This window comes from Pempheris klunzingeri, chromosome 17 (genome assembly GCF_042242105.1).
Source record: "Pempheris klunzingeri isolate RE-2024b chromosome 17, fPemKlu1.hap1, whole genome shotgun sequence".
NCBI lineage: Eukaryota > Metazoa > Chordata > Actinopteri > Acropomatiformes > Pempheridae > Pempheris > Pempheris klunzingeri.
Window position 1 is genome coordinate 14,496,101 of NC_092028.1, and position 72,089 is coordinate 14,568,189.

Here is a 72,089-nt window from a genome sequence, read left to right on the forward strand (position 1 = left end):
GAATGAGAGCGACCTGTTAGCTACTTAGCACAGACCTTATAGGTTGACAAATAGGTATAAAGCCCGATAGGTTGTTTCAAAGACACACCAGTTCAAAAACTTCAAAAAAATGAAAGTGATATACATTATTTGATGCTGCTGCATGTATAGTTCTGAAGCCCACATTTGAAGGCAGCCCATATAATAATGTGTAATGGTTTTGGAGTGCACAGACAAATGTTGTCTTAGTGAAAGGGGTGTCAGAGAATGACTTGTTAGAGAATGCATCAGTCTGGAGGGCATAGACAGCAAACTAGTTTTGTTGTTGTGTAGACTTTGAAGAAAAATCACACCATTCTCAGATGTAGGCTAATGTTATAGATAACAGAGCCATTCTGCTGCATTGCTGTGCTCTGGTGTCACTGCCTTTTCGTTAAGCTGCACAGTTTCAGACCAATCACGGTGACATGACTGAGTTGGGTGTGCACAGTACTGTTGGAATAAGCCTCCATTATGATGAAAAAAGAGAGCATTGACTGACCTACTAACTAAGACTGAGACTGAGCTTTGTGCTCAAATAAATAAATAAAGGGCTGTTGGTGGTGAGTTGTCTTTGTGACACCTAACAAAAGTTATAAGGGGTGCAAGGGGTCCACAAAGTGACAGTTTTCCTCCTTCCTGGTAATTATACCATGTCTTATTCTGCTCTCAACTGCTTTAGCGCAAGTTAAAAAAACGATCTCACGTCTTCACTGTGTGCTTCTCGCTAAAGTTGTGATTTATGTGTGCGCAACCGAACCACACTTGGCTTCCAAGACAGTGAGAATGTGGCAGTGATCATTACCGTTGCAGTCTGTAGTGTGTGAAACCGTTGTTCTTCCAACCGGCTTCTGCTTCTGTATGATCACAGACCATATGCTGATATGCCTACATGCACGTATAATCAGAGGGAAGAACTGTCGCCCACGGAGAGAGGTAGAGAAAGAGAGAACAGGAAAAAAAATAGATGATTATATAGATAACTAGATGTTGTTAAGATAGATGCTATCACAGAAAATTTTACACAGATGGATGGATGGATGGTCTTCACTCTCTGCCATCTTTCCATCAAGTAAAGCTTGTGTGTCTGTTTTCTCCCGCAGCAGAGACATTGTCAGCCCAGTGAGTGATATGTGATGTCACCCTTGTACAGATGTGCTTCTGTCGGTTGGCTACACGAACACATTCGAGTGGTGAGGTGGTGTCACTTACTGATCCCCAGGAGTTTTATTTCAGACCGCTCCAGAAAGCCCCACTGGGCTTGAGCTTCACAAATGCTTGGGAAAGCGTAGCTTGCGTGGACACTAGTGCTCAGCTTTATCAATAAAAGATAAGATAGATAGATAGATAGATAGATAGATAGATAGATAGATAGATAGATAGATAGATAGATAGATAGATAGATAGATAGATAGATACAACTGCTCTCCACATTGTCTTTATTTGAACACATCATCATATACATCATCCCACCAGAGAGTGGGTGATGGTCATTGTTACCACTCTGAGAAAAGGTACAAGTGTTGAGTCGACTTTTTTAAATTGGATCTCCTGCTGTGGTTTGCAGGAGGGTGTCAGGTAGAAAGAGAGAGAGACTGAGAAAAAAACAGACATAATCAGGGGAATGTAGTCTTTGTCAAGCTATCAGAAAGGTGAGACAGAGAGAGACAGTGAATACAAGGTGAACTGATAATGATGGCTTCTAAAATTTCCAAAGCAGCCCAGGGGACAATAGGAGCTATAATGAGGCTTGTTTTTCTTGTCTGTATCCCATTGTCAACTAAAGAAGAGCTGTTTACTTTCTCCAACATTGTTCTATGTCATCTCATGCTGTCCCTGTCTCTCTTCCTCCCTCCTTGTTTCTCCCTCTCTTAATTCAGTCCAGTTCATTTAAATTAATTCAAATTAAATTAAATTACATTACGTTACATTAGGTTCAATTCAATTCAGTGGGTTTTGCCTACAATGCTAACAAAGCATCAAAACTTATATCTAAATAAAATGCAAAATATAATTTGCCCAACAATTTGGACAGTTTGATTATATAATGATATCAACATCAATGTAGCACAAAAATGGACCTGACAATTAGTGTACAGTGTATACATACACTACTCACAAAAAGTTAGGGATATTCAGCTTTCAAATGAAATTTCAGGATGAACCTAAAATGCATTCTAACCTTTCCAGGTGAACTTAATGTGACCTTCTCTAAACCTTTGAATGCACATGTCCAACTGTTCAGTGTTTCGGTACTTTTTGCACAAGTTGCTGTTCTCTAACAAGAAGCTTAACAGCAAAATTCACAACAGGTTTGATCCATGAATCCACCAATACATTTCCTGCTTCAGTTAGAATTGGTATTTAAACAGTCCTCCTCATCGTGCTGTTCACATTCTGACATCATGACACCAAGACGACACCTAACAGTTGATCAGCAGCACCTCAACACTGGAGGCTTCAAACAGGAAGTCCTCAGATGGAAGTTTTCACTGAGCTTAGAGGGTCACAGAGTGTCATCAGGAGGTTGTAACAGTGATACAGAGACTGGAAGAGTCACAGAAAGGAGAGGAGTGGACGTCCTTTGGCCACATCCCAATTTATTGAGACACCGAAAAATTTTTGTTGTGGTATACCCACCACTGTTGTTAGATTTTCTTCAAATACATTGTTTAAGATGAATAAAATTACCATTGCATGCTTCTACTTAAATGCCCTACTTTCATGATATAATATCATTGTAGCATTCACTTTTTACATTTTCCATATATTTCACCTGAAAGTCGAATATCCCTAACTTTTTGTGAGTAGTGTATGTCTTTATCACTTTCGCAGCCACTCTCCATCTTTCTTCAAGCACCTTTTCACCTATTGAAAAGGTAAAGTGCTTTCCCTCTCTCCTACATCTTTTTTCACAATGTTTGCTTTACATCTTTTTCTTCTTGTTTGTTGTTGCCAGTTCTTTCATACAGCACCACTTTCACTGCTTCATTTGTATCTCCTCCCCCCACCCACAACCCACTTCTCACCATCTGACCTCATCACCTGAATGATGCGAGGCAGATACAGGTCTTCAGCTACCTTCCATCCACTTGTAATCATTCTCAACACCCCGTAGACATACACACTTGGATAGAATATAACAAAACCCTCCCCTCTGTGCCTCCCCGACTGTCAAGAAATACTGTTATACCTCTGAGACAGAAAAAAAGCAATGAGAAAGAGGCATTGTACCCCAAATGTTGACTGGCAAAGGACATTTTAAAGAGCTGAATTGAAGTCAAATATGGTATTGAAATAAAAAGCCTGTTGCTGACCAATCTTTTGTAATCTGCCATAAATCAAGAGGAAAAAAATGTGCAATTTAATAATTTGAGTCAAGCATCTGCGCGCTGTCTCTGTCAATCAAACAAAATATGTTTGTTATATGTGTGGATGTATCCTGTAGCTCCACAGAGTAATTAATAAATCCCTTTTGAACAATTATGAATGTATACTGCATGCGCTAATTAAATAACCATTCTTTTGCAAAAAAAAAGAAAGGAAACAACAAAAAAACTTGATCTTCATAAAGCTATATTTGATTCTTCTAAAAATTTCTTTAGATCATTTTCTGTTTTATTTTTGTTTTTTTTCCTATTGTTTCTCCCGAAAGGAAAATTTGATTGAGGTGCCATTCTTAGTAGTAGAGGCTTCACATTGGGCAACTTGTATCAGACTGAAGAGTTTGCTTTCAAGTGGGAGACTAATGGGTCCCAGTTCAGAAAGGAACACCCACTGTAAAGAATACAGAGAGGGAGATAAAGTAAGTGGATGACAGATAGGTGAGACAATCAATTAAGGGAGGGAAGCAGGGTTACGAGTGGAAGTCGAGGAAGGATCAAGTGCAGCTGGAATGGATGAAAGACGGAATGGGGTGTGAATGAAAATGCTGCAGAAATGGTTTACTGTGAGAACAGAGGAGTGAGCTAGCACACGACTGGGGTGGGAGAGAGAGACAGACAGAGAGAGAGAGAGAGAAGGTGATAAATCTTGTGAATGTAGTCACAGGCACAAGTATTTGCAGTTCTTGACAATGCCCTTCTCAGCTGGGACAGTAGGGTCCATACTGGCATTGCAATCTATGTTATAAATTCTTCACTTTCTCTCATAACGGAATGTCTGCTTATTGTAGGTTTGGCTTATTTTTAAATAAATTGCTATAATTCTTAAGATCAGAAAAAAAAAAGAATATGCGAGGACAATGACATATCAAGAGAAATCCACGAAACCAACAAAAGACGTGTGCATGTTTGCTTGAGAGCAAATGTGTGTGTGTTGTTTGTGTGTGTGTGTGTGTGCGTCCACACAAGACAAGACTATTAAGCATCCTAACACTTCCATAGCACACATAGCTCCTGATGCTATGGATATGCTTCTCTTACACTTTTGGTTTGATATCAGGTTGAGTGTCTCGGGGCAGCTTGTAAAGTTGACTAATCTAATGTACTGAATGCGTGTGTGTGCGTGTGTCTAGCTGAGGAGCAGTGAGTTCATTAAAACATCGACTCACATCTGGAGCTCATGTTTAATCCCAGGAACAACGTGTACCCTTTTAGTTGAACTCCCGTTGTGTCTGTGTGTATATAAATGCATATGTACAGTATGTGTACATGATGCATTACTATAAGCATAACTGTGCAAATGCATTGTTTAATTTGTATGTGATGTGACAACAGCAGGCCCATTTTACAATGAGTTTTTCTTTTAATTTCATTATCCTCTTGCCATTGCTCACATTTCAGCTGCTATATGTGACAGGCTTGAATTGCAATCACAGAATGATGTTGCACTTAATTAGAAGCATCACTTGTGGCATTTTACCATATTGATTTTGAGATATTATAGTAATTACCACAAACAAAGACCATCCTTTAGATGACACCCTGTGCTAGGCTTGTAAACCCTGCAATTTACTCTGATGGTCTCTAGCAGGAAGTGGACTAAAAGGACAATTGTTTTTTTGTGGTCTTTGTTGTCTTTGAACAAAAGCAGTAACCAATTGACCTTGACTCTTTGGACCTACATCCGCGTTAATCAGATTCAGACACAGAATAGGCTTTATTGTCAAGTAAGTAAGACACATACGAGACAAGAAAGTAGAAATCCCATCCCTTATGCAAGACAGTAAATCAAGGTGTGTCCTCTTCATGGTAAGAGGCTTTTGCGTATGAAAACGTAGAGTATGTCTAGAATTCACGACCATCTGTTTCTTGTAAATGCAAAGGAATAACAATAAAAACACTGTATAATTTATGGGTTGTAGAATCCGAAGATGAAGCGATAACTGTTTGGTGCAAATATAGAAATAGAGTATAGAGAAAGCACTGACTCCAGACAATCCTTCATTAATGTTTAAACGTGCTTTAAGTGTGCTTTGGGACTGATTCTTTTATTACCGCAGTAATCCACACTGAGAGCTTCATTCAGCACGTTAGTTAAAAGAAAGCACCGCCATACATGTACAATGCTTTAAATGCATGTCTATTATTTTGCAGTGTAGCTAGGGGTTGGATCATTGGGGATCATTGCAGCTAGACAGCCAACATTGCTTCCACGTCACACCAGGTAACACGCTCTTTCACTGTGGCAACAAGTGGTGCAGCTGCCAGCCAACGTGTCAAGAGATGCGGTGGGGGAATCTCAGAATCTCTCTGGGTCTATGCCTTGTACAGATTTTACAGTGGATATAATAAGCTCATGATTCTAATGTTTATGAAAGACATTTAGTGCATTTTATTTAATTTTCAAGTCTACGTTATATTTATTGGACACAATACAACTCACTATAATTTGGATTAAAAAAATCAAATGCAGCATTTTGAAATAACTATAAAAAAAAAAACTAGAATAAGATCTGCTTTTGTGTTCATAAATATTTATAATCTATAACATGATGCAACAAGGGAAGGGTAAAAATTAATCATTAACTTATACATGTGCATTCATGTATTTTAAAACTACTAACAGACTTCTCGTATTGTTAAAGCTCACACAGCATGTAAGATATGGTTGAATGAAACTTAACTTTAATGACCCCATGTTGAAAGTAGACTGTTGCAGCTGCCAGTAGCAATGAGATATAAGAAGAAGGGGTACAAGGAAAAGGAAAAAGGAACATTCAGTAGAGATCCTGAGCACTTTCTGAAGGACATTCAGAGGGGTGTCTGAGAGCACCAAACCAATCAGGGTTCTTAGTGAATGGGCAACAATGGCAGCAGTGCATGTCAGGTTCCAGTGCCATCAGTGAGGAATAAGGAGAGGCTTGAGTGGACTCATAATCACTATAACTTGTGAAGAGTGAAAAGAATTGTCTGGTCTGATAAATCACAGGTTCATAATTTAACCCACTGTTGAACAAGCTAGCAAATGGTTCTGATAGTGTCGTACATATTTCAAATGGAAGTGGAAAAAATGCTAATTAGAGACTGAGGCTGAGATTGGCTGTGTGGAAAGTGGTGAACAATCTTAGCCCTTCACATGAGAGAGCAAATGAAGCACTGCTTGTTGTTCCTTGGGGGGGAGACAGGTGCGGAAAGCGCACTGATGCATGTAGACTCTCAGAAGCATCTAATCTTGCTCTCGTTCCAGTCCGTAGCTGCAATCTTCCAAGGACTGTAATTGTGGTTGACAAATCTTGTCGTCTTAGAAATGCTAATTGGGGGAAGTGGCAGTTTGTTAAAACACCCAGTGTGAGATAATACACTTCACCCTTGGGGGTTATGCTTATGGGACATCAGGGGAGGCAGTGGGAGAAAGAGCAGGCAGGAATTCTGGGTGTACGAGAGTAAAGTGACGCGGATCTTTTGTCCTACATCTTAGAAAGACAAACGGAGTGGGATGTTGAGCCTCTGAAATGGTTTGGTGTGGACAGCAAACTATCCAAAGTACTCAACAAAGTAAGATTCCAGTATCTCATCTGGGATTTGGCATGCACATCTGGTTCTGCAGGTGTGCAATACAACTAAACAATTACGGTAACCCAGTTAGCTGATGATGACACATAACAGGATCACAAAGAATTGACAGCACAAGGCATACAGCCTGGACCGCGCATGTATGAGAGCAAACATGATGCGGGATGATTTATATTTTACAATAGGTGCGGGTGAGAATGTTGTTGTTGGCTGACATATGCTGGTGAAAGCTACAGGTCGGCTGCACTCTGCATGTAACTGAATCATTGTAAATGTGTATGTAGTCTTCCTTAGATGCAATTACCAAGCTCCACTATCAATGTGCCATTCTTACGTCAGCATCTCTCTTCAGATCTACTGCACTCCTGGGCTGTTGGAGGATCTGCTTTTCATTCCCTGCATCTGTTTTTAGTCTATATTTGTCTCTTTTTCCTTTCTGTCTCGTTGTCTGTGGTATTCATCAGAGCCTTGTTTTCTCTACTTCCCTCTCTAATTATGTCGCCTCATCTGTGTTCTCTTCTGCCCTTCTCCCCTGCCCTTGCTCCCTCTGTTTCTATCTTCTCAGCCTTATTTTCTCCATCCTCTATTTCCTCTCCCTCTTCAGTTTTCCCTTTCTGCCGCACAATAAACAAAGCTTTCTCTTATCTCTCCCTCCATACTACATACTCTTGTCCTCACTTCTCTTCTGCGTCATTCTTCTCCTCTTCTCTGACATCTTTTGCTTGTATACCACCGCTATTTGTTTTATGTAACCTTTTTATCTTTTCCTGACTCTTTTCAGGACGGACGTATTTGATCCCAGACCAGAGAGTTCTTTCTCACTATCTTTAACTCTCACACACTGTCATTCCCTGGCTCTCTCTCACTTTCTGTGTCTTGCGCAAACTCCTAGTCTCTGAGATTTAACAGGCATGGGGAGAGTTTCATAAGATGTTCTGTCACAGCTCATATTATATCGGGCGTCGAGCCCTTTGTTCTCATTATCAGCCCTATTCCACAGCTCTCATGTTTCTCCATTCTTCTCTGCCTCTATTTTCTCCTTTTTTATGTCCTGCCAATTTTCCGTCTCTGCAACATGCTTATTCATATAAGTAACTTTAAATCTCTGTTGACAAGTGTTACTGTACTTATGGGTGGAAATCATTAGCTGCCCTTGAGTGTGTGCCCACGAGCAACAATACTTGGTGATTAAAGAAGTGGAAGCCCTCTTTTCTAAATTGCTGTTGTAATATTGGCTAAAAATGTATTTATGTTGCGAATATGGCACTAGGCCTGACTTTGTGGCTTTTCATTTGCTTGTTAGGCACCATTTAGGCATGATTGCAAAGAAGCTGAATAATTACAGGGGAAATACTGTAAATCTGGTCAGGCCTAGAAAAATGATGTAATTCGTTGCAAACTATTTATGAAAGGGCAAAACATGATAGAAAAATTGTCTTTATTGAACTTTCACCAAAGTTATATTTACAGTGAGTCAGATTTTCTTGATATGCTGCAGTTGCACGTTCATTTACCATTCATCATTCAGTAGGCTAATAAAAATTCTAAGCTTCTAAAATAGAAAATTAAAAAAAAAAAAAAGCCTGGCAAGATCCGAGAATGATGTCTGAGTCATTAGCACCACACTGGGTATCACACAGTGATACCTAGTGATACTCACATTTGCAGATTTGGCCCTCCGTGAGTGTAACCAAGGAAGCATAAGGATAAGAATTCGGTTCTCTGTTGTCTTCACCACCAACCGAGATGACAGGAAGAGATGGGGATTGACCTGCTAACGAGGCCACTGATGAATGACACCAGGTTCCACCTGAGCTGCGCCAAGCAAAACCAAATATTAATATGTTGTACATGCTTAAGTCTACAGTTTCAAAGAACACCATTAATTTAATCAGTGCCAGGGTTCAAAATAAAGAAGGCTTTAAGCTGAATCTGCACCACTAACATGAAACAATAGATAAGCACGAAAGCCTCTTAGGCCTCTTAGTATTAAGATCATCACATTTCAGATTCTTAGACACTGATGTTCTTAACTCTGAGCAGCTTACAAGTGCAAACAATAAAGTACCACTCATATATCATCCTCTCCTTAACACTTTATTGTTACACTGAGATACTCTCTCTCTCTCTCTCTCTCTCTCTCTCTCTTTCTCTCTCTCTCTCTCTCTCTCTCTCTCTGTCCAATGTGTTGTAATAACGCGAGCAATTTGTGGGTCGTTGTGACATGTAAGAACCACTAGACAAGGACAGGGTATCTATGGTAGTTCACGGTTTTTATGTAATTTCTTCATTACCTCCTTCTCTCCTCTCCCTCTCACTCTCCACTTCTCTCCTCTTCTCGGTGTCTTGATTTTTTTTTTTTTTCTTTTCTTTTTTGCCGGCAGCAAGGCAGTGGCCTAGTTTAGCAGTGCAGAAGGTTTGTTAGCATCACCCCCAAACGAAACAATAATAATTTGGAATTAAGGGAGGGAGGGAACACAGCAAGGTTCAAAACCTACGCATGTACAACTACGCATGCATAGATGGACCCATGAACTGTATACTTGCCTAACTTTAAGTGTAGTGCACGGGCAGATTCTCACAAATACTAAGTGAATTGTAAAAGCACAAGCACATGCACAACATGAATACACCCCCACCCACACACACACATGCACACTACTTTGCTTGCATCGTTGCATGGCTGCCAATTTAATCTCTTTGGAGCATATAACATTTTGCTTTGAGGAAAGCACACCTGCTCCCTGACACAAAGGATGCTGCTTACTAGTGCATTGCTCATACTTATATACTTACATCCACCACATCTTATTTGACATTTATTATTTTCCATTTTTTGTAAGACTAGCCTCACCATAATAGTTTTTCTTAATAAGTGGTAAAAACATATTTCGACAGCCATCAGAGTAAATCATCTTAAACATATGAGTTACAATGGAGTGAATTGAGCTAAAAAGGGACAATGGGAGACAGGAAAGCAGAGGGTATGGAAAAAAGTCCTTTGAATCAAAAGTGATGTATGTTCATGCACGTGTTCCTCTATGTATGTGTACTTTAACGCATACAAATAGGAAGTACACATGTCACATGTTTCAGCACATGTCACTCCATTGTCTGAACTAGTGTTGGGTATCAGTTGACCCATGTTCTAATCTGCTGCAGTCAGTGTAGGATGCTGGCCTGCAGGCTACTGTATGAGAAGCCCTCCATCTGAGGCCCCAGACAATCATTGCCATCTCCATGATTATTAACCATGACTCATTGCCTAGATGTACTGTTGAAATGAATCAATATACAATGGGAATAATATACAGTATGGACCAAAAACATTCAGAGGAGCGTTGTTGGTAAGTTGAAACTGTAATACCAAGTGCAAAAGAATTCACTTTACTTGCACTCCACTCTGATTCATGAGGAATTCACCAGCGATGAACTTCAGTGTCTTTGGGCATGATTATTGGGACTGATATGAGAGGCAATGAGCTTAGACAGATGTTTCTGTATTCTGAACATTCCTCTTGCATCCAGTGTGATGATGATGTATGACATGGTAAGTGGAGCACAATTACATGGATGAACAAAGGTGGATGGCTTCTGAGTCATTTTCCATACTGAGATGTGACTATCCAACCAAGAGGAATAGTCTGACATTGGGGGGGGACATGCTTCTTTGTTTCCTAACCACTCTCATATCTGTATGGTAAATATGAAGCTACAGCCACACACCTTTGTTTGCCATTGTAATTGTATTCCACTCACTATACCAAATATTACCAGTAAATTGGATGGAAGGGGACTGACTTCCAAAAATGGTGGACTATTCCTTTAACTGCAAAACCCAGTGCGATTATTCATATGATCAAAATATCTGTGGCATACTACCTACCATGTTCCACTATGTTCCCCTTGTAAGAAATATTATCAGAAATTACTATCTTAAGTAACCTTTAAGAAATCAAAATTTTGAATAGCTTACTTTATAATAAAAAAAAAATGATGACATGCCATATCCTTTACTTCTCAAACAAACTTTTTAAACATTAGAGGTTCCCTGCCAAGTTTTTTTCTTCTAAAGCTGACAGCCATCATGTGGAAAACCCACAGGGACCTCCAGGGACACGTGTTCACACATACACACTTCATAGTCTTGTATTTCTGACCATTGAACAATCACAGGCTCCAGCTCCCCCATGACTCTCACAGATAAGCGGTATAGATAATGGATGGATGGATGGATGGATGAACAATCACATAGAAATATGACAGCAAGTGCAGAAAAGAAATGTGCTGTCAGATATGCTGAAAACCCAACATTGTGCCTGGTTGAAATCCTACTGTCCATAATCCACTTTTGGCATTTTATTCTACTTTTTTGTCATGAGGAGATACATTAATAATTAAGGTAAAAAGCTGAGCTTAAACAAAACTGATTCCTCTGATTCAGGCTACCAATATTATACCAATAATTCAAGATTCATAAAGGGTATAAATCAAATATAAAGACGTTTAATCAGGTAAATGTTTTATACTCCTTGATGTATGCAATTCAACGTCTGCGTCAAAGAGGCTGAGTGAGAGAAAGGGCATTAGCTTTTCTTTTAGCCCTAAAAACTTTTTATGTGGTTACTGAGCCTGTCAGCATTGCAATGAGTGGAGGAAAGCGGGCAAAGTGCAAGAAAGTGTCTTGTTCTCACTGCCCTCGAGCAACCTTGGTGTCTAGTATTGTAGTAGACGTGTCCCGTTCAGAAACTTACACTACAGCAACTTCACCTCACACTTTGCCTTCGGCATGAAGTCTCATTCAGTATTTAAAAAAATCAATTATTTGAAAAAGACAGCTAAGTAATACAAGGAATGTTCCACTGGAGGGGCTTCATAACATTACACTAGATTGTAATTTCTTCCAAAAGAAATACAGCAAAGGAACAGGGCTGATACTTGGAAAGAACACAGTCAAGTTGAGGTTGTGTTCACTGTGGCTCACTACTTACTATGAAAAAGTTTGATCATTGTTAAAATGACCTGTAATCCACCTGCTGTGGAGTGGGATTTTGAATGAAACAAGAATATTACTGAACTTAACTAAGCCATTGTGGTAAAATTGTTTTTTATCCCGTTCTGCTCTGCTCTTATCTTTCTATTTGTGTTTTAATCATATGAAGCCCCCGAAAGGATCAAGCCACAACCTGCCTGCAAAGCAGCACTACTTCAACTCTTTCAGCCTCTTTTCTCCTCGATATCCCCCCTTTTAATCAATAAGCTGTAGCGCGCACATAAACACGTTCAGAGGCCGCCATACAGTTTACAAGCAAGCAGCAAGTAAACATGGTGCTGCGATGTGTCAAGTGGTAATTATAGCAGCATAGCTATTGAGGAATGCTTCTGTGTAATTCCAGCTCAATTGCTAACATTTTGGCCCAGATTTTGGGTTCTGTTCCCTTTATTCTCATGTCTCATTCCTGCTTCTGCAGCACCTCCCATCACACTAACGTCCTCCTTCCTTCCTTTGTGTTAGAGCTTTTTGAATATTGTTGACTTGGCTAAGATCTGATATCTGTTAAGAGCTCTCTTGTGAATGTGCTCATGATTCTAGGGGATGTGAGCTCCCCAAAGAATCCTTGCTGCTGCTCCGATTCCTCTACAGTGGAGCCTTTCTACCAGATATAACTGTACAATCATTAACAGCTCATTTCCTGTGTCTCTGACTGAAGTATAAATGAATGATCAGAGAGGGGAGAATGGTTGTAAGAGAGATCAGCTATTTAATTTGTTTGAGCATGAACTGATGCCACTGTGTGCCATTTTGCAAATGCACTGATGCAATGTTACAGCTCATTTAGAGTATCCAATTTTCCAAATCTCCAAGCTTGGACCCACAGAGCTGAAAAAGTCAAGCTAAAAATTTGAATCTGCAAAGTGGTGCAAAAGTTCTAGAAACAAAACAAGCAAACAGATCTTTTTTTTTTTATTTGTTTGAAAGCACAAACGGTATTGCTCACCTGCTGTTTCTCCATATCTTTCCCTCTTTGGCTTTCTCTTAGCACAGTGGTTTACCTTCAGGCTTGCTGATGTAATTCCTCAACTTTGCTAGATGCAATTAGGCATCTAGAATATTCATGACTCACACACAAATAGTCAGCACTGCACATTTCTCTCTCAAGTGGGTTTGTGGGCCCGCCTTCATGGAAATGCACACACATACACAAAGAAATACAAACACAAGTCTGTACTTTACTATTCCAAAAGAGGGCATATCCAGAAATAACCTCATCGTGTTCATCCCAATGAGCTGCCATGTCATTTCAGCCACATGTCAGCCACAAAATCAAGATACAGTGTGATTCCTTTGATTACTAACACTTTTGCTGACCTTTTGTTTCCCTTTAGGCAGAATTGTTTCAGCCCTTCTTTGATTTTTGAAGACAAAACTGATCATCATCCAACTAACCACTCCTGTCTCATGGAAATTGCATTCATATACAACTTTTTCGGGAAACATAATACCATTTTCTATTGACATAATGAGGAAATATTAATTATAGTACCTGGCAGGTCATAAAATTGTTGATACTGAATGTATTTGTAAAATGTTCGCTGACAACGGATTTCACTTGTTTTCTGTATTTCATTTCATAGGTATTTCATTTGTTTTCTGCTAAAATACTTGAAATGATGATCTTTCCTAATCCTTAACCAAAGTGCTTCCAAAATCCACCCTGGATTGCTCCCTGCTTGTCCACAGTGGAACCTAAATATAGTGTTTCATTCGCTCAAAAGAACATTGTCTGTTCCATAATAGTCCAGGTAGTGTAATTGGGAAAGCAAATTAGTTGTGTATATAAATGTAATTTCTGGGATATAGGGTTAATCCATCCATCCATTTTGAAATTTACTGATCCTTTGCAAGGTACACCCTGGATCCTGGTCTCCAATGTATCACAGGAAAGGCAAAACTAATCAAAATCTAATTTCTATAGTTATTGAACATATTATGTTTGGCTGTGCATTGACACATATCAATGGCAGTGCCACACTACTCTAACCATAACAAGTCTGCAATGGGAAAGTGTTGGCCAAATGATTACTGCCTCCATCTCTGGGTTGTGAGAATTACCAAAAAAAGAGATATGAATATAATTGTGAACCTTATTTCGTGAGCACAGCAGTTTGCTATGTGCAACTTGCTGCTGACTCATCATCACCGGCGCTGCCATTCTTCATTCTTTCTCTTGACGCCCCGCGTCCCCTGTTCATTATCCATTCCCCATTTACTCTTTTCACTCATCCATCTCTCCTGTGGTGTTTTTGCTCTTCATACCATTCCCATTCTTTTCATCACTCAAACTCCAACTCCAAAAAGCTACCCAACTTCAACTTTACTTGTATCTCTATCTACCCATTATATCTCAATTTCTCCCCTCTTCTTTTTCCATTTTTATGTATAATTGGTTCCCATTCTACTCAAGAAGTTATCAAGAAGAGATTGTGCTTGTGCCTCCAGCATTGATACATTGTTGCTATGACAGCACTGGTAGAAGTGGGTAGGCCAGAGGATAAGAGATGCATTGATACAGGCAAACGTATTGTGCTTTGATCACGAGAGCGGCTTAACTTGTGGTCTCGTATCTGAGAAATAATAAATGTTCAACCCACAGCTGCCCCAGCAATACGTGCATATGTGTTTGCGTGTGTGGAGCGAGAATGGTATTACTGTAATGGAATCTGACTGTGTATGTCAGAGTTCGTGTTAGGAAACATGAATCTCTGAATTTTCTGCATATGAAAAATCTCCAGGACATTCAAGCCACAGAAAAGTCAATAGACTCTATAAGCGATAACCAATAAGTATATGATGCTTGCATGCTGTGAAGAAAAGCCAAGGCACCATATTACATTTGCTGGAAACAGCTGCTTGCAGTCAGCAAATTTTGTAATTGAGGAACATTCATTGTTTCTTCTTAAAGGACTCATATTCTACTTGTTTTTAAGTTCATACTTGTATTTGTCCCACTAGAACAGGTTTACAAAACATTACTTTTCTCATATTAGACGTGGCTGCTGCAGCTATTTTCATCTTCCGTCTGCTGCTTTGTTCTCGCCTTCTACATCTTCACGTTTGCCAGGAGCTGCTGTTAGTGAGGTGTTCACAACGGTGAACGGCTCACTGGATTGAGAAGGTTTCAATGGGCGGGGACAATCAAGGTCGCATGATCAAATGATCCACATCATTAAGGGAGAAGAATCTAAACGAAGCGTTCTCACAAAGATGAAGCAGGAGAAACAGAGAGGATGGTCTTTTCGAATAGTTTGGCGGTCTGTGGACACACCGGGAACATTAGGAAATGCATTTTGCATAATAAGGGACCTTTGACTTTGATTTTTAGGAGCATGTTCATGAATCAAGAGTGAGCAGATGTACTCCTCTTATTGTTTAGCATTTCTATCCTTTTAATGAAGAGCCGTTTTCTCATGCCTCGTAAAATATTTAATATCTAATACTTAAGTTTCATGAGTGTGGATGTGATAGAAAGACAGAGGATTAATCAATAACAGATGTTTTCCGATTGGTACTAATAGTATGCCGTGTATTGTTTCCTACATGTTCCTCAGTGTATGGATTTTTAGAGAAATGGGCTCCATTGTATTTTCAATACTCATGGTGGTTTGTAATTCACAAGTGGTTTCTGCAGAAAAGCACAGCCATCCTTGAGAAAATCACACACAATATGCACTTCTATGGGATTAACATAACTGGTCACTACATGCAATATTGAAATTACCCAATCTCCCCTGGAGGAATAAATCCTGTCTGATTGGGGCTTTACTTCCATTCACTTTCATTAGCTACAGCCACATCTGCTGAGCTATAATTTAAGCCCCGCCCACAGCTGCTATTCGATTTGTTGATCCAGAAATCGAGACAAAAGTTCTATTGAATTTCCTGTTGATAAGTCTCTTGCAAGCTTCTTCTTTTTACCAACTCTCTTACAGCTGAAGAAAATGCATTCAATTTCACAATATTTATTGAACCTCTAGCCATATTGAGTTAACTGATCTAAATCGGTCATGAAATTTAAACCCCTTTGTTGATCATCTATACACTAGTCTATTAATTGAAACCAAGTGCAGATCTAGGGTGCCTTAATATATCTTTTCAGTTGTCAGTTGACATTAGCATCTGATTACCTGATTTTTTTATATGTATATATCCGTTTCACTGAAATAAGTAATGGTCATTTGGACATTTCTTTTGTCTATTGTCGATTCCTCTTGAAGGAGTTACATGGATACACTGGCTCTTTCTGGTCAGAGGCCGTCTGAAATTCTCAGACTAGTCGAGCCTAGGGAGGGACTCCCACGAAGGCTGGGGCAATAGAGGATAACTGTGTGTCCAGATGTGAGTCTTTGTCAGGAATATGTTTTCTGTGTTGGGCCTTTTATAACTCTTGGAGATGAACAATCTTTATGTAGGCCAAACTGTTATTCACTTTTCTGACCATGACCAACCTGTTGATTTGAAGATTTGAATCCTTAATGGACAAGTTGAAATCTTGCCAACGTTTAGGCTGCATGTGGGCGTATGTGGCTCAGAGGTAGCTGGATTTGAGTGTTTCACACTTAGCAAACACCTATCAGTGTATGAATGGGGTGTTAATGGGTGAGTGTGAACATGGTGTTAAAGCGCTTTGAGTGGTCAAAAAGACTGGAAAGGCGCTACAGTCCATTTACCACTCACGTCTGCTGTTAAGAAGTAGGGAGGCTTTTCAGAGACTGTTCCTCACTATAACGCCTGCTAAGGTCTGTAAATGGACATGTTTGTACCGTGAAGAGCACTCATACCATTTCCTACTGCAGGACTCAATTTTCATTCTGCCCTCAATGGCATTATTACCCAGAATGCAATCTCTGACATTTCACTGACGTCACTCAGCGAGTTATCTCCACAACCCTTTGTAGTTCAAATCATCCAATTTCTGTTTTCCCTCAGTCCCTGTGTTGCCTGGGTCCAAGCCACATGTCCTGCTTCTCTCCGCTGCTATTCCCCAATCCTGACCTAGCTTCCAGCAAAAATAATCTGCTTCTTTCCACATGGTTGGCATAACTGCTCTTGAGTTACAACTCCTTACTCTCTCTGGCTTTAACCCCAGCTCTGTGTGGTATCCACCCTGGTTCTCTACTAGAAACTCCCAAGTTTCTAAGCCTCTCTGTGGAACCGCGTCCCCTGACCTCGCGCCTAGTCATGTAGGGTGGAAAAGAAACAGAGGTAATAGTGGTAATATAGTGGTCAGTTGGGGGGGCTTAGGTGCTCTGCTCCATTTAGCCCCAGACCTTCAGGCCCTGTTCTGCCACGCTCCATTCCATCACTTCTTCTTCCTGTGAGGCGTCCAGGAAATGGATATGATGTCAAGCATGAGCAGCCACAGATGACAGTGGCGTGAACGTCAGGCCTCGGCAAAAAAAATATAGACACAAACACAAAGAGAAGGTCAGAAGGACAGAGAAATTGTGAGATGGAGGGAGTAAGTTGAAAAGATTCACTCAAGGCATACATGATGATGTTGATGAAACAGGCATTATAGATCAAACCTGTGAGAGGCAGTTAGAGCGGGTTTTCTTATCCCTTTCATTCCTGTCTGTTTGTACTGCTACCTCACTCAGTAAGTTGGGCTTTATGCAGCCTGGATCATCCTCATAATAACATGGTGCAGCCAAGGTGATTTGTGTTGCAGCGTCTGTGACTTTGTCTCTGTGCTTTGCGGCTGTAAAGATGAAGATTGTGGAGGAATCAAAGATCAAACGCTGCCTCTCTGTGTCTATCTCAGCTGTCTCTCTCTTCTCCCTCGCTCCTCCTTTTCTGTTTCTTCCCTTCTCATCCTCCTCATTTATTTATATCTTTCTACAGTTTTCCACTCTACTTGAGCAACGGATAGCTGCTCAAGACATGGGAATAAATGCAAGAGGGTCCATAACGTAATTTATGTAGCTTTATATATAGAAACAAACAATCTGGAAATGCATATACATATTGTATACAAAGGTCCACACTTAAAAAAACAAATACACTTCTTTAAAGAGTGAACAAGCAACATTTTACTCACCAGTACTTATCAAAGTAGTATCGTGGCTTTTATCACGTTCCTCTTATGGCCACTGAGAAATGATCTGATGCACTCACACATACACCCGGTGAAGCTCTCAGAGGAGTCTCATCTGTCTGTAGCTGTGTTTGTCTCATCTCTAAGTCCTGTGTGAAGTGGAGAGGAAAGAGTGTTTTGCTCAGAGCCCCAACCTCTCCACACTACACTGACTGTACTCAAGGGAACTGGCCTGGACGAGAGGAAAGTAAAACAACAGTGCTGAATGATGGAAAGAGGGCGATACAGGGAGAGGTGCGAAAGATACAAAGTGAAGGAAATTAAGAGACAGGAACAAATATCAAGGCTTGTGGAGGGATTAGAGGAGTTGAGAGACAAAAAGACTTAAAGGGGGGGGGGGGGTGGCGGAGAGAGCTAGAAGAACTTGGAGTAGGGAGATAAAGACCAAACAGCAGACGTTGACAGAACAAGGAGTTTTGGGAGATTCTTGTCTGTGGAGGTTGTTTGTGATGACCAGTTCGCCACTCAAATGCCAGGCGGGGAGGAAAAAGGTCACAGCGAACAGTATTACTCATTTGTGTTGTATATTATGCTGATCTGTACATGAAGAGCTGAAAATGGAATGTAAGGAAAAAGAGCAAAATACGGTGTTTACAGTGTGTGCTCTCATATTTCACACTTAGTGGGGCCAGATAACTGGGAGAACCTCTCCAGTATGGGCCCCACAGTGGTTTGTAAGGGTAAGGGTCAAAGTCAGGGATAAGTTAGTGTTTTTTAGTGACAGTATACATTATGTCTATGGGAAGTCCCCACAAAGATAGCGATGCAACAGAATGAAAGAGAGAGAGAGAGAGATTTGATTGACAGGTACCCTAGACTGTATTCTTCTTCTGTACTGAGAATCACTGAGCTATCAGCTGAACACCCGATCATGCCACCTTGGCAGTTACCTAGTGTCCTGAGTCTGTCCCAAATCAGGGATTTAAAATAGGATTGATTCAAGGTCATGACATCAGCCTGTGGATACTCAGAGGGGTTGTCAATTCAAATCCCCTGCTTTTTAGGTTCAGGAGGGAAGACTGATGCAATATATTTGACCTTACAATGGAAACAAACTCAGAATACATTTGTTTGAATAGCTGTGTGCCCTTAGAAATCCACAGCCCAGTGCACATACATTAAATCAGTTAAGCAACACAATGAATAGAATTAAATTGTGAAGGGCCAATCAACATCACCTCAGAAAAGCAGGTTTGTCTACTCTAAGACATAATCAGCATAAAAAGCATGTTATATATTATAATATATAGTTTATATTTTGTATTCTCTCCAAAACCACTCTAGGAATGGTTGTTTTTTTTACACCAGATCACATTTTGTACATAAACACTACTTCAGTCAGTCGCAGGGGCATCAAAAGAGAGTAATGAGCGCAAAAAAAGTTTTTGATAGCTAGTATCCTTAGCACCTGCCAAAAAAATCATTTGAGTACTAGCATTGATTAACTATTGTATCACACTTCAACAGCTATTTATTGTCATTTTGTCCGACGAGACTGTCAAGCCTTATTTGACACCCTTAAGACTGCAGGAACTCAATTTGTTCTTCTAAGTGACTTCCCATACTGCATTTCCACAATCTAGCAACAGGTGTTGAGCTATTGTGAACTTAATGTCTTTCTTTTTCATCTACAATAATCTAGCTCTGTTCATTTATGTTTTTATTTTGTTATATCTAAATCAAACACCAGCAATGGCAAGACACTGGGAGGTTGTGGCTGCCATTGCCTGGGGAAATGTCATTGCGCTGCACAGTGTGAAAACTACCAAAGAAAACATGAATTCACGTTCTCCAAAGAACATATAGAAATATATTCAGTTTATTTGCGCAATGTGTTTTATAAAATTGTCTTTGCCATTACAGTATGTTGTATTGATTAAAAACAAGTGTGACATTCTCTGCCATCAGCAGCCTTACATTTCTAAAAACCAAATTACATCACCCTGTACTGTTCTCTCCCACATTAGTATTACAAGCCTCTTCATGAACGAATATTATTATTATTTAATCAGTAATCACGTAAATGTTTTAGAATGTGATTCCTTTATCAATGAGTATTCTACTTCAGCATCACTACAATTTGCTATCTAAATGTATAGTATTCTTCTTAACTCTAGGAATGCACCTATAGAAGGCTGAAGGTCCTTGTCCAAGTGCATAATGAGGTGCTGCCTGAGTAAATCAGACACTAATTACATACAGCTTGTGAGTACAAATTGAATGAAAGGCACATTACAAATTTGTTCTGCACTTTCATGTGCATAAATTTGCCTCTCTTTGCTTTGACATGTCAGTTCAACGGGTACAAATAATTCGTAGGTGACACAATTCAAAATGACAGCATCATATGCAGCCAGCAGCACAACAGGTCCCGGCAAATATATTTACATTTGGACTGACAATGGCCCAGATCCAAAAGTTATGCTGGTAATAGAAGAGATATGGACCCTCTCCAACTCCAACACCTATCACAGTCAATGTTCTGTGGATGCTATCAGAATTCAGAGAGGAGGTTCATCATTGTGGCTAATGAAGCGGAAGAGACATGCTTATTTGATGAGAATGCCAACAGAATCCCACTGTGTTAGCCTTAATTTGTACCGTCAATCATAAGTGTGTTTCCATGGCAACAGTGAGGATCAATATGAGCATGTACATTGAGTAACCCAGATCTGAATCACACGAAGGGACGGGTCTGATGAAGTGTGACGTATGTGTGTGTTGTGTGTTTGAAAAGCTGGAGGATTTACACAGTATGCATCAAAAACATTTTTTTGCTTAAAAAAAGATTTGGTCTGAAGATGAAAGAAAGGCTCGGGAAAATACTTAATACATCATATATTAAATCTAATGATTTTTTACTTAGATATTCTTTTAAAATGCAGTGCTTCTAACAATGGGTGGGAAAAACACATGGTGAAATGTTTGCCGGCCTCTGCACTTAATCTATATGTGATGTGCTGAGCAGAATTCATTCTTTGGCCATTACAAAGGCTGGAAAATGCTCTCCTTATTCACTTTTTTAAATTATATGTACAGAGGTAATGTAATGATACTTTTGCGTTCACAAGCAGAAAGCATTTGGATTTTTATGATTTTCGTCTGTGACTGCTAATTCACAAACCCTACTTATAGTTTGTTAATGTGTGCCAATAAATTATGTACAATTTGTTACTCCAATTGCATCCTTTTTGTGGTGCATGGCAGTAATTCAATTACAAGATGGGGCTTTGGAAAAAGGAGGATTTGTATTACCATATGTATGCCTGGAAAAGGGAAAGTAGGACAGTCAGACACCTGCAGCTACCCTTGTACCACCTGTTCACCTGTTACGTTCTTACATTTTAACCATTTCTGCTGCCGTGACCGACTGAGATATGACAACTGCATTTGCTAACCAACTGCAGGCCAAACATTTATGTCATGAAGAGAAATTCTACAGTATAATGTGGATACTGAAGCTTATCATCATGTCATCAAAAAGCAAATATGCATGTCCTCAAAGTCTGCTGACCTTCATGAGGGTTATATAAACATGCATTATGTAAAATGCTAATGAAAACTCTGATGAAAAGTTTTATAAAAACAACTTGCTCCAATGCTTACTATTATATACTGCTATCAAACAATTGACTTGCATGTACACACAACAAATGTATCTCATAATTCTTATGGAAGTGAATCTTGCAACCAACCCCAGCAGTCTGCGGAAGTGAAAAGTTTGATCTTGTGTCCTACATTTTCACAGTTACAAATGGATCAGTGTGATGAGTCATGCTCTATCCCTTTGAGACAGGTGGTCTGCATGTCCCATATTCCTAATTATGTAATCATATCCCTAAATACACACACATACGTGTGAGCGCACACACACTCACACACACACACACACACACACACACACACAGATCTACTGTGCTTCCTGCCTCCCTCATGTGAACCTTCTGGGTTTCACTATGTGGAGCACCAAATGAGATCATGTCTCATGTGGAGAGCAGGGGATAAACCTCAGACAGGAGCAAGAGGAGCAAGACAATCAATTGCAAGGGAATGTCCCAGTACATGTACTGTATGTGTGCAGGGCTATATAGAGACTGGTACAGGGAAAGTGCACTGAACCAAACCTGGAGTAACTACAATGTGTGCAGATAGTGTGTGAAGGTGTTGGAGTAGAAATTTGAAAGCGTGTCAGTCCCTATCAAAAGCTTGTGTGTGTGTGTGTGTGTGTGTGTGTGTGTCTTTGTGTGTGTGATTTTTGCAAACCAAAGTGAATGAAGTTGTAAATTAAGAGTTTTATGGATAAATACAATAAAATGTTATTAATATATATTCATTGATATTCATAGACGTGCAACAATATTGATTATATGAATTTTGCCATGTGTGCTGCTGAAAGCATTTCTATTTCTATGAAGACCTCTGAACAGTAGTGATGTAACAGTACACAGAATTCATGGATGAGTATGTATCTCGGTTTTGGAGTCACAGACAGGTATAGAATAACATTTCGATCTTTTATTTTGAAAGATGTAAACATCCAGCAATGAGTATATGGCCATAACAATTTTTTTATTAATATTTATATACTTTATCTTTCTCTTTCTTGCAAGGACTCAAGACACTGCTGTAAACAGCTCCTCTTCCAGCAGCTACAACCATATGCTGCTCTAACACAGTGACTGCTGCTTCATTATTAACATTCTAATGATGTCATATATTATATCAGTCACAGGGACTAAACCACTACTTTTACTTTCATACTTTTTAACTTCTACGCATTTTTCTTCCCCAGAACTTTTTCTAAGGAAGTGCTGTTTGGCAGAGATCAAATGTAATAATAATTCATCTGAATGGCTTCACTCAAATGTGAAGAGGAGGGGTTGGGAATGGGCATATAGTTCCACTGCAGGCACATTTACACCTGCTTCCTAGCTGTCTACTTGTGACCAGATTATACCCATTTTGATGTTTTATTTGTTGATGTTTACCACAACAACATGTGTTGGATCTCTTTTGCCTTGTGTCTGCCAAATAAGAAGAGACAGGTAACCTAGCAGGTGCCTAAGGTCATTTGATCCACACAATAATCTGCCATTTCACACATGCTTTAGGTATTACAATTTTCTGCAGTAATAAGTAGATTAAAAAAGAGGATGAACCTGATTCTGGTACCTCCGGGGAATGTTGACTGGAATAGACTGGAATGAGTTCAGTTCTCTGTTGGAATGTTTGAAAAGAAGTCTGAATTTGGAGCACAAGGAAGAAATCTGGCCTGGTCCTCAGAGAAGGAGAGAGAGAGAGAGAGTGATTTCATAGAGTGGTGATGGAAATGGTAAACAGAGGAGGTGTGGGATGAAAGACATGGGACAGTATTACCCGTAGACAGACAAACCGTATTGTATAATATAATAGACGGCATATGGCGTCTTTTTCAGAATCCGTCTTGACAATTTTGACTTGTCTGCACACTCTTAAATGAGGACATGCACGTGTTCGAGTTTGTGTGTCTGCACGTGCACAAGCTTGTCTGAAGACATGTGTACATGTTTGTGTAATGTGTGGGTAATTGTAACTTACAATTTGTAAGTATGTTTTCCACAGCTGCTGAGCCGGCAAAAGGACAATGTCTGTCATGATGCAACAGGCAGCTAATCCTCTCCTTATGTAAACGCTTGACTGCTATTCAAATGACATGCAGATGGGATAGAGAGCTTAGGTTTTTGGCAGGATAGTGTCATAACAAGGAATGTCTTTGGAGACAATGTGCTGTCAGCATTTGGGTGATTAATGCTGCACTTCACGTTTTTTAAAAAAAAAAAAGGAATCCTCTCCTCTGAGGACTGAGGAAAGATAAGCAGGTGCACCGTGGTATGAGCCAACGCTTGATGACCTCATAGCCTTACGAGGTGGGGACCAAGGGGGATGACTAAATGCAGATGCAGTAGGTTAAAAAGGGAACCTGTTGGGGCAATGCTTCATGCATATATTTACATGATGAACAAGAACATCAGCTGGAGAAAAAAGTGTGGAACAAGCCCCAGGGGATGCCCGCAGTTTCAGTGAATATAATAATTCTGAGAAAATAAAATGTTACAGGAATTTGGTGAAGTCTGAAATAATTTACCATTTATTTAGATTCATGATCATGATTGTTTATTGCTCTGTGTTACATTTGTGCAAAAACTGCAGACAATATAATATCTATGCATAACACTTCAATAACATTAATTTAAAAAGGGAGTAATAAAAATGCATCTTTGCCATCGTGTATCATGTCTACTGTATCACACTATATTGTTTTGCTTATGTTCATTTTGTTACCTCTGATATTCTTCTCTCTCCTCAGATTCTCCAATTTTCCAAGGGTCCATCCATTTGAATCGGACACAGCTGAAGTCTAACGAAAGACTATGAAGAAAGCCTGTGTCACCCCACATTGCAGCCCAACGAGATATGACATAACATGGCTCCCCTGCTAATCACCATGATGACCATAAAGCTGTGACTGGCATAGTGACGCTTTCACCCCTTTTTCAGCACCCAACCCAGATCCTTCTCCTTTTTGGAAATCGTTCCTAGCAATCTTCCCTTTCTCCTGCAAACATAACTTCCTTTCCTGTCTGTCCCTACGTTTCTCTCCTTAATAATTATAGCTTTCCCTCTTCCTCATTTCTTTTCATAGGCATCATGCAGGGTCCTTCTACCACCTCCACTTTCCTATTTCTCATTCTTCCCCTCCTCTTATTCTCCCACTTTCCCAACATGGTCAGTGGGGACTGCTGGCTCATTGAAGGTGACAAAGGCTATGTGTGGCTGGCTATCTGCAGTCAGAACCAGCCGCCATACGAGACTATCCCCCAGCACATCAACAACACGGTCCATGACTTGAGACTGAATGAGAACAAGCTGAAAGCTGTGCTCTTCAGCTCCATGTACCGCTTCACCAACCTGACTGACCTCAACCTCACAAAGAATGAAATCAGCTATATTGAGGATGGAGCCTTTGCAGGACAAGCCAACCTACAGGTGATGCAGGATAAAATATAATATAAGCATAATGCACTTAATCTACATGTCATTGACCTACATTTTAATGGGAATTCATTATTTTATTTTGATACTGAGTAGGGCTTTATTATATTGAAATTCAAATTGAATTTTGCTGGATACATGAAACATGCATTAAAAGAAGACTGTAATTAATTTGTAATATTTTGGATGATGATAGCTCTATTTCATTATAATATTCCTCAGTAAACTCACTTACAGGCATAATGTAACCAACAACCCAGACTTGGGGGTGAGTGCACATACAGTGATAAAAAAAAATTGTGTATTCATTTTATTCAGATTTTACTCAACAAATTGATGAATAAAATCAGTGACATGGCCTTAACAGAATCACACAGGTTGTCAGTTTTTTTACCATATTGTCTGAATCACCTACAGGACATGAAAAATGAAAGTGAGATGGCAGTTTGTTAGAGCTATACTTTGCATAGAAAGCAAGCGCATGTGCACAATGACACATTTTGACAGTCAGATAATATGTTTGGACTTTACCCTTTTCAACTCTGTTCTAGACGATGAAAACGCTGGGGCATGTTGGGGCAAATTTATTATTAGCAGTACAAATTATGCCAAAAGCTGTGCCCAAAGTGTAATATGAAATAAAAATGCCTAAATGCTACATTTGTGTGTTTCTCAGGTTCTCCAGCTGGGCTACAACAAGTTGACAAACTTAACTGAGGGTATGATGAGGGGGCTCGGCCGCATGCAATGCCTCTTTCTCCAGCACAACCTCATTGAGGTTATTGCCAGTAATGCATTCTGGGAGTGCCTCAGCCTCAGCAGCATTGACTTGTCATCCAACAAACTTGCCCGCATTGACCCATCCACATTCACAGTTCTAAATCGGCTGATGGTGTGTGAACTGGCAGCAAATCCATTCCATTGCGGCTGTGATCTTTATAGCTTCTTGACCTGGTTGGAGTCCTTCAACAATGTCACACACACCTATGACCGGCTTCAATGTGAGACGCCCCGGGAGATGTTTGGCTTCCCTTTACTAATCGCTGCTGGCCATGCTGGTCGTAATGCCAAAAACATTTTGTACCATCACTGCCGAGATGGAGTGATGATTCCAGGAATGACCTCTCTACCGCCAGATCTGGATGGTCCGTCTGGGATTGGACCCGAGATGTTTGGTGGTGTGGGGCCGTACCACCAGCCCACCACCTCTTCCTCTTCTACTGAACACAGCTTCATTCCCAGCATCAAACTACATCATGTCTCTTTGTCATCAGCCTCTCTGTTTGTGCAAATCCCAAGGCCCTACAGCAAGATGTACATTCTAACACAACACAACCACACATTTGTTTCTGACGTCATGAATTTGAAGAACAAGAAGGAGATGGTTACCCTTAGCAAGCTCAAACCACACACCAATTACACCTTCTGTGTGGCATCCATCCGCAACTCCCAGCGTTACAACCATACCTGTCTTCAGTTTTCCACTCGGGCTCAAAGTCAAGATGACACACTCCCTACACCTTCCACCACTACTCACTACATAATGACAATTGTTGGCTGCCTTTTTGGCATGCTCATTGTTTTAGGCCTCGTCTACTATTGTCTACGTAAGAAACGGATGCATGATGAGAAGAAGAAATCCATCTGTGTCAAGAAAACTATTCTGGAAATGCGCTATGGACCAGAGGTGGCAGCAGCAGTGGCAAATGATCCATCAGCAGTCCACAAGCTTCAGGAGCAGTCCAGAGAACATCATCAGTATCAGCATCACCATGGAGGCAAACTTCCCATGTCCACATCATCTAGCTCTGGAATGCTTCACTCAGCCAACACTAGTTCCTCTAGACTTTCATCTATTCCACAAGTGGAAAAGATGGCCACTGCCTTTTCAGAGGCCATGGCCACAAGTAAAGGAAACTATATGGATGTTAGAACTGGAGGGGCAGGGATGGACAGGGTGGGAGATGGAGGGATGAGGGGGGTAGATTTGAGGGACGATGATGGAACTGATATAGGGGATGACTCAGATGATGACGGCCATGGCTCTGCATCAGAGATTTCCACTATCGCTATGGAGGTGGACAAGGTTAACCAGATCATTAACAACTGCATTGATGCACTGAAACTGGATGCAGCAGTCGCAGCTTCAGGGGCCTCTACTAACCCCACGGCTTCCACCAATCCCACCTCCCCTCCCCCCACCAGCACATCCTCCCTTACTCGTGGCCTAATCCCACTCTCCCAAGGGTTGACGGAGCCCTGCCAGATCATTGCTCCCAACAAAATACCCCCTCCACCTCCACTCCCTGCCTTGAATGCCCCTCTCTCTGAGCGCCCAGGAATCAGTGGTGGTGGCTTTGTCGTCACTCCCCCATACAGGCCCCCTCCACCAGCCACTGCTGTACGGCCCATTCAGCGTCAAATGAGTGCAGATGCAGCTGTGGTTATTGTAAATGCTGTGAAGAAACAGTGTAGCACCACCTCTTGTGGTTCGATGGGTCGTGACAGAGAACGTGGAGGAGCGAGGGTGTATAGCCTGGATGTTCCAGAGCCAAGGAGCCCAGATGCCTGTAATCAACAACAGCAGCAGTACCCAGACCGTGCCAGTCCCGTGGGCTGTGGGGAGCCCCTGGAGAGGCTGCCTTTAGTAGGGAGTGGGAGCTGTGGTGGAGGGGGTGGTGGTGGTTGCGACAGTGGTGGTGTTGGTGCCCAACATCAGGACAGCCAGAAGCCACATCATTATCACCAACAGCAACAAATACAACAGCAACAGCAGCAGCAGCTGGAGGTGCAACAGGACTACCACTGCTCGGAGCACCGCCACTCTGTCCCAGCTCTTTACTATGAAGGCTCCCACCAGGGCTCCCCAGCACAGAGGGTTTCCTTCTTGAAGCCCCTGACGCGCTCCCGCAGGGATGCAGCATCTTACTCCCAGCTCTCACCTGCCCGCCACCATTCCAGTTACTCTGGCTACTCCTCCAGCCCAGAGTACTCCTCAGAGAGCTCACTGCGGATCTGGGAGCGTTTTCGCCCCTACCGGAAAGGCCAACGGGATGAGGCCTGTTATGTGACGGCAGGAAATGCCCTTCGAAAAAAGGTGCAGTTCGCTAAAGGCGAGGACCTGCATGACATCCTTGATTATTGGAAGGGTGTGTCTGCACAACAGAAGCTGTGACTGTGGCAATTGAGGGGAAAAACGTCTGAATACTTCTTTCCCTGATAGGGCTGTGGGCGAAAGAAAAACGGATAGAAAAATGTGGGACAAAATTTTGCCTTCGGGTTATTTTTGGCATGCTAGGTGTATAGAATATTGTGCTAAAAGCAAGGACTGTGAAACTGTGCCTGGGATATGAGAGTCATTATGGTGTTTTATTTTACACTTCATTGTAGCACCATTTCTGGAACATTCTCATTTAGTGTTTGTGGGTTTTATTTATAGCACAGGGACCAACTGTGTAATTTAGTATTCTTTGCGTGATCATGTTTTGTGATCATATGGACCATTTTTATCAGTGCCATGTTTTCATCTATGGATAATCACCGAAGGTAAATGTTGATTCATTTTAAGCTTGTGTGATCCAAGATGTTGTTTCCTATTTTGTATTGGGTGCTGTATCAATTTGCAGTGTACACTTGGATATACTTACACTTCTAAGTGAAGGGAAACAAGTAGGCCTACAAGAGACAACATGTCGATTTGTGAGCAGCGTTGTCAAATGCAGGCCCTATCTCTCCTCCATGTGATATGTTATGTGTCTGAGGTATTTTCATTTCAATGACATCTGTATGGTGGCTGACAAGGGCAAATGTGCTGCAATGCTGCAACCTGCGGCAGCTTCACAAAACAAATGCAACAGGAACATTTGCAAAACAACCAAAGTGCTCCAGGCCTGCAGGTGGAGCGCTAAGTGGAACATCTTGATTTTCTTCCCTAAAACAGACAGGGACCAGATGAGAGAGTGTGTTGGTTTTTGAAGTGGGAAAAAAGTGGAGTAAAGAGATTAAATAAAAAGGTACATATTCTTTTTTTTTTTTTACACTTGGCCATTTTACAGTTACAGACTTCAAATACAAATTCACTCCTTTGCCTGGTCTCTCTCTGTTTTCAGTAAAAAAAATTTGCTGTTCCACTTAGCGCTCCCCTAGAGGGCTGGAGCACTTTGGTTATGTTGCAATTTTTTTCTGTTGCATTTGTTGTCAGGGTTTGTTTTGGCTTTCTACAGCATGTTTTTAATTTGCAGCGTGTTATTATTGTTGCATTAGTATTAGATTTTTGTAGGTCTTTTTGAATTTGCATTGTTTATGAAGATGCAGCATTTTTCTCCAAAATGCAAATGTTTTGGGTTGTTGTAGCACAGTTGCCCTTGTTGGTCACTGTGTATCTGTCACACATAAAGAAAGGAGAAATTGGAAAACAAAAAAAAAAAAAACAGAACAAATCAATGAAGACAAATCAGTCAAATGGGCTTGAAGGTCCTGTAGCATAAGGAATTGATGAAAGAGAGATCCTAAAATAGTGCCGTGCACCCATGCTTGTTTCAGCACATCTTTCCAACTGGTTCAGTTAGTAATATAAAGAATATTGACCTGCAGATGTCCCAAACTGCCCATAACAAAATTTTGCCAAGTAATGATGTGAATTCTGAGGATAATTTGAGTATAGAGGGCAGAGGGCAAAATAATGTTCCCTTAGATATACTTACTGTATATGCTACTTACCTGTATCGAAAGATGCTCATACAATCCCCTACAAAAATACATGAATGATGTGACCCATATGCAACAGAACCCAGGAGAAATTGAAAGAAAGACAAAAAAAAGGCAAGACAGGCAAGGATATAAATAATTTTCTGCAGCCACTGTGAATGTAAGTAGATTACAAGCAGGTTGTGGGGAAAATCTATTTGCATCATTCAATGTGAGTATCACAGTACATTCCAAATCCTTTCTCTAACATGAAATGAATGAGGCACAGAGGGAAAGGACACTTCTAATTACTGCCAACGTGTCTGTTCTGTTCTGGAAATTAATACTATTGTTGTCTATTGATAACTTAATTAGCCAATTTGTGACAGGCATGTTTGCTTGCACTTTATGCCTCATGATTGTGTGTGTGTGTGGCTGTGTGGTATACAGTGGTCAGTGTAAGTGGGTGTTGGCATGCCTTGTCGGATTATATTGTATATGCCCAAAATTGACTTAAATTAATAGTTGTCAGTATCTTTCCCAGTGGCAGGATGTCTGCGTCTAAACAATACTAGATTATCAACGGCATGGAGAAATGTAAAAAATATCAACAATGTTCACTGTATTTTCCCACACATACATCACATGACCGTGATGCTCAGATATACCACACTAGTGCAGTGCCTGCGCAGCTATAACCTAATTTCAATTGATGTTTCGTACTTTCCATCCACCTGGCCTTTTCTGTGGAAATGATCTTATCATGATTTTCTTAAATAATCATTGCCATTCTGACAAAAGACGTCCTTCTTACCCAAAGTGCTGTGTAGCTGCTGAATTGTCACATCATCAGCTAACATACACAATCTGAGACATCCTACCCTAAAAATGTGAAAACTGAACCAGTGGTTGTTACTCCACATTTTTGTTCAGGGCTATATTCAAGAGAAAAGAAGTTACAGCGACAGGTTTAATTTCAGGAACATTTTTGATCCTCGCTTGTTTACTGTAGATGACGTTATTTAGCCCACCTTCCACCACTTTCCTTGCTCCCACGGGTCCAATGGGATATGGGTTTGGCATGAGTAATGAACATGAACTGTTCTGTTTTATTAAATGATTAAAGTAAGAGCTTGCCTTTCTTGCAGGCTAGGCAGACTATTTGGGTCAGCGCAGCACATATCATTACTGCTTTTCTTCTTTTTTGGAGCAGTTGATTTTTAGAATGTGCTTGACTCTGAATAAATACAGGTTGAACAGGAATGAAATGTATTCAAATATGAAAGGTGGATGTGGAATGGCAACTCCATGTTGATCTGTGTATCTCCTCCTCCCTCTTTGTTTTCATAAAACATCTATCTCTGTTGCTTTTTCCTCGTCTTATTAAGATGCGCGCATACAGTCAGAGTCTGGAGTCATTTTTCCGCTGTGAGTGTCAACAATTGAATGAACTGCATATGGCTGACAGCCTTCCTGTCATGTTTTGGTAATAGTGTGTCTGGGATGAACCTCCTGGCCCGCCTTCTTTATATGATAAAGCGTCATGTGATGAACATTCAGTATTGAAAATTTTTAATCTCCTGCTAATCTCCCATTATCTGAGATAACAATGATTCCAGAGGAACTTGTAACTGTGATTGACTCAGACTTTCACCAAATCATTGGAAAGGATTTTCTTTGCTAGCACGGTCCAAGAGTACCTAAACCTGCCGAGGAAACGTGGTGTGTTTGACTCCCCAGATTCTCAACTGCCATAACAAGTTTACAGAAAATGGACACTGAGGATAAGTGTAACAGCAAATTGAGGAATTTTCTGCTCATTGTTTCTGCTGCCATTTATGTTCGATTACCTGATAAAACATAATGTGACAGAAAGATTATTAGTCTCCATGGATGATTCAATTTCATACATTTTCTATTTTGATGTTTTAACACACTACTGTGCTTTTCAGGAAAAAGGTTTTCAGGGGACAGATGTATGTTCAAGTGCTCTTCTGCTCAAATTTTATTTTAACATTTGTTTGAACAAATCTTTATAATGATACAGCATCTTTCTAAAGCCAATACCAATATTTCTAATGATTTATGAGTTTTCTCCATAGCTCAAATTACTGCTATTGCTGGATGGGCAACATGTCCTCTTACTGAAATGATGGCGTAACTCTGTCTTTAGTGACTGCTACAATGACATGTATGACCATAAGGGAGTATCAGCGACAGGCGTCCATCATCATGGTTGCATCACTTACCTGACATAAGTACAGTATGTACCCACACAGGACACAAACAGCTGTCTCCTGGGGGAAAGTCCTGTGTTTCACCCATTCACTTTTTTCCAAAGTTGTCAGTCCTGCACTCACATACTAATCAATGAAGTTTGACTTTTTCGTTGTGGTTGACTCTTGCCACAGGACTGAAGATTTAAGTGTAACAGAGTACACTTCTGAGTAATCATCAGTTACAATAAGGCACCGTTATTAAACAGTCAGGCAGGACCACATATAACTCTCAAAACGTTAGCCATGTCATCATACCTGTCTTTGTCCCACAAAGCCGCCATCAAACAAAAAAATCTGCTCTTCCTTCTAGCTTATATCCTTGTTGAACCCCCAGAGGGTGGCTGACTCAGAGATCAATGGTCCTTTGTAGCACTGGCCTTGTTGTTTGTCTCAGAGCCACAGGAAAGCCAGACGTGAGAAAGCCATCTAATGTGCTATTAATGTTTAATCCTTTTGTGGGAGGCTGGTTTGGGTTGCTTCCCCTATACCTCAGAAAATCACAGACACTCTCAGTTTCTAGCATGTTAATCCTTATACTCTTATATATTTCATGTCTGGCCCAATTAAACTAAATTCTAGTTTCTTACAAATGGATCATTGCCCAAAATTGGTTGTGGGTTTATGTGTAATCAGTTTTTGAATTACTAAAGGAGTTACATGTAAAGGCCACAGCAAAAGGACTTACAGGATAAGTCCTATCAATATAATACAATACACATATTCCCACAATATAGAAAAATTTGGATAATAATATACGATACGGGCAGAAAAAATATTTGTAAAGAACTGTGAGTGAATAATTAAAAGAAACTAATTATAAGCAGGAAAACACATTTTGATAACGTATGTCAGCTCGTTCACATCAACCACAAAATTCACACACACACACACACACACACACACACACAAAGGAGTAGGTGGCAAAAATAGAACATAAAAAAGTAAGTCAGAATGAGTCATGGTCTGACTAAACAAAAAAAATCTTTTCCTGAAAGGAAGGTAATGGGCAAGGTCTACAAAGAGGAGAGAGCAATAAGAGAGGGATTTTGGTTGAATTCAGGCCGGCATTTGGGACAAAAGATGTGGAAGCATGGCTACACAAAATGTTAGCATGCATGAATCAGTTAGCTGCTTCAAATTAACCATACTACACACACACACACACACACACAGACAGACGTGTGCATGCATAACAGAAGTATATTGTTGGAGCAGTTTTTTCAAAGCTTTCAGGACCTTTAGCATTTCTCACGACTGAAAGCAGCCCTCCTTTAAAGCCTTGAGGAGGACAGCTTCATTTTCACTTAATTTTAAGACAGGTGACAGGCAGGTATTAGCACTGACAGTGGGTTGCAAATCCTTTCATTTGGAATCTTTAGACCTTTTGTCTAATAGTCTATTAAGTCCATTAGCTTGCTGTGTAGGAGATTAGCCTGTGTGGATAATGTGCCCAATTTGATAAATGGGAAACTGTACAGTGTGTCTACTAACGATAGCCACATAAGGGCTGATGCAATAAAAACAAAAGAAAAGCGTGCCATTTTTCATGTTGCTCTAACATAAATTTGTATTTATCTAAAGAAGAAAAAAGGAAGTCGGTTGAGACAAATGAAATATGTCTTGGCATGACTGATTTCTTGGTCACTCTTCACACTTTATGAGGAAGCTCTGACGGGCTGAGCACCGCCAACTCTGCCTTTTCAACTGCCAAGCAGTCTAAAAAACACTTTGGAAAAATCACAAGATAAATAACCTTGTATGTTTATGTTGAAAGCATTCAATGACACCTAAAAGTTCTCATCAGAATGTAGCAATATCATCTCTAATTATGTTCTTACAACTAAATAACGTTATGCCTGTGAGCTATTCTATCAAAGACATGCATGCAGTCTGCATGGCAATGGATATGGAGTTTTGTTGACAAGTTTAAAAGCTGGAAAAGCATTTAAGGTTCAATTTCTAAATAATAAATCTGCAATTAAATCTGAGCAGAAGAGCATTTGAATCCTGTACGTGGGCCAAACTGGGCTATGGTTTATCACCTGATTGGACGCTGTTCTTCATGTCTTCACTTTTTACACAAACACACAAAATGTTGACACAATATGCATTTACTCTGAAAGGTTTAGTTTCCAAAGATGGACAAAGGACTTAAAGAATCTGTGAAATATCTGTGAATTTTGTACACTAAGTAAAAGAAAAAAAATGCTAAGGTTAAAAAAAAAAAAATGCTTCTCTGGATGTTTTATACTCAGCCTGATCTCTTGATATGTCTGTGTGTTTCTCTATTTTCAGTTGACTGTTTGACTTTGTTTAATTTCATTTACTTAATTCTTTTGGGGAGGGGGGGAAGCGGGGATTAGTTATTGGGAACCAAGAGACTGACTTTTAGTACTTGCAATGATATATGTTATAAAGGTTTAAGAACAGAGAAAGCTTAACATAGTGTACTACATAAAAGAAAAGTTGTTATATTTGCATGATTCCCTGTATTTTTTGAGAGACAAAAATATATTGTTGTGTACAATGAGTGGACGTACATTGAAAACAAAAACTGTAGGGGCTGAAATACAGTATTGTCAAGTACCTTTGATTTGAACATTTAGGTTTTAGACGTTTTTTATTCTCTGTGACGTTTTATATTACATTCTGGTTTTCATTTGGGTGATTGTATTGTGCACTGACACTGCAGTCACCATTGCTACTCTTTTAGCCACAGGGTGGTGGAGTGTGCAGTGCAAAGAGGGGGTAAAAATGAGGCTGGTGGGTGTTTACATCCATCAGTTATGAGAAACTGCGCTCTATCCTTCTCCATTACAAAGATTATTCTCCATGGCAGACATGCAAAGCTATCTTGTTTGGCTTGAGGCGGGCCCTGTCACAGTTTGTGGTTGTATTTTCTCTTAACTCAGCAGTCTCCTTTATGGAAAAGTTTTGTCCGGTTGCAAACATAATATATGAGAAACACATTCAAAAAAAGAGTGTGCTGAAGTGATGCACAGCATACATTGTCTGATGGTCTTAACTTAATCCCAATCCATCATTTTGAATCACTGGCAAATCAATGCAGCATCAGCAGCTTCTCGCTCAGCCTCGGCCCACTTGCTGTCTCAGCTGTCTTGCTTGGCTTTCTATCTAACTGGTAAATTGAATTCAACTTATATCCAGCCAGTTAACTCAGCCTCTTATCATCACCTTTATCATCACCTTTTATTGTACACTAGTTTATCATGCACTCTTTTACACACTTTTTTTCAAGACTGTATCTCAACTTGTTTCAAAAGGCTCAGATGGCTGCAACACTGTGGGAGCTAAAACTGTATGTTACCTTTAAAACGGAGGACATTTAAATTCCACAGCGCTCTAAAACGTCTGATATTCAACTGTTTTTTTTAGAGACATTAACTTCAAATTAATGAGTATGACCACAGAGAGAATCAAGTAATTGGTTTCAGTGGACAGAGCAGGACCTTTATTGGAGGCAGAGTCTTGAGTTTCTTTTTGTTTGGCACACAACCAATAATCTGTTTGTAACACCTACTGCAGCTCTGCTGATAAATTAGTTATTACATTAAGATCCATGCAGTGACAGCAAGCCATAAGTCACAGTCATGTTTACATTCTGCAGTGATAATACCAGGCTCTCCAGCTGAGATATATAGCCTATTTTGTGACGCAGCCTTTGCCAAAACCTTAAGAGGCCTCCCATGTCAATTACAAAAAGAAAATGAAACGCCTTAACCTTGGGGCTAAGTCTGCTTCTCAGCTTGTCAACATGGCTATGCTTTATTTTATTATTAGCCAGTTTGTAGAGTCATGCCTTAATTGGATAAAATTGGACTGTAATCTGATGAAGCACTTGATGTTTATTGGTACCGGAGGCCAATCTGTAACTTAGAGCTCCCATTTCTTTAACCTCAGATGTATAGCGATGAAACTTACTAAAAGATCCCATTTCAGTGAGAGCAGATGTTGCTCAGTGTCAGGACCCCGTCATACTGATCAATGTTAATGTCTCGTGCGCTTACGGAAAGCGGAGGATGGGCATCCATTGCTATTCCAAACACAGAATCCAGTGCTGTGGTACTTGCAGAGCCAGAATGATTGGCCTTGTCAGTGCCAGAGATTGAAAACTCGGCAGCTTCTGAAAATGGCTGTCAGTTCAGAGAGAGAAGGCAGGGAAGAGTGGCCATCCTCAATTCCTTGAGGAAATTAAATGTCTGTGGATTGATCTGTTCAAAAGCTAAAAGTGTCTTGGCCTTTCAACCACAAATACATTCAACATTTATGCACCCATGATAAAGAAACGTGTAAATGGACATGGATGATGACTATTATTTATTATTCACTATCATTATGAGGATTCGCCACATCATAGAAGCTATTTGTAAAGGGGCCGACATGTTCAAAATATACTTGGCATGTGACTGGATGAACCATCTGTTTATTACTGTCTGACACAGGCTAACTTCAACTAATCAGACTCAATTTAGCAGCATCTGCGCTAACCTCTTTAGGAGCCGCCATTATTATTTTCAAATGAACAGTTGCTCTTCGCCGTCGTCACACCTAAACCAATCCGTAGCCTATGCTGGTCTGAAGCACTGTGGTTCGGCCACAAACTCATAACCTGGAGCCTGGCATGATGACGATCTTATGAATCCAGCTGGCTCACAAGGTTATTTTTCCACATGCCACTGCACAATGTGATTACTAAAAAGCTACAGGACACAATTGGAAAAAATGCAGTGCAGATATATAAAATAAAATGTGTTTCGTTCGCTTCAGTGACATTTTATTTTCCTTTTTGTGACATGCTCTTTTCTCTTTACAAAAGCATTCGCTTTGTTCTTTTTTTTTTTAACACTCACAAGGAACAGAGATTATAGACATTTCATAGAACAGGAATAGAACAAACAACCCCTTTCAAAAATAGTATATCCGTGATCCTTCTCACCTACAACACAACCATCTTGATAAAGTATAACCACCATCTGTGCGATCCCTAAGGGCCAAAGCAAATTCTCACATCAAGATCATATGATTTTAGTTGCTGCTCGGCCATGTATGTAACATTTGTGTAAAAATATGGCTCTTGCCACGTTGACAGCATCAGAAGGTCGTTGGTCTTAAAAGGCAAGAGCTAAAAAAAGGGCCATCACTGTATCAAATTAAAAGTCCCATGGTCATATTCTATTCAAATCTAATGTGACTCTCCCCTCTGGTTTCAGCTATACACTTGTTAATGTTCAGAGACCAAAAGGGAAAGACAAAACAAAGGTTTGGATGATGGGAACAATTCTTGGCTTTTTTCTTTCTTTAATTATTTGTTGCTTGTATTGACATTTTTTTCCCTTTGCGATTTCTGTACAAAAGATCTATTTCTATATTTGCAATAAATTTGTAATTAAAAATGAAACATGTACAAGGTCTCTTTGATTCACTGGGTTAGAGTTTCCTTTTTTTTAATTACTAATTAAGTTGTCATTCATAATTGACTACAGCAGTTTGTCAAGACATGCTGACTTGTACTGCGACTGAGAATGTGTTTGTCTTCCAGTGTGTGGTGTGTGCTACTATACTTTATATACTAAAGTACTGCTGCTTTATCCTTTGGTTGGATCCTGTAATTCAATTATTCATTCACTGAAGACAGCAAAGCACCTGGAAAATCTATTGCCAGGGTCTGTGGGGTTTCCCTTGCCAAGAGATATGCACACACACACACACACACACGCATGCATGCACTTGTACCCTCCATTAGAACCTCTCAGTGTTTTGAGGGCCCTGGTACAGAGGCACAGATGGGTACTCAAAGAGGAGCTAAAAACTGAAACTTGATAACTCAATGACAAACACGTCCACCTCAGTCATGGTTCCAGAGGGAGTCAGATGTTTGAGTCTAGTGTGAGCAAACGCTTTGCTAAACATACAAATTTAATGAGAAGGATGACAGAGAACAACCATGAGTTTTCTGATCCTGAAGGCAGAGAGGACCAAGGATCTGGGCTTTGCTGGTAGCATTCAAAACCCTGGTTGGATATATTCTGGCAACAGAGGAATGAATGCTATTTAACATTATGTAATGTGGTTACAAAATTAGAAAGAGAAAAAAAATAGGAAGGCTGGTGGAAGCACACACATTCTATACCATGCAGAAAATGTAACTGCACACAGATCATCCTAAAGGACTATAAAGACATATTTAGGTCTGAAAATACAATTGGAAAAGACACCCATAATGTTCAACCATACATTAAGCTATTGTTTGTAGTCAACTACACAACCACAAATTCATATGGGCATAAAATTACAAGGTAAATGAAACAGAAGCAGCAATTCTGGGGTTCAGGCCAAAATAGATCATTAGGAGTTAAACGATTTTGATCTGGACCTGATTCCACAAACAAATGCACTTGATTTTCATTCTCAAAAAACCCCTAGTTTCAAAATAAAAGCCCAGAAAAGTACTATACTGTAATCTCATATGGAAGATATTTGTGGCGTCCCCTATTGATCGAAGATAATTTTACAAACTTAGTTTAACATGTCCACCAGGTTTTATGATGATTGGACAAACTCATCGATTAAGGGCACAACTTGTCAACAAATCTCGGAGGATGACTGTAGTGGTTTATAGGGACATTTTTGGACTAAACAGATGAATGTCTCTGCCAAGTTTTGTGTGAATCAGACTTACAGCATATTCATTTTGACTTTTCAGTTTTGACCTTTAATTATTGTGCTCTCATCAGACTGAGCCATATTTTTTGGGCAGCACTTGCACTTGCGTGCCACCCTTTATCTTCTCACAGGAATTTGCATGAACATTTCTGGAGTGGAATAAACCAGCACAAAACCAACAGAGTTTCAGTCTTATCATTGGGTGAGAATTAAAAATCTGAGCCATTGTAGGTTGATTAGTCCTTTCTCACCCTTGGCACAACCTAAAGGACTTGTGGTGATTTATGCATCATTCAGGACTGTCCTGTTGCAACACGGATGACACTCTATGGAGCATGTTACAGATTGTGGCATCAGCTCCTCAAAACTCCACAATACAGGATGGAGAGCAGGATGGAAAGGTAGGGTATGGTGCTTCGCTCTTGGCACAAACCTGTTACCTGAGGGCTGAAATGTCATTTTTGTGGATGTGGGCTCTTGAGATAAACCCTCCCACTGTCTGACTGTCACATTCTGCAGATTTGTGATCTAAATTTGGCATGATCAACCCAATAAAATAAATCTGACTGCACAAAGTGCAAAACCATGAAACCGTGCTCCTGACTGTAAGAAATGCATGACTGCATATTTTTGAGTGCATGATATCATCCTTCTTTCTGTATCTTACTCCTTTATTATTTTCCTCTGACTCCCTTTTCCATTGTTTTGCTCTGTCCATCTTCTAGCAAATTAGACAATGTCATCTTTGTGTCAACCTTGCTATGTCTCATCATCTCTTATTGTGTTTTTCAGCATTCACTCATTTTCCCTACATCCCCCCCAGCTCCTCCTCTTTCCATTGTTGCTTATCCTCTCTGCTGAGAGTTGTGTAAGGCAAACTCAGCAGCTATAGAAATATCCCATATTTCGAAATATCCATAACTCTGAACCATCCATGGTAAGCTCTTTATCGCATGAGGATTAGGGGGTTGGGTTAACCCCTGATTACCCATTCTGCATTTTAGTTAAAAGTTAATCCTGCGTGTGCCCTTTCACACCCATATTTTTGCATTGTGTTACCATATTGTGTCTTTGTCAGGGCACATGTGAAAAAAAAAAAAGAGACAAACACAAAGGAAATAAAAGACATGAAAGAGCGGATGATCAAAGCACCATGCAGAAAAAACAGGGGCGTAAAGCTGACCTGCAAAATTCTGTGGAAACTTCACAGCTTTTATTGACCAGAGAATGTGGGATTTAGTGTAATCTCCCTTTGACCTCAGATCTTTCACACACACACACACACACACACACACACACACACACACACACACACAGAAGCCCCCTTGATGTAGCGACTAATCGGGCACAAGAATATGAGCAATAAGTGATTGGAGTTAAGAGGTTACAAAATTACTAAATTGCCCAAACTCCAACTATAAGAAAATCAGTCACTCTAATCTTGAAAGAAACTGAATTTTAATGTTTCTGCTCTTTTGAAAGTAAATAGCTGCATGATGTCCCCAAGCCTGACAGGGTGAGGAAATAAAACACTGAATTAAAGACCATCTCAGCATCTCACATTATGAAACACTTAAATCCTTTAATTTTGATAATAGCAATAATTTGATGAGATTAGCGAATGAATACATACTTTTTTGCGCTCATAACCTTTGCAATAATTCCTTCTCTTGTTTAGAGACATGCTAAGCTGACCCCAGATACAGAGCTACATAAAGCAGCGTGATGTTTGGATTCAAGCAACATTATAATTAGTGACAACCGGTGAGTTCACTAAGAGTTAAGACCTGCTCTCCCAGCTTGAAAATCCTCCGCAAGTACCATCCTACTGCCTTTGAAAGTTTTATGCATTGTACATGTAAACAAGGCACGAGGTGTAAGCAAAAAAGAAAAAAAAGCCAGAAGGAAAAAAATAATCTTTCAAAAAAGACTTATTAATAATTCATTGTATCCATTGCTCTTTCCCACAGAACCTTGCAGAATTTTTTGTCTTAAATGGCTCCTTCCAAAGGCTGGGGAGATGGAGGTTTGGAAGGAAAGAGTAAGAAAAATTGCAACTCTGCATCATTCAAATTTCTCCCTCAGCGCTTGTTTCAAAGGGAGAGGTGACCCTTTAAATGCAGAGGGGTAAGAGCTATTTCCTTTCCTTTATTTTCTTAAGTTAAATTGGTTGTGTAATTTGCAATAAAGACTTTTCTTAAATGAAAAGGAAACCAGCACATCGCTTTGTTTTTTTTCTGGTGCTTTAATGTTTGCGTATGGCTTCAAAATTGAAAACTGAATTGGTTGTGCCTGGAAGAGTTCCTCAGCGTAATTAAAAAAAAAATGATGCAACCAACCTGCGAATTGGGTACTAGCTCAGAGCCAGTGGGGCCTTCAAATGAGGTCATTTAGACGAGTTCGGGGGGTAAGATGGGTGGTGATGAGAAATCTTGTGGTGTGGAAAATTTTCACTGCCTTTTAGACAACCACTTAGGGAAAGCAGCAAAGGCTCAGAGGTGACAGCAGGGAGGAGAACATGTGCAGGGTCCTTTCTGGCAGGCGATGTCATCAACCCTGAACTGATGAGATGTTCACTCATAAAATTACCTGAACACTCACTGCAGATTCGGAGTAATACTATCACCCTCTCTGCTGCTCACACATCCATCATATTGACATGTCAGGCATTTGTTCAAATAGAAGAAGAATAGAACATTTCAACCAGGTTATCCACAAGCCACTGAAAGTAAGGAGGTCAAGGGTAACTGCTATCAAGGCAGTAACCTAGATGTGGCAGCAAATGTTAGAAACTTCTGCAGCAGCTTGAGGAAGAAAGACTAAATAGACTTACTAATGAGGCCAGTATTAGCATCAACATGATGAACACCACATGATGAATCAAATGATACGCCATCTTCTAAGTGTGGCAACTTAAAATCAGCCTGTGGGATTATGTACACGAAATATTTCCCAGATGAATACAGTGGTCCCTCGTTTACTGCGGGGGTTACGTTCTAAAAATAACCCGCAATAGGCAAAATTCGCGAAGTAGTCAGCTTTATTTTTTACAATTACTAAATATATTTTAAGGCTGTAAAACCCCTCACCATACAGTTTATACACTTTTCTCAGACAGGCATTAACATTTTCTCACATTTATCTCTTGTTTGACTTGTTTGTTTGTCTCGCAAACAGGCAGCACTTAAAAGTCACACTGCTAGCGATTGAACATTAATGTAAATTTGGCAAGCCGAACGCATCCTGTACGGTACAGAGACACGGCACGGAGATTGATTGACATTGGTCTACAGTCCCTTAGCCAATCAGGACGCAGAACACAATGCGCGTTCAGACACTGTAAAAAAAAAAGCATGCAAAATTGCACTAAAAAAATCCGCGAAACAGCGAGGCCGCGAAAGGTGAACCGCGTTATAGCGAGGGACTACTGTATAACATAACATGTTAATTTGCGAGAACTGAAAGCTCTCCTTGTGTTACTTATTACTGAGAGGCTGACCGTAATGGTTTCAGTGTGGGAAAGCAGTCCTAAAAATATCAATAACCCTTTAATGACCCAGGATCAAATGTAAGTGAACATAGTAGTGAACATCAGTAGAGAATTACACATGCATCTTAAATGTACATAACCAAACGGCCTCCACTAGTCTGTTTTCACGGAGCAAAGATACATGTCTTGCTCTACCACAAACCCATAGTCCTGGATATGGAGTGACACTTGATTATTGACTACAGTCATTAATACTGACCTTGAAATAATGCAACAGTAGACAAACATATTTCTCCTCCTCCATTGCTGTAGAGAGTGTAGATGAACAGTATCTGGCTCTGATGTTCTCTCCGTCTAACAAACAAGTATAGCACTGTCAGCTCCTGCCGGTGAGGATTTAAAAGCCCTCCATGGCACCATGTAATTACTCTGAATATTATGTGTCATCCTAGCTCCCGCATTAAAAGCATGTCAGGAATCACCCTGTGCAGTTATAAAACTATTAATGCTCATTTGAATGTCTCTTCATCCCTCCTTTCCACCCTCTTTCACTTTTTAAACCTCCCCCATCCCATAATCCTTTCTTATCTCTCTTTAGTTCATCACTCCTTGCATGGCCTCCTCTAGTTCGGCTGTTAAGCAAAGTGCAGCTAATGGGGAATCCATGCCATCAGTCAGTTTGTCAGTTTTTATCCTGTTTTTACCAGCACATAAACATTTTCAGCCACCCTACCACTTGTGAGCTGTAGCCTCTGAATATTTTCTGAACTTCTTTCAGCAAACAACTTCAGTCTTTATAACTTTTTGTTTATAGTGTTAGTCTAGTTATAGTTATAGTCTAACTTGCTATCTTCCCCGGAGCCTTTCTGTGCTTTCTCATCTCTCAGGTTCCTGTGGATCCTGGTCCTGGTCCTGCTGATGTGGTTCTCTGGTTCATGAATCACTGCTGCGGATCGTCGGACACTCGTCATGTTTTTCAATAATATCATACTGCTAATATTTTAGTCACACTCCTATTGTTAGTGCTATAGTCACTGCTAGTACGTTGGTTGCTGTTTGTGTTCTCTCTCTCTCTCTCTCTCTCTCTCTCTCTCTGTCCAACCTCCACCCCCACAGAAGCCGCCCACATTGAGCCTGGGTCTGTTCGAGGTTTCTTCCCGTTAAAGGGGAGTTCTTCCTGCCACTGTTGCTCAATATAATATCTGATGCTTGGTCATGTGGGAATTCTTGAATCCTTAATTTTGAATTCCTGAATCGTTGGGTCTCTCTCTAATTAAAGAGTTTGGTCTAGACCTGCTCTTCATGTAAAGCGTCTTGAGATAACGCTGTTGTGAATTGGCGCTATATAAATAAAGATTGATTGATTGATTGATTGATAGTGGTACATGCGAGTTCTTTGCTTTTATTTGTGCATGACTGCATCGCTGCAATGCACTTTATTCAGGTATCAACCAGGTCTCCCTCCACCATCTCCAGTTGGTACAAAATGCAGCTCGACTCGGAACAAAGGGGTATGAACACATCACCCCTGTGCTCGCCTCCATACATTGGCTTCCTGTGAGATCTTGAATTGAGTTTAAAATGTTATTACTTACTTCTAAGGCCTTTAACGGCCTTGCTCCTAAATATATTTTGAAACTACTGACCCAATACGTTACCTCTCGTCCACTAAAATCAGCACATGGAGCCCTGCGAGATATTCCAAAGTCACAGTTGGTGACATAGTTGGATTCGACTTTTGCTATCAGAGCCACCACACTGTGGAACCTTCTGCCCACTGAACTCAGACACACTAAGTCATTTGCTTCATTTAAATCTCACATTAAAACCTTTCTCTTTGTGAAAGCATTTGGTAAGGTTTTTATTTATACTCTTCCTATTTCATTTTATTTTATTTGTATTTTTTGTGTGTTTTTATGTCCTATGTGTTTTGGTTTTATTCTCAATTTAACCACCTTGTCATTTTTATTTTATTTTGTAAAGCACTTTGTGCTATATATAATATATAAAGTAAATTATTTCATTATATACTGCTAATTAGCAAATACTAGCTTGGTAACATGCATAAGGGATAACTGATATTTTAAACTTGGGCCCTATATTTATACATTTTGTGTTCAAAATGACAGGTAGGTACAAATCTTTAGGAGTTGGTCCAGTAGATTGCTTCCACTGGCAGCTGAGAAAGATTAGCGAGCAGGTCGTATTGGCTGCTATGTAATCCTGTCGGACAATTGCACCAGATCAAAGTACGCCCACTAAGAGTGCTTGCTTTTGCCACTGACAGGCTCAAGCTTGTTTACCAAGTGTCTGACATCATTAGAGAAAGGATCTCTACAGAGATGGACCTGTTTGCTTAATCAAAAATGGCCGTTATAGCACTCAGATCAGCACAAAATAAGTTAGTTGAGCTAGTTGTAAGCTAGTAAAAACTGATCTTCTGTGCCAAAGATCATCGTATTAATCTGACAACTGTGGTGGATGTGGTGTTGTCAGGCCATGTGACCTGGATGTGTGTGAATGTGTTTTCCCAACTTTTGAAAACAGTATAGTAAATTATGAGAGAAAAATGTAAATGGAACAAACCTAAAAATAAATGTGCTGCATAATGCCAACTATTCTTAACATAGCAATAACACAAGCATTATCATTATAAGGTAAAATGGAGATATTAGTATTTAGCTCAAAGCATAGGTACAGCCTCACAGAGCTGCTAGTGTGCTGGTTGAGTCTCATTCATGTTTCAAACTCAACACTGGGATTTGTTTTTATTGTTGCTGTACTTGACCTTGCTCGGCCCCTCTCCCTTATGTGACCTAACTTTGCAATTTCCCTATTTTTAGATGGGTGTGGAAACTGTCACAGAGAACTGGAGAGCCTGGTAAACCATTATCTAATGTACCCTATCAGAGAACTGCTGTTTTCAATGACAGTAATTACACACCTCATAGTCAATCACTATCAAAGTGGTTTTACCCACAAACGTGTAAATGTGTGAATGTTTCTACATGACAATTGCTGCAGGTAAGCATTCTGACTTTTTTTTTAATAATGGCAGATCTACTTAAAATGCACAAACCTAAGCATACAACTTTAAAACATATTTTGAATAAGGTATTAAATAAGGCCACAGATATCATGGCGGTGTCACTGTCACATTCATACTTATCACAATAAGCAAGAATAGCACTCTACACCATCTTAAAGATAACTGTCACCTATTTATAGTGTAATTGCAGTCAGTGCAATCACAGTAGAGTCCTGCTGTTGCTGACGACAGTGCAACAAAGAAATAAACTGTGCAGCGGCAGCACTGTTTGAATACAAATACGTGATGAAATAGAGCTGAGGTGTCCTAACAACATGCTGCAAATGAACGACACTCGCATGGCTCCACCAACCAATCAGGCTCATTAAAAACCTGTTGGAAGGGTCCTCTGCATTTTTAATGTAGAGTGAGCATTCAGGATTCTGCCAGATGTTTTATTCATTGTGCTTAAATATAAATGGCATGTGATAAATTTTGAATGTGTTTTTGGACATATTTGCTCATAGCCCCGCTGATTATGCAAGAGCAATGCATGTGTGTTCTTTGCTACATTTGATTCAGGTCAGTGTGAATGCACGTGTGTTGTCTGCATGTCTGTTTGCATAAGAACAGAACACAGACGAGATGGCATAGATAGAATTTAGTAAGGCATGAAAAAGTTAATATACCATATATGCGTGTGTCTGCATGTGTATCTGTGTCAGATTTCCATTCATAATGTGAATACTGCACCGGTATTAGCTCTAGTTACAGCACTGGGAGTTATAATTTATTTGGGGTTCAGACTTTCTCAGAATTTCTTTTGATACTACACCGAGCCTCCGTCTTTCAGTATTCAGTCCTATTAATCAATATCAACGTTATATTATTTCTTTCTCAGATCTTTATTGTTACCTTGCCAATTTTCCAAATGATTTGACAGGCGAAAACACTAGAAGATGACTGTCAACTCCACAAATTGCCTCTCAATAGTACTGCTGCAATTGTGATTCTTACTATATGACTCTTACTCTCTGCATTGATGATAACAACCAAAGGCTGATTGTCTGAGTGGCCAAATTTCCCAACTGGGCAATTCAAGTATGGACCAGTGGTGGGTCTACTTAGCCTAATATTCAAGTAATTATGTCCACAATAAATGTACCTCATGTAGCAACTGCAAAAGAACAGCATGGGTCAGAAAGTGTGGCATTTAATGCCTCCAGGCATCTTTTTCTGTGAGTTCCATCACATCTGTGTGAGTTATACGACAGCCATGAATATTATAACACCTGCAGTTGCGTTTTGAGAGAAGAAAAGCATCAAACCCCTTGAACGCCTCCTTTCTACTCTCCTTTAATCATACTTGGCAACTTCCTTGGTGGATATTGGGGGTGTGTGTCTGTTTATGTATGCGGGAGAGGTTGAGGACCACAAAAGGGATGAATGGAACACAGTATGGTTCAGCATGGCATATGTGGCATTATTGTTCTCTAGTGATCCATCAGATTCAGAGGCCAAATAACTGCAGTCACACTCTGTCAGTGCCAACACAGACGCTTTATTGTAGTCACAGAATATCAGCAAGCACATAAAAATAACGCACATACACAAACATACATCAGGAACTCAGAGCTGTTAGCTCAAGCGTAGCAAGAGCTAAGTCAGACCTCAGCTCAGCCTTATGAACAACCCAGGCTTCTGAAGGCCAGGCTCTAACTTATCACCAAAAGGCATTCACATACCCAGGAGCTTTGCTAGAAACTTTGTGTATGTTTAGCCAATGGCAGCTGTTCTTGTCACAGCTGTGTAACGCAGAGGCCATTAGCAAAAGCAAGCATATAATTGTACCTGTGAGACTCTTAACAAACAACGGCATCTTAATTCAGGCTCTCAGGAATAAGAAAACACTGGATCAATACAACGTATCCTAACATATGTATCCACTAGAACCACTGCATATAACAATCTCTGTGATGCACAGCGAAAGTGCAAAAATCACAGAGAGCGTTTTGCAGATAGCTATTCACTTGAGTGCTTTTCATGTCAAACCCTTGGGCAAATTGGCATGCTACAATAATATAATACACATTAAAAGCAATTTCAGCCATAAGCAGATGTTGGGCATTAGTCTCTTTGCCACCGGGGAGCTACAAGCAGTAATATAGTGAGTGAATAGTAACCTTAGCTTAGAATCAGTAGCACTTTAGTTTAATTTTAGGTTTAGTTTACAATGGTTTTCTGCATCAAGTCAACATTATTTGCATATTTTATACTCTACAATCAGCAGTAATTATTGGTCTTAACTGCCATATGTGCTATATAGTATTTGATCCATTTAGACAGATAGATCTACATAAACCAACACAAATGGCTGCGCCAGTGCAACAGAAATGGATACGTCACCTCAGCCATGTGATGATTTATGTAGATCTCAACAAAACTGGGAGCAAACATTGTTCTCTGTTGCATAACAATGCTAGCCCACATGCTTCTTTCTTTTTTATTTTTGATGGGGTCTGTCTAGCCTATTCCTAATTCAATTATACTAATTGAAGCAGAAGTATTAAATATGTAACAGATCACATCACATGTGACGCACACAAACTAGAGCTGCTGTGTACTTACTCCTTTCATTGTACACAACTTTCCTGATTCATCCTTTATTTGATTTTCACCTTACTTTTTTTTCACCATTTTCTGTCATACATTTTTTATATATGCAATAAAGTAAACAGACCACCACTGGGGGACCACATGGGTCATGGCTCTGTGCAACATCCTCCAGCTAAGGGCTGCATTTGGTCAATAACATTATTTGTGTGTATTTAGTTATGTGTGTACATTTGGTCATGCTTGTCCCTGCATTGTTTGTGTATTTATTTACATTTTCAGTTCTCTAAACTACTTTTTAACTCCATTTTATGCTGCCATACAATACAAATGCATATAACAGACCAAAGATCTGTACAGTATATGGCAGAGCTACAGTATATGGCAGCTGTACAAAAAGATTAATTTTATGTTGTCTCAGCAATTGAAGGTGTAATTTCTTTGTAGCTACTGTGGGTATTGTGTGTATGGATTGATAATCTTATTTTGCACAGCCAGTTTATTGTCTTTCCTGGTGGTGGTGGTGTGTGTCAGCGTCATTGTGTGTTCTTTTCTCGTTGGTCTGTCTATGGCTCCAGCCTCACTCTCGAATAGGATGTAGCACATATTTTGCAAAACACCAGATTTATGCATTAGAAGTTCAGAAAAGTGCTCAATGAAGTTGGTCAACATGACCAGTTGTAAGTGCTGAACCCATATTTTGGCAAGTAAGCTTCCCTGATGGCTATCAATGATCTACCTCTGTAACATTTATAGGAATTAAGAAGAAATTTACAATATAAACAAACACTTGTCATTTTAGCAAAAATCACTCCATAACCTGAGAAGTAATTGTAGTCTCATCAGAAGTAAGGATGTATCTTTCACAACTGCTCAGTATGCAATGCTTTTCTCAGAAACGGTGCAAAATTCTCAGAAATATTTATGTGATATGGATGTAATAATATATATCATGTGCCATAACAGTGAATTCAATTTTAATCAAGCTAAGTCGATATTAAAGTGCAAGATTAAAAATAATCAGAAAGTATTCATGAGGAAAGCAGTCATTATGCATTATGATTCACACAATTCTAGGACCTATGCACTCTGATCTCAGGTTACTTAAAATCATCTACCATTTATATTTAATTAAGAGTTCACTTTACTCAGTACTCATTCATGAATTAGTACTTGGTTCCTGATTTGTTCCTTATTTATCATTAATATCTACCCAGGATTTTGTGTAATTATGAGTCGTGCACCCCTTTACATTCACATGAGTTGATTAAACCTCTCTGTCCTAAATCCTACTGTTCCCTGTTGCATCGTGGCTAACCTTTACCTCTCTCCCCTGCCACTAGAATTGACCTTCCCAGAAGGCTGTGCACCATCAGCCCACCGCCAGCCGCCAGGCCTGTCATGCTCCACTTGGAGTTCATCATGCTATGGACCCCAGCTGACAGGCTGTTGTGGCCGCAGACTTTGTTGTTCTCGTTGTGGGACATGGAAGTGTGCAAAGGAACAAATAAAAAAAAAAAGGCATAAAATAACAAAAGATTAATCAGAAAAGAGCCAACCATTTTGTTTATTGAATTAAATAGGAGATGTTGATTGAGTTGATATAATATAATATGATATTATACTTGAAGCTCAATAAGACTAATCAAACACAGTAGGGACTTCCTGTTTCCCTCCACTTCTCCTCTTATTCTTAAGAAAAAATTACTTCTGTTTAAATGTCATGTTTTTGGACCTTTCACTGAAAATAGCAAGCTAATATATTAATTCACAGGTAATGCTTTATTTATTTTATATTTATAATATTATTTTATTTATTTTTTTATTTCAATAGCAATGCTACAATGTTACATTATTGTTTTTGAGATGAGTCGTAACTGTCAACTCTATGATTATGGTGACGCACTTGGGCTGTGGCAGATTAGATGACAAAACTTCCCACATATGTAAAGCACTTTTCACCCAATTTAGGCCTAAGGCTGCATGTATATATGTATATATGTTCCTGAGGTTCTACCAGGGAAGAGACATTAAAATTTCAGGGAGGAATAACCTCTCAGAGTGCCCACATAAATATTTAATGTGCTCTATTTCTCCATGCAAGGCCTCCAGTCTGTGTGTGTTTATTCTTGTATTTGGTGCATAGAGAGGACTGAAACACGTTTTTCACTGACAGAGTGAGGACATTTTTGTGATATGAGGGCGTGTTGGCCAGTTCTCATGACTTCTGTGTAAAGGGTAAGACTTAGTTTTAAGGTTCAGGTTTAGGTTAAGGTTAGGGTACGGTTTGAAATTTTGATAGCTAGTTGTGATGGTTAAGGTCACATGTCAATGAGGGTCCTCACAAAGATAGAAGTACAAATGTGTGTGTGTGTGTGTGTGTGTGTGTGTGTGTGTGCAGTCTAATCACCTCACTGCTGCAACAACACTAATAGAGGAAGAGAGGGAAGGGGAGTGAGCAAGAGGATGAAAGAGAGGGCAGAGTGGAAGAGAGAAAAAAATCAAACTACTCTGAAAAACACGATTATGATAATTTACACAGTTGAAGTGGCATTGTAAAGGTTTCAGCTTCCTTGCACTGTAATTAGATGGAAGCACGTGTGCACACGTGGGCATACATACACACATACATGCGTTCACATACAAAATCGGGTCTGTCTCGTTCTCCTGCCATCTCCATGTTTAACACAACTTGGCTTAAAGAAGAACTGTGGGTGATTTCTGAAAGACACAGATAATAAGTAGTCAAAGGACACACGATAATGGTGTAAAAAGACTCTGTTTGTGCTGCCAGCCATCCAGGCACAGTCATTAATATTGTCACACTCAAACCACAGATTATGTGTGATATTAAACTTATTTTACACATCAAGTAAATGTCTGAGTTCGACCAAAGACCCTATGAAACAGGCTAGAAGTGTTCAGCAGTGTTTGTATTTCCTATTGGATCAACACTTAAATGTCAGAGACACACACATGCACATAGTCATAGCACAGCCTAAAGATGATTAATATAGTGCATAGTCATTCATCTGTGATCTATCTTGACAGTGTCAGAGTGATAGGTGGTTAACAGATTCACATCTATAAATAGGCATTGACCTCACTTTCTGCCTTTATCACACAATTGGTCTATCTGCTTGGATCAATGAACAGGTTTAAGGAGGAGAGGTACAATATAGAGACTAGGATATGTAAACTAGGATTTGCAGGGATAGAGCTGACACGAAAGGGACATGGAGGTTACCTAACAGTTGACTTCTAACTCCTCGGTGTAATTTCTCCTTCCTTCTTATCTTCTTCACCTCTACACTCCTTCACTTATCTTATGATAAGCATTTCTTGAGAGACAATTTACCACTTGAGTGGTTTTTTCTACATGCATAAGAAGAGGGCAGAGGTTGGGAGGGTATGAAAGGATTATATGAAAATGCTAGTGTCTTATTCTCGCCTTATGGTTGTGAATATGCAGTGAAAATTCCTTCAAACAAGGTTATTTTAACCGTTGTGTTTTATGTTACTGTATGGGTGGGAATCCACAACAGAATTTCATGGGTAAAAAGTCAAAATGCACATTTATGTTCTTTTAGTCTGCTCAACAAAATTAAATTTTATTAGATTAAACCTGCCTGGTGTCAGCAGAAAGAATTTGAGACTGCAACAATGATGCATCATCACCTCATTTACACGTCCAACTGATGTGGATTAACATTAACTTTAAATTAGAGTCATGTCTTTGGACACTCAGCAAATGTAAGTTCATTGTTCACTATCTTTTAGCTCTGTTTTTGCTCTCTACCAACTCCCGAGGGAAATAAACTACTTTGTCTGTATATCAAAGTGAAGATTGACCAGAATTTACACAGAATGTTTGCACATCAGTAAAGGACCTGAAACAGTCATGCAGTCACAGCTAACTTCTTATTTTCACACATGTAAGTCAGCCAGCAGGGTTGAAAGGACCTGAGAGTTGGATGGAGTTAGCCAGTGGCAAGTCACAATTTATATATTAAGGCAAGTTGCAATTTATATATGTTTGAAATGTCAGGCAGTGGCATGGGAATAGCACACATTTTCAAATTAATTAGAACTGAATTTCAAATTAATCTGGTGCAGTATTTCTGACTGGTGTACCCGACCAGATGCTTGTTGGTAGTGTTATATTACATATGACAGGAGGAGCTGACAACAGGCTCCCGGGACCCAAACTGTCACAAATATGACAGGTACAACCTAGAATGGAATGAATATACAGATTTAGTGGCATATAAGACCAATTTTTTCCACCTAACGTGGCAGTCTGAAGCTACACTTTGTAAAAAAAAAGTAGCTGTATGCAATCTTGCAGTCAATGATAGTAAGCATGATAACAACATTCAAGGATGCAGGCTCATCTAAATGCAGGCAGTGCACATCACCCTGTTCATCGAAGTGTCAGGAATTATTAGACTGTGAGAAAAAATCCTTTATGACAAAAATTCAAAGACAGAACAACAATGACGTTAGCTGCTGCTTTCAAGGCTAGAACAACGCTGATGAGTTAAAACAATATCCAGTGGGGCTCAGCCATGCATCATTAGGATTGTAGAGAAAGCCCAGCGACCGAGTCTACATTCCAACGGCGTATTTCTCTCGTGTGAAATAAATCAACTCCTGTCAGACAGTGATGCATTCACTTATAGGTGCTGTGATGCCATTTTTCAAAACCAGTCAATTAGAGTAGCATGTACTTCATTAAGTGGATCAATACAGAATACTGCTCCAAGTACTTTTTCAATGCATCATTACACAATGAAGGAATGGTAGCCCAAGAGACTGACTCGACAAGCCAAACGACAAGCTTTTATAGTGACAACAAAAGCTTTTGAGGCTGAATTAAAGTGCTTCCTTTTCTTCTAAAAATCTCTACTATATACACAGCATATATCATATTTATTTCCCCAAAGATCATGTTTGTTTTATATAATTTGTTCTATATAATAGATATAATAGATATAATGATAAGATAATATTCAGAAAACCAGAGATGAAGAGAGAGTAAGTAGGAAATGAAATGGAATAGACTGAGTTTTAATTTAACCTCTATGGCTTGTGGTACAGTAAAGGGCAGAGAACTGCTGAGAGATGTATGAAGACTGATGGTGTGCAAAGTGTGTGGTGAACACAGACCCATCAAGTAGCTAGATATCATATATCATGTCATGTGGATATTACATCATGTCATACACACATCCCGGTGTTGGTATATTTGTGGGGACACCCTGTTAACGTAAGCATCAAGTCAGGAGCTGCTAACTAGTCGAACTTTTGAGGATTTCTTGGCTTAAGTTTTGCCAACCGTGGAAAATGATGTGCCACTAGTGATAGTTTCATAATGGGTTATTCAGTAAGTCTCTGGCCTCTCTTGATTGACTTATAAGCATTCCATAAGAATATTTTATATATTTTATTCTTCCACTACTGTTTCACATTTTCAAGATTTACAGCAATGATTTCAGAGCAAGCATTTCGTCGTTAGACGCTCTCCATAAAGAGCAGGTCGAGACTCTCTTTGATTAAGAGAGACTCAACGATTCAAGAATTGAAAATTGCCCCCACATGAGCATTTCCATTACTGGACAAGCGACCTGCTTCAGATTCAGAGTGCACCCCACTATGCATATGAGCTGATACAGAGTGTGTATACATTAACACCCAGTACCCACCAGCATGTACACTGTATTATTAACCCACATGCAGCAAACAGTACTTGATAGTAGCATTTGTCAGTATGCATACACAGATAATGGGCATTTAATATATTACAACTATGCAAACTGAAAGCAAAAGCAAACCGTCAGAGTACTCTGTTTATCCAAAGACACACATTATGTGCATGCCACACTTAAGATGAGTGTTTGCCATGTGCCTACTGGGTCAAGGTATTTGACATCAACAAGGAGCTCTAAAATCGTCCTTGTAGTTTTGCAGGACACATGCCATTTGTGCACTGTCGCCCACCCCAAGACACACAGCCACAAATGCATGCACACACACACACACACACACACAAACAGCATACTGCAGGGCAGAAGGATCAGTCATGGACTCCCCAGAGCATGTCTGTGTTGTAGCGAATGCATTGCGACAGGGAACCTGACTCACCACAGCACCCGAGGGAGCTCGGCATCAGCGGCAAGCCTATACAGCTAACCGCTCGCAGCACCAAACCTCCTTTCGGAAAGGAAACAGCACCCAACGTCCAGTCATCGTACGACTGTCAGCGTCAATTACGGTGACTTTTTCAAATCATCTTCATGCTTCAATTCACCTTGCTGAAGTGGAGCTGAATTGTCATCATTAGTTATGGTCTCAGGGGTTTGAATGAAAGTGCTCCACAATCAGACAAAAGATCAAGTTCAATCCATCTTTGATGACAGTTAATAAAAAGTCTGAATATTTAGTTGATATGGGTTTATGTTAGTAATTTGTATCTTAATGTATGTCCCTCTGTGGCTAGATGTCAGATAAAACAATTAACAGTGTTTGTTGGGCCTGTCCTATCAGTTGTTTGTGTCACACATGTCAGATGTAATAGGATCAGTGTAGTAAGTTAGAGCATAAATGTTCTGCAGGCTTTACTCTCTGTCCTGTGGGAGCCAGCGAATCCCAAGAGAACTTCTTTCAAAGGCATGTCAGTTTCAAAGACATGTCACTTTTTAAATCTGTTACGTTGTGCTATGCAGATCATCCCTGCCTCACATGCTGAAATTTTACATATTGACTTAGAACCTTGAAACCTGTTGGTATGAAAGTTTTATACAGTCGTTGGGAATCTGCATCTCAAGCTTGATATGAGTTGAACAAATCTCCGTAGGCTCCCTCGTGAACTTAAACGTCATAGAGTAAGTGAAGCTTTAAAATGAGATAATTAGACACACTTTGTGCCAACGTTTGTGTACTTGTGCTGATCTGGGAGCTGAGCGTCATGTGATACATTTTAACATAGTTCATTTGAGTAATGCGACGCAAATGAATTACATGTTGTATAGCCAATACTTAATTAGCAATTAGCTTTTTCATCAACCAGCTTAAAAAAAAAAAAAAATTAAAATCATTCTCTTGATCTCTTGAGTTGACTCATTCAACTCATTCCTAAAAAAGACAGCAGTGAAGTTCAAAGTAGCTGGAAAAAAGTACAAAACGTCTGCTTTATCACTAGCATATAAAAGACTTGAAGATTTGAAATGCAGGAGCCAAATATTTATCAGAAGCAGCCTCAACAAATGAAGACATTACCAACATCTCCCCTCGTGTTGACGTCTTCCTTTTAAAGGCTGAAGCAAACCTTTTAAACCTTCCTCCTCTCAGCCTTTAACTTCCTGATAGCAAAGTATCTCATCCTCATCTTAATTTTGATACTCTACGAACAAAATTATGTTTACAATAACTAATGGTTTATAAAGGTGTATTAATGTTACATCAATTTTTTTTTCTTGGCCATGAGAGAGACTGGACAGATAAAACGGTGATGGTAATGAGACAGAATGACAGAGATTACAGCTGTCACAGAGACTCATGACAGCCCAGTACCATTAGCACAAATACATTAATGTCTGTCTGTCTCACTTACTCTATCCACAAGGGCTGTGCTCAACTAAAAGTCAAGCTTCTCTCTAATCAAACAATTTCTCAGATAAAATACACTGTCACATCCACAGTGGGACTGTCAGGGTGGAAAGTATCACTTGTGGCATTCAGTTTGCGGATTACATTAAAAGTGGCCTCTACAGTGCGGTTTATTTGCTGGTGGAGCTACAGTACAAGAGGTCCTCAAATGTCATATATAAGTGCCAAGGCTCTCAAATATGTTTTTCCACCATTAACTCAAAGTAAAAGTCGGCAGTGAGTTGCTGCCCCGAGCTAGGGAGTTCAAGTATCTCAGGATCCTTTTCACAAGTAAGGGCAAAATGAGGCGAGAGTTGGACAGACAGACTGGAATACAGGCGCTGTACCAAACCAATGTGGGAAGCAAGGCCAAAAGGTAATGCGCTCGATTTACCATTTAGTCTACGTTCAAACCCTCACCTATGGTCATAAGCTTTGGGTAATGACTGAAGGAATATGAGCCGAAATGAGTTTCTTCCCCAGGGCTCAGCCTTAAAGACGATTTGGACACTCAGAGGGAGCTCAGAGTAGAGCCGCTGCTCCGTCCCGTCGAAAAAGAGCCAGTTGAGGTGGTTCGGGTGTCTGATCAGGGTGCCTCCCAGGCACCGGCCCAGCGGCAGGCCCGGAAGTTGATGGAGGGATTAATTATCTCATCTGGCCTGGGATTGGCTCAGGATCCCCCAGGAGGAGCTTGAAATCATTGCTATGTAGAAGTTACAATACTAACACTACACAGAATTGAGAAATGGATTAATAAATGGATTCAACCATACTAACGCTCGTACCCTTTCAGATTTCACTCTCTATCTCTCTCTCTGTTTTCACAGCACTACCCTCTTTATGCACACATCCCACTGTACATTTTCTCATTGTTTTATTCCACTCATTCACTGTCTCCTCTTTTGCATGGTCCCTTTTTTCTTTGTTTACCTTTTTTTTTTTTTACTTTGTCTTGCGTTAAGGGACTCCCTTCCCTTGCCTACCACCCCTTTTCATTGCATCTTTACTCGCACATCTCCCCACTCATCTCTCTCAAGTTCTAGCGGTCAGCGGCGAACAGGATTCAGAGCCCTAATTACACCCCAGAGGAGCCTCCCCCACTCCTCTCTTCATCCTCTTATCACTGCTGCTCACTTGTTCTCTTTGCTTTGTTGTTCTCCACTCTCTCCCTCATCTGCCTGCTTCTTTCTGTTCACTTATATATATTCTCCTGTTTTGTTTTTAGTCTTCACCTCTTGGTTTGTCATTTTATCTTTCGGTGTTGCACCTCTGTTTCTCATACTGTTGCCTGTAGTCATCATCATATCATTCTGCACACTGACTATGTCCATCACTTTACTATGTCTTTCACAAATTAAGTTATCAAAACGTTCAATTAATATGCTTTCAGATCCTCATGTAAGGAAAAGATATAAAAATGTTGGATAAAACTCTCTTAAGTGACTGACTAGATTGCAGCCGTGCTTCAGTCTTGCTTGTTTTTTGTTTGTTTCTTTCCTACTGACATTGGTTTGATCCCTGTAGGGAAATTTTCTTTATTGCTCCTCTTCCATAGGGAGGTCAAAGTTCACAGTCAGCTCGATAAATCTCAAGCATAGTGGATGTTTGCTGTCATGTGGGCATGAACTTGCTGGGCAGTTGAAAGTCTGCCCTCTTCACACCACTATCCTGCCAAAGGCATCTACGGATTATGATTCATTCAACAGGATACAGTCAGAGTTGTCTGACAGTGGTTGGGAGAATACTTTTTAAAAACTACATGGCTGTTCAGATGCCCTCAAAGCAAGCTTAGCAGCTCAAATTGGATTGGTCAACACTGACACAAACACAACTGTTGACTTTGTTAAGCAGCGCAGCAAAACATTTTTAGGGTGTAATCCCAAGACGGGTAACCTAATGTCCAAACAAGTGTTACATGCGGTCATAAACGCATTTGCAAATGTCATCTGCTCACCATGTTTTCTTCTCTGGTTTTCCACACTGTGATTAATTTTGAAAGCAGCATAATAATTAGTCATAAATTAAGCCAAACACATGATTAATATGTTTTCAATTAGTCATCGTCAGTGCCGTTTGCTCTCTTCTTCCCGGGCATATGAACTTTATCAAGGTAACAGAATGAGTGATGAGGGATGTGTTGGAATAATTGAGAATTCATTATTTTTAATTTGGACTGTAATAAACTGAGTTTGCAAGAGTCCTGTTGCTAATTGGCGCAAGCACAGCCAGCTACAATCAGAAACCTCACATCTTTATACAACCAGCCACTTAAAATAATGGACAAAAAGCCTGTTCGGTGGCCCAACTAGTGGCAAGAGTAGAAATTTAGCAATAGTCTCTGTGTATTCCATCAGTGCCAAGCTTTTTTGGAACTCTGTTGAATTGCATCATCCCTATCAAATAAGATAGAAATAAGTAAATAATCATATTATTGTTCTTTTTCTTTTTCCCCCACATTTTTTTCCGCATAAGGAAAACTTTCCTTCCATATTATAATCCAGAATATTGATTAGCATTAAACAGACGCTAGAAATATTTCTTTTTGCCTTTACTACATGTTAAATCACTCCAATCTCCCCTTGTTTCTTTATAAAGTATATATTTCTACACAACTTCATTAGAGTACCGCAGGGGCAATGAAACAGACTTGATCTATGTAAAACATTTCACAGGGATCTGGAGCTGGCAAGCCAGAAAAATGAATGATCTAGGCAAGAATTATAGCATTATTCATATCCATGTGCTGCTGCTTCAGCACTCCTATTGAAAGTGAAGCTAGCTAGTGAAAGCCAGCTTTAAATTTCATTACTTCATAGTAGATAGGCTACTAGCCTCTCACCAGGCTGATGACTCATGTTGAAAGTAGATAAATCAACCATTGTATATATATTGTAGATATATTGTATGTAGGTTGTGTGTGTGTGTGTGTGTGTATATATATATATATATATATATATATATATATATATACATATATATGTACTATATACACACACAAGCATGTGTGTTTGTGTGTGTGTGTGTGTGTGCGTGTGTGTGGGCATGAGCCTTCTGCATCTCTCTGTACACCATTCACATTCTTCGTGTGCAGCAGGGAGGGGAGCCAGCGAAGCGTAGCATTGCACTACCCTGCTTGTTATCAGGTGGAGAAAACGAGGACAGAAACTGGGCAGACAGGGCTGGTGAGCAGGGGAAAAGAGGTGAATGGAGGGATGAGCAGAGTATGAGAAAAGCGAGGGAGAAGGGCACGGATGACTGGAGAGACAGAAAGAGAAAGGATGGAGGGCAGCTGGCAGGACAAATGACGGGGGGGAGAGAAGCGAGGCAGACAGAGTGACACTTGAATCTGTGCTGAGGGCAGATGAGAGACACTATGAAAGGATTGACATCAATGTAGATGGAGAGAAATGAGAGAAAGAGGACAGAAGGAAAAACATTAGATGGGTTACAGGAGATCTTAGCGTCAGAAAGAAAAGTGACAGCTATGTTATCAGCTTTCTGAAAAATGTAACTGTACACCAACTGCACAACACAGATGAAAAATGTCCCCGAATAATAACATCAGAAATAACAGCATACACGTGGAAGCAGGACTGTATTTAATAATGCACTGAGTATTAATAATATAAAAAGATGCACATGTATTCTTCAGAAAGTCCCATTCACAGTAATTGCAAGCAACGTCAGGAGGTTCATGTAGAAGACAGAAAAAGAGTGAGACAGCAGAGTTCAGTTGTCTACAATAATCATATCACTGGTGTACTTTACAGCAAAAATTAACATATGTCCTATCCATACTGTCCAGTGTCCGAAAACTGTCAGTTGCAGTCGTGTCATGTTTGTCTCAAATGTACATTAGGGCCTGGAGTGCATGTGTCATCCCAGTACATATACAATGTTTCCCCTATCTTTTACACACACACTTACACATACAGTGTTCATGCACACATACACATGTCAGCACATATCAAATGGAAGAAAAGGGGTCTTTTTTATCGCCCTAATGTTTTAATCCCTTTGGGCTTCCAGTAAGTGGAGAAAAGGGATAACTAGGCAACATGCTGCGTGCCACAAATGTAATCGAGACTTAAGGATGACCTCTTCTTGAACAGATTCTCAACAGTCAAAGAACTGGCCAAGGGATATTATATCTACTGAGAAAGAAAAATACGTAAGCATTTTGTGTCAAATGCATGTTACATCATCTTAATTTGGTGTGTGTGTGTGTGAGAGAGTGTGTGTATTTGTGTGTGTAGAAATGTAGTTCTGTATGCATGGCTGTGCATGTGTGCACAAATGTTTCTCTGTGTAACCGTATGTGTGCGCAGCATGACAGACTTATTTATTAAAATGCAGACTTTCAATATTTGATTTCCTGTGCTGAAGCTTCAAGGATGAGTGAGGTGAAAGGAGTATCTTAAATATTTGATCAGACCCAGGTAGCACATACTGCCATGGAAAAGCATGCTCTGACTGCTTAAAAAGGGGAGCAATGGCCTAACGTATCACTGACAAAAATGTCAAAACATTAAGCCTTGTTTTCAGGCTGCCTTTGTGCACATAATAACATTAAGATAAAGGGGATTTCATTTTTATCAGCTTTAGATTCCTGATTTTTTTTCTAGTTCAGTAACAATGACATCACATGACATAAATCGAATCTCTGTATTTTCTATACTTTACAATGCACCTTAAATTATATTATGAAAGCAGCCTGCCAGGCTTTGCGTTGAATACCCTGGCAAACGCAGAAGTAATCAACATTGTGTCAAGAGAAAATGCAGTGCAATGATTACATTTACTGTATGAGAACTCTCTGAACAACTACTGTGAGATCTTGAGTTGGTAAACTAATTATATTGACCCCATGCAATGCAGGTTATGGGAAGCTATTTCAACCAGTCTCTGTGATTTGATGTGCAAAGCACTTGAGTGCAGAGAAGTCAACCATTGGATAAGCAGTGAAAGCAAAATAGATCCTCTGCTTATAATAAAGCCCATAACGAGTGTAGATGGTGAAAGATTTTGAAATAAATGTAGCTTATACACATGTGCACTATCATGCTGATGGTACAGCCATGGTACACATGCTATGTCTAACAAACATGTGCTTCACAATATGCATTCAATTATACTTATAAAACCAGGTCACATTAGGAGATTAAATAAAAGCCTTTTTAGCGTTTATTTGTTAGTATGTGGAGCAATATGGAAACCAACTGAAAGCTTGCTTTCCAAATGAAAAACAGTCACTTCATTTGAGATGACTAACCTAATACTAGCTGAAAATTGTGTTCTTGCTGTGCTCCAGTGTTTGAACCTCTTGCCTTGCTGCAGTGATGTAGAGGTGCGTGACAGTACACTGTGCCATCATTGATGGATACAGTGCGGTTAAAGGTGAACCACTTTTCAAGTTCTTGACAAGAGCAGTGAAACATTGCTTTTCGGTCTGGTGGCTGCAGCTACTCTTCACTCCTGAATTCTAAAATAATAAAACAATGCAGAGAATACATAGAATCACATTACATCAGGTAACATATACAAATGGACACAGAGATCCTAAAGAACAGTTTTGTAAGAAGGTGAATGAAGATTGAAGAAGAGGAGGCTGTAGCCTATACAACAAAGGTGAGCTGATGCCACTAAACTTGGGCCTGAAAAGGCGTTACTCTCTATGGTTTTAGCCAATGCACAACTCATTATAGCACATAATAATTCTATATTCATCTTCATCCATCTATAACGGCTCCATTTCCACCTACTTATCACTTTTTGTCTGGCACCTGGTCTTCATTTTTTTTTTCCCCCTTTGATTTGAATCTGAACAGAAGGTGGCTGCTCACAGTCACTCTGATCAAGTGAGCTGATCTAGCAAGAAGAACTGGCATGTCTAAATCCAAAAATTCAGATGAGCCCAGCTGTTACAGACATATATAACAAGACTGGAAGCTGTCAGAACAAAGTCTTAACTCTGGGTGTTAAATAATTATTTAAGCAGAAATTCCACCTTCCTTTTCAATACATTTTCCCAATTGTCATCAATTAAAAAAGGCCATTTATATAGAGATTAGAGATAAAGTTAAAGAGCTTGCTCTGAAATGTGAACATTCTTTGATACAGGAAGAGTGTGTATGTGTGTGTGTGTGTGTGCACCTAAACCCAGGTAATAACGGTGTCTGCTAATCTGTGTTTCTTTGCATGGTTATATGTTTTGTACGCACAGATGGAGTTATTGAAAACTTGAAGGCATTAGTGGAGCTCTCTTCGCTGAGATGCCCCCTGCGGGACGTGTTTACTCAAAACAGGTTTTAATGAAGTCTCAGTGGCATCATTTTAGGCGGTAGTTGCATCCAAATTGCTAACGGCATTTTAACTCAATCTTAGGTAGCAGTATTTTATAGTCTTTTTGCTTCTTTTTGATGATGTTAATGTTCTTTATGCTATTCATTTTTCATTGCCATAACACATGGCTGTGATCTACGGGTTGCTGCTTGTGCTTTATAGAAAAACAGACTGTTGAGGGCATTTTGTGTGTTCTCTTACCAATGAGCAAGAGTTCATCAGGGGCCAATCTGAAAGGCCAATGGTCCTTTTTACTGGGGGTTGCGAACCTTACTTTGCTCCTATACTCATACTCCCAACCATTCAGATACATAATTGTACATATATACTACACACTCTTTGTTTGTTTGTTTTTTCTTTCTTTCTTTCCTTCTTTCTGTCTGTCTTTCCTTTAAAGAAATATGCACAAACACACACAGATCCACCAGCATTTATCAGCATCCAGAGTGTTGACAGAGGGGTAAACAGCACTGTCTCTATCAGGCGATGTGTATCAGGGCTACAGGGACTCCATTCATTCTTATTATCAGTGATTACCACCACTGAGTGCTCTTCCTGCTCCTGATTTCTATCAGTGCTGGCAAGCTAAAAGATCTCTATCAGACACTACAGTAACCACTGATAATGGTATGCACTTTCCGATTTCCACCATTTTTATTAATTCATAGTTGGAGTAAGAGGATTAAGTCGTTAGAGTGGGTGATTATTGTACCTGTCAGAACTTGCCCATGAATAGACTTAGCTGTGGCTAATCAATACAATAGACAGGGTCTGTACATATCCTAGAAAACATTGAATTGTCTCGGTTTTTATGCATTAATATTCAAATTGTTGTTTTTAGTGTCAAGTTAAACTATTCTTTAATAGCATACATATAATTACAGTATATCGTGTCAGTACTCTTCTATTTATAGAATGTAATATTCATACTTGACACCAACGGAGATAAAAACCCTGCATGAGACACCAACAGCAAAAACACTATGACAAAAGACCATCTGTTGTTTACAGTTGCATTAACACAAATACTAACGGACACACTCACACACACTCACACACACACACGCACACACTCACACATACCTACAGTCTTTCTCTTACATAATAAAGTTCCTGTTTTTTAGGACTTCTTATTAAGCTCCCTTTATGAAATAAATGTATGATTACAGCCATGCTGCCAGAAGAGTCTATGTGTATCTGTTATAATTGTGATATATGTGGCAGCATGTGGATCAAGGGCACACTGTTTTTTTTATCCTCTTAGCCAGCACTTAGCAACAAATAGATGTGTACACACACACACACGCACACACACACACACACAGATGTGCAGAAATAAGTCACGATCTCTATTCCACCCATATTTTACCCACAGACCTTTAGAGTCCCCTGAGTCTGTTGCTCCCTCCTTTTTTTTTCTTTAACAGACAGTAATGAGATGACGACAATGGCATTTCTATCCATCTTAATAAATGACACAATTAGCATTGTGTTTCTTTCTACGGTCAGAAGCACAGATGCTTGTTACTGTTTCAGTCAGATCAAAGAGTTTCAATAAATGTATTTCTCCACTGTTAATTTCTGAGTTATGTAAAAAAAAACAAAAAAACAGAGCCACCAGGAACAAAACTGTTACATAGTTCTTGCTGAATAGTTATTGACCTTGTCAGTTTCCACAAGCATACACCAACCTCAGCCCAAACATTAGTTTGAATGGGGAGTGATAATAATATAAGCACTATAAATAATAAACTCTATGAGGCCTTTCCTGTGGTACACAGTCGAGACTACAATACACCACCAGATGCATAAGGTAGAAGACATACAGCTACGCAGCATGTAGTGTTTTAAGTATAACTTGTACATAGTCTGTTCTCAGGAAATGTTATGATCCACACAGCAGTTGACCATCAGTACATGGATATAAGCTGAACATTGGCAATAAGTGGCTGAGTTTGACATGAGTGTGAAACATAGAGGAGGAGCTCAGCAGTTAATGGAATGAACAATAAAGCAAGCTGTGACATAAACCCGCTGCTTTCAGTGGAAGTATTTCTCTAATGCGTAGCTGAACTTGAAGTGCGGAAATTTGACAACCTATCCTACAAGACAAAAGCCATGGTGAGTTTCCCATGATGCCATTATTACAGGGAAATAATTATGTGAATGGGCAAGACAAGACAAATCCCTAAAGCCAATACACAATATTATAGCCTCTGCTAGAATCCTGGTTTACAGTGAGCTGAAGGGAACCCCCAAAAAAAACAACTGGTTGAGAGGTATACCACAAAACTTCAGCATAAAACACTCCTAATACTCAATCACAAGTACTACAGTCTTATTCAACCAATATTTAAATAATATATATACAACCAATATGTATATATTGGGTAAATAGCAATATGTTACCAATATATATCTGCCAACAGCAGAAAAGAATAAGCTCAGCCATGACTGGGAGTAACTCAAAGTTATTCTGGGGCAGTGATTCATAAGATTGATTCTTTTATGTCTACATAATTGTGCACTACATGACTGGAGCATACTGTAGAATTACATATATATGTTTACCAATCTGCTGGTTTATAACGACCCTGACTATTTTTAGACATCTTTGTCAGCTGTGAGTTAATCTGAACATTCACAAGCAGATACACGCAGACAGTGGAGCACACTGAGCAAAGGGTTCAAGGGTTAACAAGCGTCACATCCACGGTCATAAATACAAAGAGGGAGGGGAGGAGGTTGAGGCATTTATGTGGCTACAACATCCATTCATCTGTGTCTGTCCGTAAGATAAATAATGACTGGCCTCCCACCTCCCTCCCAAATGGCCATGACAGATGGACAGAATGAAGTGAATGAAGCGTGCTGTAATAATAGCACATCACTATACGCCAAGGAAATGTTTAAGTACACACTATTGTTGGATGCAATATCTGCTACAGTTGGAAGTTCTGGTTCCACAGCCTAACTTTGAAGATGTAGAAATTGGAATCAAGTGATTGCTGAAATAGATACCACATTGCAGTTCTGTTGTTACACTGCAGAAATTAGTTTATGTCAGTAGCCTGGTGTTTCTTGTTTCTTGTAGCACTTTGTTAAGGTATAAATACAAAGATTTTATTGCAGTGATGCATTAATGCAGTTCCTTTTAGATGCTGCAGTGAAAATAACATCTACAAATTCTGCTGTGGCTTTATGAATACTATCTCTCCCTCCTTGGCTCTATATTTTATATCTCACAGTGTAATTCTAACGGCTTCTAAATGCTTCGTTCCAACATTCACCATGCTGGTGCCTCTGGACCTTTACGTCCATCATCACGCTCACCGACTTTACATCAGATCAACTCCTAGGGTGTGTGAATGTTTTTGAATGTGTGTACTTGGAGCAGCTCGGTGCATCATCTCCCAAATGACTTGACCTTCATATATAAACAATAGAAGTACATTAAAAAATGTCATGATACTCATTCTTATTTCCTGTTCTGTTACTATTCCTGCCCTTTCTATGTCCCAGAAATAAGAAACAAGAAAATGATACATTTTAAAATACACCACGTGCAGTTTAGATGTAACTCGTAAATACAAAGAGCAGCCACTCCCATCACAACACCCAAGAGAAATCACTTGCCGTTGGAATGCGTAGCCTCAGAGCCCCTGCCCTTTACCTTCAATCCTCCTCATCACAGGAGAGGTCCTCTGAGACCGGGGGAACAGCTGCGTGAAAGCCCCATGATCCAGCCCCCTGAGACACAGCCTGGTTCAGTCTATCCTGGCCTTAAATGCATAAAAGATGTAAATCGTCCCTAAGGCAGAGGGCGCATCATGCAGGTTAAATAAACCTGTGCACTCTGTGGTGCTTAAGGGGTGACAGCAGAGACGGGGAGACTTAATCATGTTCTGGTTCAAGTCAATGATTTTTTTTTTTTCGTTGCGGCCTATGTCCACATGAGAACATTAAAATGTGGAGAGATTCACGCCCCTTTGTGATTTCATTAAGCATGCTGGGAAAACATAGCCCACACATATTACATAGCAAAGACGAATACACATGCACGCATACACAGAGAGGAATATGCATGAACAGCACTGATACACGTGGGCACACAAGCATATTTTCATATGCATCAGTGCACACTTGCACGCATGTGAGCACACATACACATTTGCATTTACAACAATCCACTCCAATACGGCTCATATACATAGTTAATTGCATTATGCCTGATGTAATGCAACAGCGCTATCTTCTGTCCTGAAGCAAAATTGCAAGACTGCAGCAAATTGACTCAGTGTGAACAAGTGGTCCTCTTTGTTTCTTTTCTTCTCTCATCAGTCTCATAGTAACCTGCTGATTCATCTGGATCAATAACCCCTTTCATCTAATCTAATGCACAGTTCAATAACACTTGTGCATATGTGTCTGCAAGCTTCTATGCTGACTGAAGATAACCACCCACATGTAAGCCAAAGCTGTGAGCCTGTGGTTTCTGTTGCTTCACATGAACAATATATCAGAAAAATGCCTTTTTCAGCCCACGTCTTCTCACCACCCCCCCTCTTTATTTTCCCTTCTGTTCCCACTGCTTTTTCTTTATTCCTCATCCTACCCCGGCTCTTAATTATTCCATTTTCTTGTGCCAAACACACACACACCTTCTTACTTGAATCTCTTGTTCATTCTTCTATTTTTTTTTTTAACTCACACTTCCCTTATTGCAGCCTTGTTTCTCTCCCCTCCCTCTCCCATGTATCCTCCCACCCCCCTCCTTGTTTCTCGATCTCTGTCTGTCTCCTCATTCCTCCTCTAGCGTCTCCCTCCGCCTCTCTCTGACGTCATAGCAACCGCAGTGTAAGATCCAGGGCTTGCTTGACAGTGCCCATCATTTAATCAGAAATGACGAAGACAGCCTTGCAGATGAGCACTAGAGGAGGTGGAGAAGGGGAAAAGAGGTGGCAGGAAGGGACTGAACCACACCCACAATACTGTGACATGTAGTGTGGATGTACCATTAGGGCTATTTGGCCGTCAAGCTGTGGGCAAGGTCAGCTTTAGGCAGCAGCATTTTAAATGATGTGACTCACTCTGGCATGGTGCAGCAAACTGAGCATGCAAGCAATGCAAGAGGGTTGGAAGGATGATGTGTCACAGGGCAGAGGCAGAAGGGAAGGGGGTTAGAGGAGGACAGAGACTGAGGGAAGGGTAGGTGAAAGAGATTTTAGAGAAAAGGACACACTAAGTTTTTACCATAAGTGTGACTGTGGCAAAAGAGGCAAAAGAAGACAGAACAGAGGAAAAACCAAGGAAGGCCACATAAACTGTGGCATGAACTATGTAAGTGTTCTGAGTAAAAACAGAGAGCGACACTAAGTGATTTGCATTTTAAAGGATTATTGGCTCCTCAGTCAGGCGGTTATGCATCATCTGCTCCCATATACATAGATACACACACACACACACACACACACACACACCTTACTTTTTAGAACGAGAAATTAAAATGCGGTCTCTCGCTTTGCAAAATTTTCAGCTCCAGCATCAAAGCAGCAGCTCCTTTCACGCATGAATCATCTCACAGATAGGAGAATAGCTGATCATTTGGTTTTAATACCAATTTAGCCTGACTTCCACTTACTAAATAGCAGAAGGCCTACTTTCACCTAAGGCCAACCTGTACTGCAGAGGTCTACAAGACTGCAATTATAATACCTCATCTGAAGTCTGTGACTGCAGGTGAGAGGTGTGGAGTATGTGGAGGCTTGTGGAGGCTATAATAAGGGAAACATACAGTAAGCCGTAAGGTCTTGCTTTCAATGGTTGAGCAATAATGAATGTGCCAGTGTGAAAAAGCTTGCGCACACACTGCACTAGAGACACCTTGTGGAGCAGTCATGTAACAGCAGTATGTTTTCACTCAACACTCATATGGTGAAACAGTTCTAGATGAAATTCAAGGTTTCTCTCAAAATAGATAACATAACAAATAATATCTTTAGTTATCATTTATATCCAAAAACAACATCCTGTTCGATATTTCACTTCAATATGGTAGTTTATTTTTGTTTGGATGATGTGCTCATGCTCAAATGTAGGGTAAGACAAGAAAGTATGCCAATATCATTAACTAATATCTAATCAAGCTAATAGATAATAATCATTATCTTAACCTTATAGTGGCATGAACCTTGCAAACAAAACCATTTCCATGAAATATTAAAGATCATAAAACAAAACACACACGTGTATCTATACAGCTTTTTCTTGCTTACTGTACAGTTGCTATTAGGGACACATCATTGTGTCAACGTGTCATTCAAAATAACAAATAGGCTGCAGCAGAAACACAAACAAGATCCATTAAAATGCCTAAATGGCCTGGTGATTTGTTTGTAAAGTCCTGATTTCATCGCCCATCCTGATTAGTGCTGATATGAATCCTTACTGGTTGGTTTTTGAGCTGGAACGAAAGCACTGAATGATCACAAAAACTGATGAATGAACCGAGCAGGTGAACGTCATGTTGCTACGTCATCTTTTCCTCTGCGGAAGGATATCCTCAGTGAGAAGCGTAGTTCCGGGATCTGGAACTACTTCTCGGGATATAATAGGGAAAAACCTTTAAGGAGTGTAAGGATACAGCGGAGCTACACGTCGCTAGCAGGTGCACAGCGCAGGGAAATCACAATTACGAGGCGAATGATGGCATAGCATATGGTGCTTTTCCATTTCCAACGACAGAAGACACGTCTGCCACAAACCGCAACCTTGTGCTTTCTCTAGAATAATGTCACGGTAAGTAAGGCGAGTAGGGCAGGTAACTGTTAGCTAAGCGGAATGTAGCATATGTGGCTAACAGCTGATAACTCAGACTGGATACATGTCATTGGTCTCTGAGACGGACGTTAGAGGAGTTTTAGGCACAGCTTATTGTCGCAGTGCATGTTTTGTTTAGTAAATTGTGCAAGTAGTTATAAATGTAGTCGTGTTCGCGGTGAAAAATGAAGTATTGCTCATAACCTACCGTTAGTATGACTACACCTGACGTCAGCCGGGGTTTGACGTGACGTTAATTTAGCTTATGCTGAACATTATGTTTTATGAAGGATCGTGACATGATTTGTGCACGAAGTACTTTCATTACGCAGCAGGTGGATAAGGGGGCTTAATAAACAACCTTGCATGGCCTTAGCTTTTACCATCTTGGTCCACTGAGTGAACAGTGACGCCTCCAAAGCGGATACTCGTTGCAGTCTGTATAAAAAATAAAATGAAAAAGTATGGATTATTTAGACACTAACACCCACCTCTTTCTTGCATGTTCACTAACCAGGAATATAAAATCCAGGTGTGCCACTTGCTGCTTTAAAGAATCTGATGGCTTATTTCTAATAAAGCTGTGAGTTGTTATGAAGCTCCTTTCCCCTGATGAGTGGTGTTTCTATCTTTGAAGGAATTTTGTGGGTTTTTCCCCAATGTGTTCTTATTTCCCTGATCTTGAGGAAGTGGCATTCCTGTTCACCGTAGTGGAGCATGCCTTTTTGTGTGGCTGAGACAGTGAATGGATAGATGTGACACATGGCTTTGTGTGTGTGAAAAGGAGAGAGAGACAGAAAAACACAGTCTGCCAAAGAGAACGAAGCACACGTCTATCATTATCCAGCCAAAGCTAACTTGGCGGGGCATGAAGCAGTAATTCCCTGACAGGCATGGCCGTGTGGGTGGGCGTACTCACGAGAGGGGAACACGAGTCACCAGTGTTGTGGTTACTGTGAAGAACAACTGGAGGAGGTGTTTGGGGAGGGGAGGAGGGTGTCAGAAGGGCACCCCCAGGGCAACACAAACCCAATCATTAAAACAAAAAAAAAAAGAGTTTTCTCCACTCTCGCAAGAGGAAATGTTTTGTAATGTACAAAAACACACTTGCGCCTATCTGTGCTGCAGGATGTTGTTTTACTTCCAGCAGGGTGTTGACCAGTGTGCAAACATAGGTGAGCACAGCCGCACCTCAGCAATGGAAACGATCTACTTGTGTTCGGAGTAAAATAGAAAATACTTCCTATTGTAAACCCAGCCAAGTCACCATAGTGATTTGTTTTTTTTCTTGGTGTTCCTGGGAGTTTTGTCCTTGGGAGTAAATGACTGTAACAGCATTATAATACTAAAGAATGTGCTTTGGTGCTGTGCTAAACAATATTTCACAAAGATTTGCCATAATTCTTTGAGGTAAGGACCTTAAAAATATGGATCAAAATTGAGAAACTAAATTTTTTTATCACAATTTCACAGAGCCCACTGTGATGCCTTCAGTTTGCTTCTTTTTGATGTGATGCCAAACCCCAAAATATTCAGTTTACTTCAACAAGTAAGACAAGGACATGTAGCACATTCTCACTTTTGACAAACTGCAACCAGCAAATATTCGGCATGTAGATAAATAAACAAATGAACTGAATCAGTATAGTTGCTGATGATTATCTTCACACTGATCTGGTCAACTAATCGTTTCAGGTCTAACTTTTTGCTTCCTTCTGCTGCAGACTTTCTCAAATAGATTGTCAATATGTGCAACAGTTTGCAGAAGTGGTTCAGTCGTGTTGGTTTTCTTGGCAGGTGATTAAACTGTGAGTGTTCTTGTAAAGGAGCCGCTCCAAAATCCCAGCACTCCCCTGAGCTACACACAGAGCTAGCCTGAAAGTGCTTGGCCATCCTCCAGACCTCAAATTGATTTCTCATCTCTCTTAAGTCCTAAATCCCTCTTCAGATGCTGCAAGCCTGCTGCTGGAATGAATCATTTTGGCAGCATGTTTGCTTGCTGGTGAAGCTCTTTTGCAGGTTATGGTTGTTATACTATTGTTTCTGGCTGTGTGTGTTTGTGTGTGGTTTATCACTGCTTACACTCCAATAGTGTCCCCTCTCAGAGTACTTAAGATGAACGTGAAAGCAAAATGTCATGACGTTTTGAGCATTGAAATTCCCTCCCACCTCAATTTATGTAGACATTTTGGCTCTTGTACAAATAATTGGTGGCAATGATATTATAATAATCAGGGGATTGGTGATTATTCTGCTTGCTCAAAACAAATGTGCTGTAACAGCAAAAAGCAGAACATTTGTTGTGGATATTTTGGATCCGCATTCTTCGGCTTTGGCTTCCAACTTTAATATCTGCTTATATGCAGCACATGTTTTTTATGATGCTACAATTCTATCAAATGAAATGAATTTTAAAAGTCGTTCATTTCAGACATGCTTGAAGTGCTGGATGGTTTGAGATAATCCTTGTACATGTAGCAGAACCAGAACCAAAACTTCCTGGACCCTGGGTGGCTGTACACGAACTAGAGCTGTGATAACTGAGAAGAGAGTGAAGTGCTGTATAAGGTTTCCTACTGTCCTGCTTTCATTGTTCACTTCATTTCTGTTCACAGCATTTTCTTAAATGAGTCATTGAAATGGAAGCTGCACTTTTCCATTGGGTTTGTCTTACAATTACAGGGAGATGGGACACAGTAGAAAAGTCTTAGATAAAAAGCTCTTTGAGTATTCTCTGAGAATGTTTGATAATTTTGCCCCAGGACTTTTACTGTCGTAAAATTGAGCATAAACAAGCACAAAATAATGCAACATAATTAGCCTTTGGCAAATACACCAGTCATGTGGCAATGAGAAGAGACACCAGAATGCCCCTCTTTCTCTCTCTCTCTTGGCAGCTCTTCTTCACTCACTTCTTGTAATTGTGAAGAAGCACTGAATCTTTCCTTCAATAATGCTGGAAGAGGGAACATTAGCTTGCTACAGGATTGTTGGACTCTTTCATCATTGTTGAGGTACTTAATAATTCTTTTTTTTTAAATGAGCAATGGTGTTTATGGCAAAGAAGCAGGTTTAGTGAAGATGTGCTACAGTAAGCAGTTAAAGTCAATGACAGATAAAGTAGATGAGTCACAAAATGATCAACATAATCGGAAGGATTTTGTATGTATTATAATCCCCCATAATCAGAGCACTTTGGGGGTTCAGCGTCTTGCTCCAGAACAACGGCTCATGTTGTTAAGACGATCCTGGAATTGAACCAACCTTTTCTCCTCTGTTTGTTCTTTTTACAGAGCAGGTTTTATTTACTGACCTACTTCCTCCAGTGTGACTGCAGTA

At 40.0% G+C, this 72,089-nt stretch overlaps 2 protein-coding genes across 2 annotated transcripts in view; both read left to right on the forward strand.

Annotated features, from left to right (window-relative positions):
* The first annotated feature begins 24,817 nt into the window (after nucleotides 1-24,817).
* On the forward strand, nucleotides 24,818-28,337 carry LOC139217170 (protein phosphatase 1 regulatory subunit 29). Its single transcript, XM_070848467.1, has 2 exons — nucleotides 24,818-25,156; nucleotides 25,839-28,337. Exons 1-2 carry the CDS (start codon nucleotides 24,818-24,820, stop codon nucleotides 28,335-28,337), a joined length of 2,838 nt encoding a protein of 945 aa, XP_070704568.1.
* A 40,378-nt stretch (nucleotides 28,338-68,715) lies between these two features.
* Nucleotides 68,716-72,089, forward strand: part of sgsm3 (small G protein signaling modulator 3) — a 12,243-nt gene continuing 8,869 nt past the window's right edge. The window contains exons 1-2 of the mRNA XM_070847533.1: nucleotides 68,716-68,729; nucleotides 72,044-72,089. The exon at nucleotides 72,044-72,089 is cut by the window's right edge and continues 44 nt beyond it. The gene's annotated coding sequence lies outside the window, so the exon portion shown is untranslated. The remainder of the gene's footprint in view (nucleotides 68,730-72,043) is intronic.

What these genes read in the sequence shown, in the direction of transcription:
- LOC139217170 (XM_070848467.1), top strand. Translation starts at nt 24,818, where the DNA reads ATGCAGGGTCCTTCTACCACCTCCACTTTCCTATTTCTCATTCTTCCC. An exon ending in CAGGACAAGCCAACCTACAG is followed by an intron (nt 25,157 to 25,838) that starts GTGATGCAGGAT and finishes TGTGTTTCTCAG; the next exon opens with GTTCTCCAGCTGGGCTACAA.